The sequence below is a fragment of the Sinohyriopsis cumingii genome, chromosome 10 (assembly GCF_028554795.1).
Source record: "Sinohyriopsis cumingii isolate HCF-2022 chromosome 10, ASM2855479v2, whole genome shotgun sequence".
Lineage (NCBI taxonomy): Eukaryota > Metazoa > Mollusca > Bivalvia > Unionida > Unionidae > Sinohyriopsis > Sinohyriopsis cumingii.
The window spans coordinates 101,361,086-101,433,174 of NC_142970.1; the positions used below are offsets into that span (position 1 = coordinate 101,361,086).

The 72,089-nt window shown below is 36.1% G+C and overlaps 1 protein-coding gene across 1 annotated transcript; it reads right to left on the reverse strand.

Moving 5' to 3' along the window:
• Positions 1-25,387: 25,387 nt before the first annotated feature.
• On the reverse strand, positions 25,388-25,798 carry LOC149790728 (uncharacterized). The gene has a single exon (XM_089973256.1). The coding sequence runs from the start codon at positions 25,796-25,798 to the stop codon at positions 25,388-25,390; it is 411 nt and encodes a 136-aa protein (XP_089829382.1).
• Between the last annotated feature and the right edge of the window lie 46,291 nt (positions 25,799-72,089).

The following is a 72,089-nucleotide window of genomic DNA, read 5'->3' on the forward strand; positions in this document are numbered from 1 at the left end:
TATTTATTAAGAACACGGTCTCTGCTTCACTATAAAGTATATATATATATATATATATATATATATATATATATATATATATATATATATATATATATATATATATATATATATATATATATATATATATATATATGCATGCCCTGGTAGGGTCTAGCCACTACATGGCCGTGGTACTTTTCCAATAATTGTATTGTATGTCAACATCAAGTCCTCTGATCTTATTTGATCCGCATTTAACAAACAACTAGATTTTGTTCTACGAGGACATCATCGACTTCAGTTTCGCATCTGCAGCGATGACTGATCGCTGATTTATCTCCGAAGTCAATCATTCTCTATCAAAAGTTACACGAGAGGAAATGTTCGGAATAGGTTTGTTTTGAAATGAAAAGCAGATGTTTTGGGGTTTTTGACAAACATATATGATGCACAATATAAATAGGACATTTTTATAATCAGGGATTAACTCGCAATTCATTAGCTGATTTGCTGATTTATGAAAATTCTTGTTGTTCTCCTGTAATGTTTATTGCTGTCTCTGGGCGTGCTGGACCAAAAGTTCGTCTGTCATTTTTACGATGCCATTTGGAACTTTTTGTGATGTTACAACATGCATTTTACTAGCCATTTATATTGTTTAACAGCATTGATATTATCGATTGCTAAACCCAACGGAACGATTCCTCGGTAGGTCTCTATTACATTCGGATGTCTAAAAATAGCTTTTTATATATCAGATCCTGAAACAGTTATGATGCTATAACCAGTATGAAACGCACTTTGCGGCAGCAATTTTTGTTCAGTCTCTTATTCCTGATGTTGCCATCCTCGTGACACACGTAATTGCAGAACACAGAGTGAGTTCTCAGATGTCCATGTTACGTATTATGATATGTTATGATTTGATATTTTAGATTTAACATAATTCACTGTATCGTTGACCTGCGTAACTGCCGGCGTGATGGCATCGGTAAGCACATCATGGTATGAGCGTGACTATGGTGAACTTAATTATGAGTTATGGCAAGCTATGTGTTCGAAACATCAAGTAGTCTTTTATGGAAGGCCGTTCTGAGCGCAGAAAACATATGTTATAGAAGGTCGTTCTGATCACAGAAAACGTCTTTTTTCGAAGGCCCTTACAGAGCACACAAAAACAAACTTTTATCGAAGGCCGTTCTGAGCACACAAAACGTCTTTTATCGAAGGCCGTTCTGAGCTCACAAAGCGTCTTTTATCGAAGGCGTTTCTGAGCTCACAAAACGTGATCATTTTCATTAATAACGTCCTGATCGAAACGGTTTGTGATCTTGTTCAATCTGATTATGGGTAATGTTTCGTTTTGTTCTCAGAACGACAATGCCGTGTACTATTTGTAACGTTAGCGTTTAAACTCAGTTATGAGAATGTAGTTTTTTTATCATGAATGTTATTCTTCTTTCACACCTTAGCAAACAAATATAGTCTTTAGTATTTATGACATTTAAATAAAATTCTTTGTGTCTTTTCAGAATATCATTCTTGCTGTTCTGCTCATTTCGCATCACTGGATCTTTCTTTCCGCCAGATTATGCCGTGCTCCTGAATTTGCCAGACCTAGAAGCGGTGTAACAGGCATACACAGTGCCAGTCACGTAGAGTCATGGCAATGTCAGCAGGAAATGATTTGGAGAAATCTCGGAGAAAGTTTCTTTCCACGTTTTATCACTGAGGTCCGTTGTTCGAATCTAACTTGCCTAGGTGGACAAGGATCTTGCAGACCAGTCAACATAAACATGAAAGTGCTGAAAGAAAAAAGCGACTCCGATTGCTCTGACAACCAGATACCCAAAATCTTGAGGAGCAAGTGGGCTTTTCAGGATATTTCCGTGCCAGCGTACTGCGAATGTAGTTCCGTGTAGCTTGTACATATTAGATCGGTCATAGGCAACCATCTAAAGTGAAAACATATATTTTTAAACGTTTTGATCTAATATAAAGGAAAACAAGACATATGTGAAAATTACTTTAGAATCACACTGTTAAAGGAAGTGGTGGTAGAGATTCAGTTGGTATCAATATTTTAGGGTCCTGCGAGACCTAACGCAGAAAAAACAGAATTTTCTAACATGTTTCAGTTTAAATAATAAAATAGTCAACTGTTTATGTTTTTAATATGTGAAGATACCAATAAGAACACGGTTGCCTCTAGACAAAATATTAGGATTGTTCAGAGCATATTGTCCACGTTTCATTATCAAAGCATGGAAAATGTATGAATTATTTGAAATAAATCTCTGCAAGTTTAATATGAATAATGGTATTATCTTTTTGATGACAATTACCACTCCCACCTCCACCCCCCACAGCAATGCTATTTCTTGATTACATTTTTCACTGAAGTTTAACAAACTGTATGAATAACTACCTATCAGATCTCCTTTTGAAATAAACCATTATCATGCAATAACGATTGCTTAAAATTATGGAAGAACAGATTTCATTATAGTTGACTTCATTAAGGTCATGACCATGATATGTATATCTGTAAATACATTACTGTAAGTAAGTTCGGTCATATCTTGAAGTTTTGGCTAATATAGAAGTAACAGCCTATCTTGGAATTTGTTCGAAAGGTCGTGGACAAGCTATGTATCATCAATTAATTAATAAACTCCAGTGAAAGGCACCGAAATACCTTCATCTCATGTAAGTCGAATCACATTACAAATCGGTCGTTATATGTTCTCGTCGACCGACCCGGTGGCCTAGTGGTTAGAGCGTCCGCCTCGGATGCGGGAGGTCGTGGGATCAATCACCGGCCGAGTCATACCAAATACTTACAAAAAATGGTACTAACAGCTGCCTCGCTTGGCGCTCAGCATTAAGAGGTTAGTGTTAGGACCGGTCGGCCTGGTGTCAGGATAATGTGACTGGGTGGGACATCATGCTACATGTCTGCAGCATGATGCCCCAGTGCTATACATCACTATAAACTGCCACACTGCAGACATCTTAGCGATATGACTGAAACATTGTTAAAGCTTCTTTAAAAATTCAAATCACACACACACACCCGCACATATTTTCGTGTACATGTCAACTGAGATAAATCTATATAGCTTTGATGTAAGTATTGCTGTAAATAATGTATGTCATGAACAAAATATTACGTAGGAATAGTTGTTTGTTTAATTCCAAGTAAAAATACAGAAAATAACATTTTCAATAATTATCTAAAATTCCATAAATCGGACTGTTTATTACCAACATGTTACGTCTTTATACATAATTATGAATCCATTCGTTGTGTTTGTTAATTATGATTTTTCTTCCTTGAACTATAGCTGCGCCTGTCGTTATATATAATTGTAGTAAAAAAGCTTCATTTATTTTAAACACAAACACATGACTTCGGTGATCATGTGTTAAATGTGAGAACCTTTCTCTCTACAACGAACCATAGTGAACAGCTGAGCTTACTAGATTCGTGTAGACTTGTCAATTGTACGTGTTAGGAAAGCAACTGCTGCTATGTTGAGTTTGAATCTATATTCAGTATTTCCGGTTCATCACGTTATCGCACATAAACTGTAAATCGTGTTCAGATGTAATGTATGAGTTTTCCTTTACATACTTGTCGACATTTTGTAAATTTTCCTTCAAGAGCAACATATTGTTACACGCACACGGGTATTTACTTGACCGAGCGGTTTTCAAACCCTGGCGCGATTCTCGCTAGAAGTCATAAGTTTCCCCGACTTTCCAAAGACTTCCATACAACCTCAGTTGTAAATCAGAAAGCCCGACGTGTCCATTCTATACCTAAATTTTACTCTAATTAATGCAAGACCACAGATAAACCAAACTGTCAACTATCTATCAACCGTACATCTGCGTGTTTTGGCTTCATTATGTTTCCGTACCACCAACCGTTCACGCCTTATAACATATATGAGTACTCCCTAACAATGGGAACTATTTTAACTCCGCCACCTTAGGCCAGTCAATGTATGCTTTCCAGGCACATTTCGCCGATATAACTGCACCATATTCGCCCACATGGCGACATAAACGGTGTCTGTCAAGTCCCTTTTTATTTATTCCCTTGTGTAATTTACCGGTTTAATACCGTAATTACTGTCCTTGCAGTCACGCTACCAATGAATACCACTAGATTTTAATATGTACTATTTTACGACAGGGACATTCATTCGGTTTTGGTCGGAATTCACTACTAGTGAACCAGGACATCATGGAAACACACTAACACTTCACCCCGTGACGTTTGCTCCTATTAATTAGCTCATTAGTTCGGGCCAGGAATATTTCCATGGCGCCGAATTCCAATAATCAAACAAGTAATCACACAAATCTAAGAATTGCTTAAAACGGGGCACTACAACCAAGTGCACATACTCTAAACTTACTACATTATTATATTAATGACAACAAGTAATGTGATAGACAAACTTTTAAAGTTTGGTTACTGTTCTTGGTTTTGGACCAAAGCGTCTACCCAACATGAATATCCTCAGATCACAAGTGAGTGCAAATCACAAAATCTTGACTTAATAATAAAAATACTGATACTTGTGTCTTGACTTAATGACACTGCAGGTTCGAATCACATTCGCGGAAAATAATAATTTAAAAACAATAATTAATGACACGTTGAGTTCGGTTGGTTATACATTAAAATTATAGTCAATCTTACAGATTACTGTTGCTGTCATTACGATCTAGCCATTATTCTTTGAGAGGCGATTAGGGCTGAAACAAGTTCCAAACATTTCACGCTGTTCGTTGGTTCATTTTCGGTTGCCAATTCAAATAGTCGTAATTGGACTGAAAGAAATTCGTGTATAACAGCTTAATATAATAACCTCAGCGGCGTGCTTTTAATCTGAAGGAAATGTTGACTCAGGCACAGTTTGAACCAACACTGCTTTATGATATGTATGTGTGTGTGTGTGTGTGTGTGTGAAGACACCAAATCATATGGCGAATAACAGTCTTTTCATCTGCGCTATATCAAGCAAGGGAACGTGCGTGTGAGGTTTCAAAATTTTACATGACAATTTCTTCATGAACAAAAGCTTGAAATGTGTGATGTTTCGAACCTAGCTGGTTTCAACTTGACGCTGACGCTGAATAATATATTTCTGCTCACCTGCTCACAACCCAACTTTAGTTCCAAAACCAGGAACGAAAACGAATCTTACTGAATAAGCCGCCTTAGAACATTGAAACAAAGCGGTTTAAATCAAGAAGACTAGAAAAAGACAGCCACGTACAAATAAAATCATCATCTTTTACAAACCCGGTGAAATGAAATGAATCGATCCTCATAGAATATTAACACCGCCCCAACCCCGGCGAATTTTATATGGAAAAAATGAACCTCCCCCTTGTCATTATTCGTGATATAGAAAACTGACTTTTTCATAAAAGCATATAATACTATGCCCCCATGCTGCAATGTCTAAAAATTGTTCATGATATGGCAGAGTTTGTGCGGACGTGGCAGTGGCAACGTTATTGTCTTTTGAGATGCTGAACTGGTTTATATTCGTAAAGTCTGGAAAGACATGGCTTCCTGGAAGTGAGAGTCTTTCCGAGAAATCAACTCAAAACGTATTCTCACAGTTTATATCAAATTTCACTGCATCTGCTGTGCTACAGCATCTATATTTATATAACCAATGAAAATAATTAAAATAAAATTAAAAAACAAGCTTTGCGGAGTTCAAGGTAGAGAGCTTCGGACTTCAGTTTGAAAGGTCGTGGAAATGTTATGTATCATCAATTAATTAATCAATTAATTAATTAATTAATTAATTAATTAATTAATTAATTAATTTATTAATTAATTAATTAACTAACTAACTAATTAATTAATTAATTAGTCATCATTATCAAATAATGACAGCGACTGAAACAAAAGCGAACGGGACATGGCAACTTGTCTTTGCAATCGTTTTGTCTTAACATAGCTAGACAAGATGTAGCACAAAGTCCGGGTAAACTCTCTGTTTCGACCCCGGTTTTGGGATGATACGCTGAAGCCATTGTATGTTCGATCTCCATGACTGACAAGGTGGGGGGGGGACCAGGGATATATCCCAGGTCCCGGCCCAGTTAAGTGGACCTGGCCGAACAACACTTTTAAGCTGGATAAAAGACCTAACCAATTGCAAGAGGCTCGACTGGAAACAAATCAGCGTGCAATGGAACACAGATTTCAGTTCCAGAGCTTCACCAAGACCTTATTACTCACTGTACACTTTCGCCAAAACAAACACAGGAAACCACACTATGAGTTCATATTGTAAATAATAAACAATTGCCTTTAAATCCATATCAAGAATGTCTTAATCTAACTCTTGTATCACCACCAAAAGGAGACAGGAAACGTTTTCTAAAAATATACTGGGACTACATTCGTGGCACAGGCACTTGATTCTGGTGAAACTAATATGTACACTCACCATGGTGAGTGTACACAATAGTTTCCGCCTGTGATTCGTGGGTACTGAACACTATTGTGTTCTGTTTCCAGATGGTGTTAAACCCAAAACAACATAATCTGGTGATGTGAAATGTAAATGAGTGTGGGTGATGATCTATACTGTCAAAAATACTGATACTTCACTTGGAAAGCTTGGTAGCTGTGGATTATTATTTAGAGGCAACATAAATGAAATTTGTTTGAAATGCTTTTCCATAAAGATTTTATTTTAAAAAATATTCGTAATGTATCCGAGCCATGGCAAATCTTCCGCATCGCCCTGTAGGCTGATCCTTAGCGTCTTTGCGACAACTTAGGAGCAAAACCGAAGCTACTCGGTTATCGTTCCCCGAAATCTTTGTTGTGAAATGGGGTTACGCTAATATCAAAATTATTACGAAATTTTGTGATTATTTATCGTGTCCTGGGCAGCTTTTCAAAGTTAGTAATGTGGGACTTCGTGTGTAATTCGATAAATGTTCTGACCATGTAAAATATATGCCAGTATGAACTATTTTGTATGTAAGAAGTGTGTGTGTCAAGCACAGGCACTTGAGTCTGGGGAAACTAATGTGTACACTCACCATATTACATATGGTGAGTGTACACATTAGTTTCCCCAGAATCAAGTGCCTGTGGTGGGAAGGGTTTGTACAAAATAAAGCTCGAATGCAATATAGGTATAGTGTACATGTCGGACGTGGAAGCAATTTGAATAAATGTAGTCTTAAAATGTTCCTAATGGTTCTCGGGGCCTCGAGTGGCCGAGTGGTCTAAAGCGCTCTCCGTTACGGATCACTGCCATCTCACCTCTATCTGCGTGGGTTCGAGTCTAGGATTAGGCCAATGTGGGTATGTGAGAAAGCTTGCCAGTAGCTTCTCGTGGGTCGGTGGTTCTTCCCGGGGTTTTCCCGGGTTCTTCCTCTACCATTAATACTGGTCGCCATGCATAGCCTATCGTGTGCTGAAAAATGGCGTTAAACCCCACAACAACAACAATCCTAATGGTTCTCAATTTCTGCTTGTGCTTAGAAAAAGTGGCGATAAAATGTTTCCAGTACTCGGAAGTATAGTATTTGCTTACCCTCTCCTTTTCTGTTAAAAAAATCATGTTAAGCGGGGCACAGGTTCAAGAATTTGGTTACATATGACACAAAAGTGTTGGGATCCCTCACTCAGTGTGCAACACTGGACATTTCAGCTAAAGATCAATAAAGCATTTATTAGACCTGTGCTTATAAATTAATGTACACCAGTGCAGGTTTTGTTCAGCTGTGCTTACAGTAGCTTTTGGTTGGACACATTTTCCCATTTGTTTCTAACATATCTTTATATAAAGACCTCTTAAATACATGGTATACAGAAAATAATAAAAATCACATTGGTTGTCTTAAATCAGACTTATGGGAAAACTTGTGTGTATCCACTGTTCTGCCTATTCTGTTGTCCACTGCCAAGCATTCCCCTCCATAATTAAAAAAAAATAAAATGTTAATAAAAAAATTCCTGCAATTGATTTGTGCATCTAACTGAGCTGGTTTTGCCCAGTATTGAAGTATTTCATGCATTATATATACTAATCATTATAAATAATATAACTCAGTTATCTTGATTACAAAAATCATTGACATAACCTGATTCCGAGATATCTGCGTTTAGTGGAAAATCTACTGCAGAACAAAGAACATGCATCTGAAGTACAACAATGAGGACATCCACTACGGCCACCATAGTGTCCAACTTAACAATCGTCATTACTACTCCACCTGAATTGATAATCATATCAGTATGGAGTTTTCACAAAATGGACTCTTACTGTGTCTAATTGGATATAAATATAAATAGTGCAGAGCAGATTCCAATATGGTAACATTGCGACAATATGGAAAATGCTGTTGTTGCTGCTTCTCCTGCATATAAAGTCATAATCAGTATAGCTTTTTCACCAGAAGATTCCTCGTGTTGTCCAGTTTGTAATGAATAGAAATAGATATGATCTGATGTCAGTATGGCTTTTTCACTCCTCATGGTGTCTAGTTTGTAATGAAAAGAAACAGTGATTTGATGTCAGTATGGCTTTTTCACCCCTTGTGGCGTTTAGTTTGTAATGAATAGAAATAGTGATGCGCTGATGTCAGTATGGCTTTTTCACTCCTCGTGGCGTCTAGTTTGTAATGAATAGAAATAGTGATGATATGCTGTCACTATGGCTTTTTTACTCCTTGTGGTGTCTAGTTTGTAATGAATATAAATAGTGATGATCTGATGTCAGTATGGCTTTTTCACTCTTTGTAGTGTCTAGTTTGTAGTGAATAGAAATGGTGATGATCTGATGTCAGTATGGCTTTTTCTTTTCTCGTGGTGTCTAGTTTGTAATAAATAAAAATACTGATGATTTGATATCAGTTTGTCTTTTCCACTCTTTGTAGTGTCTAGGTTGAAATGAATAGAAATGGTGATGATCTGATGTCCGTGTGGCTTTTTCATTCCTCGTGGTGTCTAGTTTGTAATGAATAGAAATGGTGATGATCTGATGTCATTATGGCTTTATCATTCCTCGTGGTGTCTAGTTTGCAATGAATAGAAATAGTGATCATCTGATGTCAGGATGGCTTTTTCACTCCTTGTGGTGTCTAGTTTGTAATGAATAGAAATAGTGATGATCTGATGTCACTATTTTTTTTCACTCCTCATGGTGTCTAATTTGTAATGAAGATAAATAGTGATGATCTGATGTCATTATGGCTTTTTCATTCCTCGTGGTGCCTAGTTTGTAATGAATAGAAATGGTGATCTGATGTCAGTATGGCTTTTTCACTCATTGTAGTGTCTAGTTTGTAATGAATATAAATGGTGATCTGATGTCAGTATGGCTTTTTCGCTGATTGTGGTGTATAGTTTGTAATGAATGGAAATGGTGATCTGATGTCATATGGTGATCTGATGTCAGTATGGCTTTTTCACTCCTTGTAGTGTCTAGTTTGTAAAGAATAGAAATAGCGATGATCTGATTTCATTATGGCATTTTGATTCCTCGTGGTGTCTAGTTTGTAATGAATAGAAATGGTGATGATCTGATGTCAGTATGGCTTTCTCACTCCTTGTGGTGTCTAGTTTGCAATGAATAGAAATAGTGATGATCTGATTTCATTATGGCATTTTCATTCCTCGTGGTGTCTAGTTTGTAATGATTAGAAATAGTGATGATCTGATGTCATTATGGCTTTTTCACTCCTCGTGGTGTCAAGTTTGTAATGAATATAAATAGTGATGATCTGATGTTTGTAATGAATTTAAACAGTGATGATCTGATGTCAGTATGGCTTTTTCACTCCTTCTGGTGTCTAGTTTGCAATGAATAGAAATGGTGATGATCTGATGTCATTATGGCTTTTTCATTCCTCGTGGTGTCTAGTTTGTAATGAATATAAATGGTGATCTGATATCATTATGGCTTTTTCACTCCTCGTGGTGTCTAGTTTGTAATGAATAGAAATAGTGATGATCTGATTTCAGTATGGCTTTTTCACTCCTCATGGTGTCTAATTTGTAATGAAGATAAATAGTGATGATCTGATGTCATTATGGCTTTTTCATTCCTCGTGGTGTCTAGTTTGTAATGAATAGAAATAGTGATTATCTGATGTCAGTATGGCTTTTTCACTCTTTGTAGTGTCTAGTTTGTAGTGAATAGAAATGGTGATGATCTGATGTCAGTATGGCTTTTTCTTTTCTCGTGGTGTCTGATTTGTAATAAATAAAAATATTGATGATTTGATGTCAGTTTGTCTTTTCCACTCTTTGTAGTGTCTAGGTTGAAATGAATAGAAATGGTGATGATCTGATGTCCGTGTGGCTTTTTCATTCCTCGTGGTGTCTAGTTTGTAATGAATAAAAATAGTGAAGATCTGATGTCGGTATGGCTTTTTCACTCCTCGTGGTGTCTAGTTTGTAATGAATATAAATGGTGATCTGATACCATTAATGCTTTTTCACTCCTCGTGGTGTCTAGCATGTAATGAATATAAATAGTGATGATCTGATGTCAGTATGGCTTTTTCACTCCTTCTGGTGTCTAGTTTGTAATGAATAGAAATAGTGATCATCTGATGTCAGTATGGCTTTTTCACTCCTTGGGGTGCCTTGTTTGCAATGAATAGAAATGGTGATCTGATGTCAGGATGGCTTTTTCACTCCTTGTGGTGTCTAGTTTGTAATGAATAGAAATAGTGATGATCTGATGTCTTTTTTTTCACTCCTCATGGTGTCTAATTTGTAATGAAGATAAATAGTGATGATCTGATGTCATTATGGCTTTTTCATTCCTCGTGGTGCCTAGTTTGTAATGAATAGAAATGGTGATCTGATGTCAGTATGGCTTTTTCACTCATTGTAGTGTCTAGTTTGTAATGAATATAAATGGTGATCTGATGTCAGTATGGCTTTTTCGCTGATTGTGGTGTATAGTTTGTAATGAATGGAAATGGTGATCTGATGTCATATGTCTTTTTCACTCCTTGTGGTGTCTAGTTTGTAATGAATAGAAATAGCAATGATCTGATTTCATTATGGCATTTTGATTCCTCGTGGTGTCTAGTTTGTAATGAATAGAAATGGTGATGATCTGATGTCAATATGGCTTTTTCATTCCTCGTGGTGTCTAGTTTGTAATGACTAGAAATAGTGATGATCTGATTTCATTATGGCATTTTCATTCCTCGTGGTGTCTAGTTTGTAATGATTAGAAATAGTGATGATCTGACGTCATTATGGCTTTTTCACTCCTTCTGTTGTCTAGTTTGTAATGAATATAAATAGTGATGATCTGATGTTTGTAATGAAGATAAATAGTGATGATCTGATGTTTGTAATGAAGATAAATAGTGATGATCTGATGTCGTTATGGCTTTTTCATTCCTCGTGGTGTCTAGTTTGTAATGAATAGAAATAGTGATTATCTGATGTCAGTATGGCTTTTTCACTCATTGTAGTGTCTAGTTTGTAATGAATAGAAATGGTGATCTGATGTCAGTATGGCTTTTTCGCTGATTGTGGTGTATAGTCTGTAATGAATAGAAATGGTGATCTGATGTCAGTTTAGCTTTTTCACTCACTGTATTGTCTAGTTTGTAATGAATAGAAATAGTGATGATCTGATGTCAGCATTTCTTTTTCACTCCTCGTGGTGTCTAGTTTGTAATGAATAGAAATGGTGATCTGATGTCAGTATGGCTTTTTCCACTCCTTGTGGTGTCTAGCTTGTAATGAATAGAAATAGTGATGATCTGATGTCAGTATGGTTTTTTCACTCCTTGTGGTGTCTAGGTTGTAATGAATATAAATAGTGATGATCTGATGACAGTATGGCTTTTTCACCAGAAGATTCCTCATGGTTTCTAGTTTGTAATGAATAGAAATAGTGATGATCTGATTTCAGTATGGCTTTGTCACTCTTGTGGTGTCTAGTTTGTAATGAATATAAATAGTGATGATCTGATGTCAGTATGGCTTTGTCACTCCTTGTGGTGCCAACACAGAGATCTTCATGTTACTAAACTTGAATGGAAAGTCATATCAACGTTGGGGTTTTATCAGATGACATCTTATGATATCTAGCTGGTAGGGAATGGAAGTGGGGCTGATCTGACATTAAACATGACTGCCATGCCTGGCATCTTGAAGCTGTTATTTCTACTCATCCTAAATGCAAAATAATATCAACATGTTTTTCTTTCGCTGATATTATTTTAACCAGAAGACTAATTTTGATATCTAGTCAGTCTTGAATCTGAAGTGGTGCACAACATGTTTCTGCCACAATGAACATTTTGAAACTCTTTTTACTAATTTTCTAGAATGGTTATAATAATGAGTTTATCTTTTGATAAAAAAGTCACACGTGTCATGCTTATGCATTTATTCATTTTAAATTAAATATAAATGGTTCTTTTAAAATTTAGCACTAATTTTCTTTAAAGAAATTCTTGTCAATCCTGGTTATTTAATGATATGCACCTTAACTTATTTAAGAAACTTCCAGACAAAAGTTATCGATCTCTTAGGTCTTTTACAAAGGTGGCCATATATTAGACTTCGGTCAAGTAAAGATCACGTAGAGTGTGATCATCACAGTATAGGGTAATACAAATTTGTTTCTCAATATGTGTAGCTTTCATTGTGACATCACGGCGTGTGACATTTAATCCGTATTATACTAGATCACACCAAATATGTCTATGTACTTTTACATTGCATTTGCTATGTATTCCCTTCTCGGTACATCTAAATAATGACCTTCCAAAGGAATGTGGTTGTATAAGAATCCAAATGAAGTTAATGCTTGCAATTTAACGGTATGTAAAATCAAAGTCTAAAAATTGTCATCCACAACTGAAATACTCGGTGTTTACTGCATACATGACGTGTACGACTTCTACTTTAATGAAATCTGTTCTTTTCAAAATGAAAATGATGCTTTTCTTTCAACCAATATGACTGCCAAAGTGAATAATTTGAAAATCTTTCTGCATTCGAATATCAGAAATGGTTTCAACAATCAGCAGTTAAAAAGGTCTCAGTTTCATTTTATCGAAATTCTATTTGGTCAATACAGCACAAGACCCTTTGAGAGACTCCTGTTTTTGGATTGGACTGGGCCATAATTTCAGTTCTAATGAAAAGTCCGGTTATTCTTGTTGAGCATAGTGTATTCTAAAACTGACATTGCAGGGAGGGATATAACCCAGCCACCCATTTTAGTGTTTGTGTGCTTATGTGATTTGGATTTTTAACGTAGCTTTAACAAATTTTCAGCCATACAGTTTATCCCCCAGGGGTGTAAATTTGAGGTTAAAAAAACCCGTTGGTGTCACAACTGTGGTCAAATAAAAATGTACCGACAAATTTTCATCTGACCCATATTTTTCCAGCTTGAAATAGGATATTGAAACTTGCACAATATACTCTCTCTCTCTCTCTCTCTCTCTAAACATACAAATAAGCCAACATGTACAATTAGCAAACAAATGCATTGTCCATTGAAAGATTAATTTTATTAGTTCGTTTTTCTTTTAAAGTCAAACTTTTAACAGTCTCCTTATAATCTTGTTGAAGCAATATTATAGACCAACACATACATATAAGCCAATACAAAAAGCCCAAAAAATCTTTTTAACGAAATGGCAGTTAATTTACTGCCTGCCATAAAATGTGTACTATCATCGGATTCATTGTACTTCGTCCTAGAATACATTTATCCAAAAATCAAAGAGGCTAATGATTCATCTTCTTTCTAATAAGTTACACTTGAACTTTAAGATCTTTCTTTTATTGCAGCAATGTTAAAAACCAATAAAATCTGCAATGACCCCTTGACTTGTTATCCAAATAACGCATTTGACTCTGCAAGTTTACTTATTTCTTTGTTGTGAAAGAATGTCATGGGTTATAATGTGTTCTCCAGATATACTGTGGCAAACGAGGGCAGATTTTGTTATAAAATTCTTAAACCCTGTCACGAAAGGATTATTCACTTTTGCAGACTTCGCAATCACGCAATCAGAAGTCACACCAGTAATCCTAATAGATGTGCTGTATTCCAGTCAAGGGAATTATTTTCTCCATTTTTCATTAAAGTTAGATCCACGGTTACTCATTTTGTGTTCTGCTTCTTTCACTTTCTTTGCAAATGATTCTTAGTGCACGACGTTTTAATCACTTTCTAGTGCAACAGGCATTGAGACCTGACATCTTGCAGAGATCGATAGAAATAGCGTGAGAGCTCGCGAGAAATGGGAAAACTCCTCAGTCATAGCATTGCCTAAAGCTAGTCTGGTTCCCTTTTTCGTATACTCCCTGTGTTGCCCTCCGCTATACGAATAGAGGAGTGTAATGCAGAGGGCAATAATAGCAGGGAACCAGTCAGTGCCTATGCGCAAAGGATAAACAATGCCATCCCTCATCCAAAGCATTGGATATTAAATAAATCCTGATTGCATTATGCGAATCCTTTGCATCAAGAAAACGCACGGCAAAAAAATGTGTGCATCAATTTTCTCCAGCACACAAATATGCATAAAGGGAAATACTGGTCATATCACTACGATGTCCGCAGTTTGGCAGTTTATAGTGGTGTCTAGCACTAGAGCATCATGCCGCAGACATGTAGCATGATGTTCCACTCTGTCCCATTATTCTGACATCAGTCCTAACAATAACCTCTGAATGCTAAGTGCCTAGCGAGGCAGTTGTTAATATCATTTTCATGAGTCGATGGTATGCCCACACCTTAGAGAAAAAATGTACAGTTGTAGGATTCAAGAAATTGATGCCCCATGATACATTACAGCAAGCTAAAGGTTTTGGACAAGAAATGAGAGGTTGCAGGACTTGATGTACCAGAATGTTGTGAAGAACATGAAATACTGTCTTTTGTACTGGAATGTAGCATAATAATAAAGAAATTGATAAATCAGTAAATAAAAAAAAATTAATAATTTATTTTCATTAGTACTTCAGAAAAGCAGTGCTAATGTGCAGATCGATTCAGTTGTAAATTATTTAACAACTCCACATATTAAAAATTCGAAGTTTTTAATTCCTCATTGTGGAATTGGATTTGTTTTTATTTTTTTAAAATAATCTTAAACAATATGATTGACTCCATAAATTTATAAATAAAGAATCCATGTGCCAACTATTTTTATTTCCATGTTATTTTCCAGATCAGTTCATTTAAAATTAGTATAGGAGCGGCAAGGTAGGCAGTCATGGCCAAATCAGCAAGCATAAAACATTTACCCTTGCTGTGTATCATACAAATTACCAACATCCTTCATGTTTCTTTATTTTCATTGAAAAAGCAGTAGAATACAATTGAGTAATTTTATTTCTGTACGTGAACTGCACATAAGAGTTCGATTCTTGTGCAAGTCAAGTGATGTTATGCTTGATTCATATACACTTTTGTATGAATGTGTCATTTTTTCAATCACTATCATGAATATACCGGTACTTATATCCATCCATCTGTCCATCAGGCCTTGGTCCAAGGCTGTCATAGTGGTACACAGTATTACGCATCTATTACCATCATCCATTTGTCCGACCTTAGTCCATGACCCATGTAAAAGTGGCCAGTTGTACCACATACCAATGATCAGAGCCATTTCATTTCTGATATAACTCCCTGATGGGTAAACCCATAATAGCCATCAAGGTAATGTAACAACCCTGGTCACCCCATGTGTAATACTGCAGGTGTATTTACACATGTGGTGTCATTTTAATTCCTCTTTAAATGTTTAAGATGGGTCCAATACATCCATTCATGTCCAAATTTGAGTAAGATTCAAGCTTTGCTGTGGTGTGTGGTTGTATATATTCTTTTGCAAAAATATGTGTGTCTAAGATGGTCTGTCTGACACTGTATTGATCAGCCAGTCGATGGTTTTCTTTGTAACATAAGCTGTGTATACACCGATTTAATGATGTGATCATATTTGGTGTTACGATTCTAAAGATGAATAGATGACAACCACGGTTGTGATTCAAGGTTGGCTCGCGTGAATGATTGAAATCAGATTAGCATGGGTGTTAAGAACGTTGGCTGGTGTGAACGGTTGAAATCAGATTTACATTGGTGATAAAAAGGTTGGTTGGTGTGAATGATTGAAATCAGATTAGTATGGGTGTTAAAAAGGTGAGAGGTTGAAGTTAGAATTTCATGAGTGGTTAAAAGGTTGGCTGGTGTGAATGGTTGATGTTGGATTTGCATAGCTGATAAAAAGGTTGGCTGGTGTGAGTGGTTGAAGTTCGATTTGCATGGCTGATAAAAAGGTTGGCTGGTGTGAGTGGTTGAAGTTGGTTGTTGTTGTAGTTGTTGTAGGGTTTAGTGCCATTTTTCAGCACACGATAGGCCATACATGGCGGCCAGTATTAATGGTGGAGGAAGAACCCGGGAAATCCCCGGAAAGAACCACCGACCCTCGAGAAGCTACTGGCAAGCTTTCTCACATATCCACATTGGCCGAATCCGAGACTCGAACCCATGCAGACAGAGGTGAGATGGCAGTGATCCGTAACGTAGAGCGCTTTAGACCACTCGGCCACTCGGGGCCCCGGTTGAAGTTGGATTTGCATAGCTGATAAAAAGGTAAGCTGTTGTGAGCGATTTAAATCAGATTGCATGGGTGATAAAAAGGTGGTGTGAATGGTTGAAGTCAGATTTGCATGGGTGATAAGGTGAGAGTGGTTGAAATGAGATTGGCTTGGGTGATGAAAGGTTGTCCGGAGTGAGTGGTTGAAATTGAATATACATGGGTGTTATAAAGGTCTGGTGTCAGTGGTTGAAGTTGAATTTGCATGGGTGATATAAAGATTAAAGGTAGAAATCAGATTTGCTTATGTGATAAAATGGTTGGCTGGTGTGAATGGTTGAAGTCAGATTGCATGTTTGATTAAATGGTTGGCTGGTGTGAATGGTTGAAGTCAGATTTGCATGAGAGATTAAATGGTTGGCTGGTGTAAATGGTTGAAGATGGATCTGCATGGGTGATTAAATGGTAGGCTGGTGTGGATGGTTGAAGTCAGATTTGCATGTGTGAAGAAATGGTTGGCTGGTGTGAATGGTTGAAGTTGGATTTTCATGGGTGATATGGGTTATTGATTGTAAACTTATTTTTGATTGAGAGTTGGTGATGATATTTGGTAAGACATGTTTTTAGAAAAATCAGCATCTGAGATTAAATAGTTGGCTTGTGTGAATGGTTGAAGTCAGATTTGCATGGGTAATTAAATGGTTGGCTGGTGTGAATTGTTGAAGTCAGATTTGCATGGGTGATTAAATGGTTGGCTGGTGTGGATCATTGAAGTCCGATTTGCATGGGTGACTAAATGGTTGGCTGATGTGAATGGTTGAAGTCAAGTTTGCATGGGTGATAAAATGGTTGGCAGGTGTGAATAGTTGAAGTCAGATTTGCATGGGTGAATACATGGTTGGCTGGTGTGATTGGTTGAAGTCAGATTTGCAAGGATGATATGGGGTATTGATTATAAAATTATTTTTGATTGAGAGTTGGTGATTATATTTGGTAAGACATGTTTGTTTTAGGACAATCAGCACATAACAAATGTAATGCAGATGTATAAGAGAAAATTAAGTGCAGATATTTGTAATGAATACTGTCTCTTGGTTTTGGTTATCAGTGCCTCATATAATCTCCATTTGTTTAGTTTACATAATTAACAAACTGGGTACAATGACTTCTGTTGCTGTGAAAGAGGAGAGTTTAGCTCCCCATGAAGATGCACCCAAAGACACCAGCATTGTAGACAGCAGTGATACGAAACAGGATGTGGACTGGACATAACGATTCTGATCAGAATACATACGACTGCATACGCTACGCAGAATGAAGCATACAGATGTTACGGCATGTTTGGATTTTATGGTAGAACTTTTCTTGCAATAGCAGCTAGGGAGAAATCAATGCAGGTTCTAGTGGAATTCACATCTTTTAAAAAATAATTTATTTTAAATTCAGATGAACATGGTGGAATTCCCTATCTGTTGTTACATGTCCTAAATTTAATTTCGTCTAATCTCCACATAGTTATAAAATGTCCCCCTACTCTATCATTTATTTCCAAGTTTAAGCTTTATAGTTGATATTACAGACGGTTGAAAATCTTCCATAGTCATTTATGTGAGGATATTTGTTTATGCATGAGCGTAATAATATTTAGTGGTATGCTTGAAGTTATTACTAGATTTTGTCATAAAAAGCAGGTTAACAGTATATTTGCTCATATACTTAAGGTTATCAGTAGATTTAGTCATTTACTTGAAGAAAATCTATATTGAGTCATTTGCTTGAAGGTATTACTATATTTAGTCATATACATTAGAGTATCTGTATTTAGTCATATGCATGAGGGCATCTTTATTTAGTCATATACATGAAGGTATCTGTATTTAATGATATATATGTCCCCCTGCGGGTCCGGGGTTGTAGAATTAGCCCAACGTGCTTTGCTACGTGTCGTAGGAGGCGACTAAGTAGAGGTAACCTGTTTGTCATGGGTTGCGTCCCGTGTCGGGGGAGGAAAGGATCCTGGTAGTTGAGCAGAGGCTTTCCAATGCACTACACTACTTTGGCCTCTACTTATCTAGATGGGTGGTCGGGATGGTCCCGGTCTCAACAAATCGGCTGGTCACGCCGAGCCCTATGATGTCTTTATTTACTCCTCACCTTATTTATCTTTCTCCTTGTATCTCTCTTGATACCACCGTTGCCCCTATAGTCTATTCCTTTATCTTTCCCTTTCTCAAGTCTTAGAAGACTTCCTAGAAGTCGGTGGCTTAATGGGTCATCAGGAGGTAATTTTACCGACCCTAGAAGGTGGTGACTTCACGAGTCAATCATAGGTAATTTTATCAAATGAGTATGGCATCTGTGTATCCCTGGCACTTGAAAAGTGTCCCCTTGTTGGGATCCATGGTGGGCGGGGAGAAAATTAGTCCTCTACCTTTTGCCAATTAAATTCCAGTTGACAGCCACTATTTGTTTTTAAAAAATACAGTAAACATAAACAAGAGCAAATTTAGAATATATGAATCATGTAATGTCCCACTTATGAGGCAGAATATACATGTTCAGTTTGAAGGCCATTTAATTTATGTGGCTAGATTGTTCTTTCTGATAGGGATATTTTTGGTATTTCATTCATCACAAGATAAATTTATTTGAAAGCAGAAAGGAATGGCATGGTGTCCTTTTTATAAGACAAATCTCACATTTAAATCACCCGTCATACTCCTGTTATTGGATGTCAGAAGTAAAAGTACAGTATATTAATGAGAACTCGTCAGCGCTAGATCAGGTCCTTCATGCTCCCACTAAAAAATATCATATACACACACAAACATTCTGTAACTTGTCACTTGAATTTTGACCATCATTTTATTCTTGTGCACATTTATTGGGTATTATGGGTACTTTGAGACACGTACTTTTGCTTTGGTGCCCTTTTGAGGAAGGTTAGGGCCCATTTGAAATTATTTGTCTCCATCGCCACCACTGTAAACTTTATTTGATCTGGTACAACTCGTGAAAGGCCTAATTATCAAAATGTTTGCAATATTGTTTCACATCAGTCAAGTATTAAATATGATTTTGTTGTAGAGGATTTGACATCTGTTGTTTGTTATCATTTTTTTTCACATCAGAGAGTGTAGTATTACTTAATTTTGTATGATACTTAACACAGTATATTGCATGAACTGCAATAGAAATAAGGAAATTAATACATCTGAACATTCCGATAATATAGCATTGAGAATTTGTTTAAAATCTTGACACAAAATGTATCCAGAATAGACCCAGCAGCATTTTGTTAAACTTTGTTTCTTTTAAGTACAGGATTCCATAATATGCGTTAGAAGGCACTAAACCAATTTGAGATAAATGTAAAAACCGAACTTGATAGCATAGTGATTACATCATGTTAATGAAATGTAAAGTTAAAAGCCATCATTTTATCGAGAAAGTGTGTGTCTGATTTAACAGATTTTGAGTCATATTGCTACTGTGTCTGCAGTGTGACAGTTTATAGTGATATTTGACACTGGAACATCATGCTGCAGACATGTTACATCATGACCCACCCAGTCACATAATTTTGACACCAGGCTGACCAGTCCTAGCACTAACCACTTAATACTGAGCACCAAGTGAGGCAAGCTCCTACTACCATTTTATAAGTCTTTGGTATGACCTCCTGCATCCGATGCGTACGCTCAAACCAATAGGCTACTGGATCAATCTTCAGAGAGAGAGAGAGAGAGAGAGAGAGAGAGAGAGAGAGAGAGAGAGAGAGAGATGAGGGATCAAACCCATGTCTTCCTCTTAATCCATTTGACGAATACAGAAATCCCCTCTATACTATGGAAATAAATTGGGTTGCATGTTTTATTTTCTTGTCTTTATAGCCAAACGCTCCAGCAGTAATAAACGGGTAACTGCATTGAAATAATTAAATATCTTAGATCTGTATTACTTATAGGATATTAATGCATCATTTCAAGCCAATTCTTTAGTAGGGAGAAATTATTTAAGATTCGAAAGGCTTAACCATTATATTTTTTGATATTATTTTATCTTGTAATGAATGAAAGAATAAAACAAATACACCAGTCAGAAAGAAAAATAAATTATGACCAGTCCCATAATGCAGTCTCAAGTTTGCCACTGTGCATGTATATTCAGCCTTGTGATTGGGTTATTACTTTCAAGGACAAAACATGTGGTTGGCATTGAAGTGTGAATTCAGTGTTTTCTTTTCTTTTTTAAAACTGCTGTCATTGGGAGTTTAAATGTACATACCTCAGAGGATTACTTTTTATATTTAAACAGTTTGATCAGTTTGCACTGTTCAAAAGAAGTTCAACAAGGTCTCGTCAAGTCAGTGTATAAGTTTGTACTGAAAACGGAACAGTAGTATTAGTACAGTTTTTAAGGCAATTCGACTATGCTAAAATTATCAAAAATTTGATTTGGCATTATATCTATTACATAGTCTTCATTAGAACTAGGACATATGTATAATCATCTGATAACGATGTAGATAAATTGGCACCTCTCTCTCTTTCCATAAACCACTAATGAGCATGTTTGCAAGGGTCTTACAGAACACCGCACCCTCGGTGGTCTTTTTCAATTACTGTGCAAGAAAGTGTGGTGTGTGAGCATTTCTTTGTGAACCACGAAGGCAACTGGCTTAGGATGCATAGAGATGGTGGAGTTTTTTCTTAATCTTCTCCACCATCTCTCCAACCCCACTGTGATGTATGTAATTCTGAAAATACATGTGAGCTGTGCTGTAACTGAAGAAGACTGGTGTATTGATGCAACAAACTAAATGTTCCATCAAACTAATTTGTTACATTATTGTTAATGTATCTTTATCTGGCCTTAGCAGACATCAAGAACGGCACAAATTAAAATATAAAGTTGCAATTTTGCATTGTCTTGGGAATGTTATATAATTATTCTACAACATTTATTCAATGATACAAGACATGTTGATTTGCAAACATATACTAACTGGTATATTTTTCACCTGATTTTATGTGCAGCACAGCTGTTGTACATTATGTATCAGTGACAAGTTATCTGTGTGCAAGACTGTTCTTTATCTGTGTTTGCTATACTAAAGTTGTACACAGCGTATCAATGACAGTTTATCTGTTTGTGCAATACAACTATTGTACACAGTGTATCAATGAAGTTTATATGTGTGTGCAATTCTTAAGTTGTGCACAGTATATCAATGACAGTGTAGATGCCCACTTTGTGGTGGGGGTTAATTGGCAGATTGTGCCTTCTTACAAGGTGTCCGCTTTATTTGGGTTTCATTATCTAGGAGATGATTGCCCTCGTTGTTATTGCCCTGACTGAATAAATGTTAATATAAAGTATGGAACTTATAGGTGGAATAAACAGAGATACGAGCAGATATATAGAACATAATGACACGAGCCCCCATACATGGAAAAATAAAAGAATTCAATCAATAAAAAAACAACTATGATAGTATATTACATTAGGAAGATACATTTCTTTTTAAAATAAATCTTTCACCAAATTCAAACACGAATATATTGATATCAACAGCCGATCTGTTTAAATTATATAATTGGTTTATCATAGAATCGAGTGAACAATCGAAGTCATTGCCTTGTACAACTCCATAACTGTATTCTGGTTCACTCCGACTTCTCTGTAGTGGTTGTGCCTCTGTCCTTCCGCTCTTTTGTTTTTCTCCTTCAACATCCCTACTGTCTCGCCTCTTTCTGGCCCTCAAACTTTGTGTGGATAGGTGGATATGTAAGCATGTAGATGCGTAGATACTTGTATCAGCAGGTACGTGGATACATCACTGTTACGTCAGAGGAGCTATTACCCGTTTTAAAATAAACAGAGAAGCAACCTAAATTTTCTGTCGGTTATTCTACTGGGAATCGATCATTACTCCCCTCTTGTTATGGGCAGATATCATTCTATCGGAATTCAGACAGATACCAAGGCTATCTGGTAAGCTAAACATGGAAGACCATAAACAAACCTAGTTTCATAAGATTAATGTACTTCATAATGGCTATTAGATCCTGACTCACATTAACAGCACACAAGACATAACAGTTCCATTCTCATCTCAGTTACTGAAATGAATGCAATTCACTACATGATTTAGCTAAGCTAATTTCAGCGAATATACCCATTCAGTTCTTTATCATACGTGAAATCATATAAGATTGGTGACTACAAATGGATTCTCGTAACTCATATCAACTTAAGTAATGCATTAAATCTTAGAATACCCAATTCTTATGCAAACAAGACGACAACTTCAACCAATTTTTCAAACTTATATTAAGAAAATTAATGGTCGAATTCTGACGAACCCAAACACAAATACACTGTATGTCATATCAAGAAAGTTGGTCAATGACTTTAAACAGATAAATTCATGCAAATATAAGCAAAATAAATTCATACAAAAGTCATAGTATTGGCATCAACAAATGATATGAAATTGATGCATATATCTCGTGTTTCAATCTATGTTTGCTTATACCACCAGAATTGTGTCCGTTGACTTTCCAGATATCAGGTCCCTTTGATAAACGTTTTACGTGAGAATTTCTTTCAAATTTACTCTTATAGATTCACCCTTGCAGGAAAAAAATAGATTTTTCGATGGGGGACTATTTAAAGCCCAAGTAATTTAGTTTTGGAAACACACCCCTTATTTAGTGTAACCAATCAGGATGGAATATATTTACCGCCTTTTATAACTAGGCGCCAAAATTTGGGGTCAGCCTGACCTCTACTTTCCCGAATGACTGTTGAGGAGAATTTCAAATTCTGACAGTTCCAATATGAAATCGAAGTTAAACATCCACATTTTAGTCATCTAACAGCTAAGTAAACAAAGGCTTAACTAAGAATCACATCCTCTCCCGACACAGACATTAGAAATCATTGCAGTATGGCAATTTAACAAGCACCTGTCCCCATCTAATTAATTGTTCTCGGGTCCAAAGCAATGTGCTTTTCATAGATTGAAAGAAATTTGCATCCTTGCATAGGTTCTCCCATGGAGAGAAAAATTAGGTATTTTTACTCTCCAAATTTCGGAGATCTGGCCTGAATTATTTACACATCCTCAGGTGAACCCTTCACAACAGACATCCCTAGTCTACTTAAGCAGTCAGCCCCTACATTCTCATTGCCATTAATATACCGTACCTGGACATTGCAAAAATCATTAATCATCCATTTGTTAACTTAGCGTGAGCTAAGAAAGGCGAGTGGTTGGTGGTTAGTTTCTAAGATAAATTTTTGTCCGTACAGGTAACATTAGAATTTAGATATTCCAAAGATAATTGCCAAGCATTCTTTCTCAGAGACTGAATAATTGCGTTCTGCAGTTGACAAGTTCCTACTACTGTATTCAACTAGGAATAAGTTTATGTCATGCTCTTGTAATAACACTGCCCCATAACATCTATTACAAGCGTCAGTATGTAAGACAAAATATCGTGTCACATCAGTCAATTTCAGTACTGCGCCTGGCGTCAGTCTGTCCTTCAACGTCTGAAATGTTCGTTCGTATGCGATTGTCCACATAACTTTCGTCGGAGCCTTTTTCCGAGTCAAGTCAGTCAATGGGCTAGCAATAATGCTGAAGTTAGCAACATATCAATGATAATACCCAGCCAGTCCTAAGAAAGATCGAAATTCCGTCTTGGTGGTCATTCGTACGGTGTCCATAAGTTGGTCGACCTTTGAACTATCTGGGATTAACGTTGAGGGTATGACCTAGGTAGGTTAGTTTTCTGACACTTAGAAGGTCGAGCGGTCACTCCCATTTGTCGAAGTTGCTCTTAAACTTTTCTCAGGAAAATGATATGATTGCCCCATGTAGCTGTCGCTAAAAGTAAATTGTTCATGAAGTTTTTGAGATTCCAGTCGCCTCTTAACGGTTCAAATACTTTTCGCATCAAATGCGTGCAGACACTCGGTTCATTCTGGACCCCGAAAGACATGACTACCACTGGCAGGTCCCATCTGGAGTTGTGAAGGTAAGTTTTGCTCTGTCTTCATTTCAGACTGGGATTTGCCAGTATCCCTGAGACAGATCAAATTTCGACAAATACATTGCGCTGGCCACCCCGGGAAATATGAACTCAGGATCAGGTAACAGTTCTACCTGAAATTACGTGATCCTGTTTAACTTCATGTAATCTATGCAAAATATGTGTGTACCGTTCTTCTTCTGTACCAACCCAACATGGTTGCTATACACCCACTCAGTTGGTTTTATGACTCCCAAGTATATCATAACTTGAATCTCATTTCAGACAGTTTCGAATTTCGCATAGGTTAGCGGATATGGTTTCAACATCACTGGCTTCTCATCCAGTAAATTTAAGGTGAACTCCAACTCCGTCTTGCCAGGTCTTTCTGTCAAGATGCTTGAGTAGTCTTGGAGTAACGACTCCACTTTCTTATGTTGCTCTGATGAAAGTTTCTTCCCTCGTCAAAGGACAACTAGGAAGTACTTCCTTCTCTCCACCATTGTCATCGGTTTTTTCAGTCAAACTGTAGCAACCACAAACTCTGTGGGTGTCTCTCTTTCACCTTAAGGTCTCAGGAGATTTACGTGGTACATCTTCTCCTTGTCTCCTATCCGGATACGGTAGTTCTGCCCACCCGTTTTCTCTGTTACCACAAATGTTCCCCTCCATGTGACTTGAAGTTTGTTGTGCTCTAATGGCAGTAACAACAACACCTTGTCACCCACCTCGAAGTGACGTTCCTTCGTCCTCTATTTGTAATATTTGACTATCCTCCTTGTGCCATTTAGATTCTCCTGAGCCAATTTGGAAATCTCTACCAGCTTGTTGTGGAGGTCAACAACATATTGGTATGTTGTCCTCACTTCCTCGGATGCTTGTTCGTCCGTCCATAATTGCTTTAATACAGCCATGAGTCCCCTGACTGTCCTCCCATAGACTAATTCAAAAGACAAAATACCAAAACTAGCCTGTGGTACTTCTCGATATGCAAGAAGTATCACGGAAAGATATCGATCCCAATCCCTTGGGCAACCTTCACTGAGCTTCTTCAGAGCCTGTTTCAGTGTTACATTAATACGCTCCGCAAAACCATTGCACTGCATGTAATACGGGGTAGTTGTCAGGTGTCTGATGGACATTAATCTGTTTACCTCTTCCATCACCTAGCTCACAAACTGCGTCCCTTGGTCATTTAGCATCTCCTCAGGGACAAACTCCTAACAAGGCTTCAGCCGCCGTGACTGAGTTGATGTTTTTCAAGGCCACGGCCTCCGGGTACCGGGTGGTGTAATCAACTGTAGTTAGTGTGTATTGATTACCGCTATCTGCTGCAGGCTTTATTTTGACCTAATTGGTCCCTCGCCACCCTCGAGAAAGGTTCGTCAATCAGTGGGGTGGTTCCTAGTGGTAATGGACAATGGGAGGTCTTAGGTACCACCTGCTGACACTTGTCACACGACAAACAAAACCTCTGAACATCCCCCTACACACCCGGCCAGTAGAACTCCTCACTAACCTATATTTGGTCTTCGCCATGCCCGTGTGGCTTCCAAGTAGACCCCCATGTGCCAGCCATAGCACATCTTCTTGCTTCACTATGGGCACAACATCGGTCGCTTTCTTGGAGTACCGGTACAAAATACCGCATTTCCTTGCGCACTTAACCTTGCCATCTGGCAATTTCCATATGGACCCTTCTTTTGCATACCTTGTTGAGAGACAAATCTTCCTCTTGAAGTTTCCTCAACTCGACAAGTAGCAAATTGCCTATGTGCGAAGTCATGGGTCTTAGCGGCTTTGTTCCTGACTTTCGCTTCATAGCCCTCGTCTCAATGGACCCCACGTGTACAGGTGCACATGTCATATGGTTAGGCTGTGGCAACACATACCTAAATCCTAATATTACATCATGAGACAGTCCCGTCAAACACGCTGCTTCAAATTGTTCTTTACATATGGCGAATTAAAATCAACGTTAACAACTGAAAGCGAATCTTTCGTCCGGTTAGCACTTTGGACTTCAACCGTATCGCCTGTGTAATCTCCTTGCTTGACATATCTACTATCTACCAAGGCCGGATAACTGCAACCGGTATCATATAGCACAGTCGCCATCTCACCATTAACCTTAGCTACCGCTGTGTTATTCAAATCCACTGTTTGCTGTTTCCTAACAGTATTAGGAGTTACCGAATTAATCACTGACAGACAATACTTCATACAATCCTTGACGACATGGAGTGGTCTGTTGCAGCCGTAACACACCAGCTCACATTTCTTCCCTGTTGTACCCTTCTCTGCTCCCTGAGTCTTCTACAACACACAAAAATTTCCTTGTCTGGGATTTCCTGCCCGTGGCCTCCCTGCCATTCTGAACATTCCGTCTTTGGGGTACCACCTCAGTAATCATTATATGCTCGCCGATGCCAGGTCAGTCCCAGCCACCCGAGGTAGTTGGACGTAAGTGGGCACTTTCATAGCTATTGGCCATCATGCTTATATCATTAGGATTGAGAATTCATGCTCCGGCTAATGACACTACTAAGTCTTTTTTCTAATGTACTTAAGACGTGCTGTTTCAAAATTTCTTCGCGTACACCTATCCTATTGTAACGTAGTCGAGATAACACCCTTTGAGACTGAATTGGTATTTAAGAAATAACAAATACATATGCGAGTGACAATAAAAAGATGTATTATTCTCTCACACTAATGATGAAGAAACATGACATCAAAATAAATACAAAGGTACATAATATGGATCCAATGGAAAACCATGATGAAGAACAGATATAATTATTTGAAATGTTCAATAATTATAAAGTTGCCTCAGATAAGTAAACACTACCGTGCTTTTTGTCTCTATGGTCAACCAATATGCTGACCTTTCCCTTTATAGTCAAACACTAATGGCATTCTTATAGTCACACACTATAATGAAGTTCTCTTAGTCAAACACTATGACCTTCTTATAGTCAAACACTATCATGAAATTCTTATATGTATGTCCAATGTTTACTTGACATTTCATATGCCCTTGACCCGCTTCCCGGCTTGGTCACTTCAACCATCCAGACTTTTCATGCACATATACGTTGGCACTTTCCTAGCGGTCTTTCATCACTATTGCTGCGGCCTCTGGCTACACCCAGTCAGTCTGCACAGTTTTCCACACCTAGACACTCATACCTAGTTATCTACAACTAGTAATCCACGCCTAGTTATCCACACCTAGTTAGCTGAATATGAAAAGAAATAATTTTCCAAATAGTCTGCTTTCTGTGTATCTGGAGTAAATATCTGAGTATTTCAAATGGATTAATACTAGCACACCTAAAATATTCCTTATGTACAACTGTGACGTACGAATGGCATACCAAAGTAATAGAAATATGATATACTAAAACTCTAATACATACATAATACGTCCTCAATATTAGTTATAATAGCGACAAGATAACCTAGCAACAGGAGTACTGCATATGTTTTCATATCCCTGTTAATAATCCGAATCGTACCATCTCTCGCTACCAAATTACATAAACCATACACTCTTGATGAATTAAACTACAAGTATGATAAAACAACGCAAACGTATAATACAACATTGAATGTGTTTTGCGAAACTGAAAATTAATTAAAAAGAGTTGATTAAAAAGAATATAACGCACCCAACTCATTGGCTCAAACTAAGTAAGACATAATGGCGATCCCGCCCCGACAGCTAAACACATAAGGAACTTCCCTCTAGTGGCTGTGTCAGTCAAGATCCCTAAGTAACATATATAGTCGCGCGCGTTAACATGTATTACTTTCGTGCCTCGCAAGCAATGAAGGCGTCACGCGATGCAAAGAAAAAGTATATTTACAAGATACTATGGCGCTCAAAACACGTAAAATACTGGAATTTATGGTGGTCTAAGCAAGCCATATCAGGTATTTTGTAACACCTATCATAATTTCCGATGACACATATGCATAACGATTATCAACGGTGTTATGGCAAAAATTAATGAATACATTAAAGTTAAACTATACCCCTACCACTTATTACACTAATCAAGTTTACATAACGTGCAGGTGAAAACGAATGAAGAAACATTTTTCTACAAGGTCAGTCCTGTCAACAATAAGTCCGTCTCAGTAAGGCAGTCTATTTTTTTCATACGTTTTCAGAAAGGCGTAACAAAATATCATGTACCGCTATTGTCAAGCTGGAAAACAGGCATTTAAAAGTCCAGAAATGTGTTTCAGGTGAATTACGGCAATGGTGAACATCACATTAAACTAAGAAGTTTGTTAAGTTTATTTGAAAATTAATTACCTCCTGCATAGTTTCACCATCATAAGATGTCTAAACTTCTGGACTATTCAATTGACGATGATTGTTAGCACCAATCTATGGACTCATAAGCACGGATTAGCTCTTTCTTACTCCTGATGAGTGTTTTAAAGTATTGGCTGGATATTTTATTTACTACTTTGTTTAAGGTTACTAGAACGAGTCCAGTTGAAACAATGAATAGTAACAGAAATTTATTTTCTTTAATTCACCTGGTTTATATTTTAATTCTATTGTACAGTCGAGTACGTTTAGCGCCAAATTATCCTAGATAGTAAAACATGGGGATGTGTGTTTTGCTGGTCTTTTTAATTAACTTGAAGAAATTTAGGGCTATCACACATTATTGACATGTTTGCAGATTCCCAAAGTCCAGAAATTGTGTCTACATGCTATTTTAGCTTTCAATTTTAATCAGGTTTTGGCATAATATCTTAAACATAATATGTAAAAATGAGGGTAAATACAAAAGAATTAACAGTTCTTCCAAAAAAGTTAACAGTTCTTGAAAATGCATTATTCAAAATACCCTTATAAGAGTTCATATAAATTTAATAAATATACCTGAAATGAAAATTAGGAACTAAATATATTTTTTTGATCAAAATAACACATTCTGAACAAGCAGACCATGACATTAATGGACTCGAAATCCTAATGCAGCATTACTGAACAGATAGGACATCTGACATAGTTGTCTAAATCACAGATACTCCTTGAGAAGTAAAGTCTGTTAGATCATCATCAATGGCACATACGAAGCAAACAGCAAGGAAGTCCACCGGCTTCTGAAATAGGAAACTGGGATTACACTTGACAATTGATGCCAGAACAAGAAATGAAGTAAAAGAATCACGAAGGAAAACTTAAACTAAATAACAAAGAAATACAGATAAATACAGTTTTGACCTAAAAGGTTAACTAGAAGCATGTGTAACACGGGAAAACATGGAGGCAGCTAGAAACAAACCGAAGAACCTAGAAAATGTTTTCAAGCTGTGAAGAATAGACACAACAGATGGGAATTTTCTGGATTGTGCATACAAAGAAGGGGCACAAGAGATAGACATGTCGCACATACCAATAGACAAAGTACCAAATACATCAGTGGTGATGATTGCTCTGAAGATACTAACTCCAGGCTGTACTTAACCCGATTGGATACAAAGAATATATCATCAGACCAATACTACCTTATGGAGATCAACATAGAGAAAGAAAAATGCATGATGAAAGAACCAACACCCATTTTAAGGAAAGTCCAGAAACAAACGGGAGAGCTACACCTGTCCGATATCCTTCTGGAAATCCCAAAAGAGGCAGTAGTGTAAACATTGGAAAAGAAGTATAATACTAAAGTAATCTCATCTATGTTGGCGGTGATCCCCTTAACAACAATTTACAATGGGATACTAATTCTGGAGAAAAAGAAAAGCAAATTGAAAGAAATAAAGAGAGCTTTTTTATATATGGTTTCCTAGCATAATCATGGTACAAAAAATGTGTATATCACCGTAAATGTAACAGGTGAGAGTAGACAGGACACACATCCTTTCAATATCCAACAAATCCAGAAACACATGCAGAGAATGGAGAAACCCGAGAGAGGCAACAACAACAAAAACCAAATCTACATCAAGAAGAAAAAGAGATTCATATTGAACATATAGAAATTGACCCCAAATGGAGGAGAGCTGAAACGATAAGAACCAATACAGTAGAAATGTTCAATGAAAAAAGGCAAAATTGGGGAGTAAAACAAAATACTAACCTGCAACAGAAGGACGAGACACAAATCCCCTAACAACAGGAAATATAACAAACACAAAACCAACAGCAGCAACATAATCCATGACTTCAACAACGAGAAAGAGTACAACAGCAACAAGGACAAAAGCAATTACAACAGCAACAAGATAAGAAAAGAGATAGAGACAGGAAACCAGAATCAGAAACAAGAACAGCAAGAACAAGCACCAATGAATGTTAAGCTCAAGACAACAAAATGAACCAGATAAAGATATACCAATATCATCAACTCAAACAACAACAACACAATCAATCAATCCTGGCAGAGAAACAAATAATAAAAAGAGAAAAGGAAAGAGCCAAAAAGGTTCCTAAAGGATGGAAGAATACTTTCTGAGGACGGATGAACACCTAGCAGAAGAAATGATACAAAAAGAAAAAAAATCCCAAACTCACAAATCCTAAGTTTATTTTAAAAAAATAATGAAAACAAAAATTCTAATTAAAATAATATACAAAATAAATATGTACCCTGAGAAAAACTATTACAATATACTAATACATACAATGCAGCAAACACTTACAAGTAGGGCAAGAGGGCCTCATAAGTCGACTGCAAAGATCAGACAGGAGAGACAGCACCCTCCACAAAATAAGTAAATCACTGATTCAAGAACTGAGACTTGAGCAGAACTTGTGTTAATGGAAAATCTTATTTTGGAGCCAAAGTATCCAAAGACATTACCGAAGAGCAGTATAAAAATGTACATGGTAAACATAAGGAACAGTTTTCTAACCTGTACCAACTTGCTAATCTAACAATGTGTATGCCCCATTAGCAGGAGTGTCTCACCACAATATTCATTAACTGGTGAGGAACAGATTAAACTGAGAAAAATCAACAGATTAATGTGTATAGAACTAGAGGTAACATCTTTTAAAGTGTTCAATATATAGTGGACCATTTCCTCCTCCCTCCTCTGTGTTTTCCCCAATTTTGGTAACAAGTTTCCCCATCCCCAATTAGATAAATTCCGTCTGCATCTCTGAAGTGAAAACACTGAAGATGCAGCTCGAGAAGAAAGTATAGAAGCTAAAGGTCATTGGTTAACATCTGGGTTTCAATGATTTTCTTTTTAAAATGTCATTTCCCTTTCATATTAAATTTATTTATTTCTGTATTGGGTTTGTGTTTGTTTCTTGTATTTAAATTAGTAATTGAAGCAAAGTACTTTATACTGTGAATATTCACTGAAAACTGGACATTGAATTTCAAAATTTGAAAAGTTACTGAATTTAAGCTCACCTGATCTGTAACATTATTGTAAACCTCTCTTACTCTAGATATATGGCTCTACATCCTGAGAAATCTGAACTGGTTATCTGTCATTTTCTTCTGACACATAATCTTTGTATTTGTTTAGTGCGAGGTGGTGAGTGATATGAAGGACTTTTCAACCCAGACTGTGTCAGAAAGGATCATGAATCTGCAAAAGTCTCACCCAATAATGTACACCTGGGCCCCGACACAGCAGAACTTTTTGATAATATTTTGCATAAATTTGTTACCTAATTCATAGTCCTTGTATATTTCTATACCCTTTCAGAACAAGATAGTGCTTGTCCTATTTATTATGCTATTTGTTGGAACCATAAAAGCAGTGTATCCCCCAGGGGTGTAAATGTGAGGGTAAAAAGACCTTGGTGTCAGAACAGGGGGTCAAATAAAAAATGTTGGGGTCAAAAATGTACTGACAAATTTTCATATGACTCATACTTTTTCAGCTTGAAATAGGATATTGCAAATTGCACAACATACTCTCTGTCTGTCTGTCTGTCTGTCTGTCTCTCAAAACATATAAATAAATCAACATGCCCAATTAACAAACAAATGCATTGTCCATTCAAAAAATAATTTTATTAGTTCATTTTTCTTTTAAAGTAGTACTTTTAACAGTCTCTTTATAATCAATAAGAAGCAATATCATTGACCAACACATTACATATAAGTCAATACAAAAAGCCAAACAAATCTTTTTAACCAAATGGCAGTTAATTTACTGCCTTTCATAAAATGTGTACTATCATCGGTTTCATTGTACTTCATCCTAGAACACATTTATCCAAATCCCAAGGAGGATAGCGATTCATCTTCTTTTTAATAAATTACACTTGAACTTTAAGATCTCTATTTTATTTCAGCAAAGTTAAAAACCAACAAAATCTGCAATGATCCGCTGAGTTTGTAATCCAAATAACTCATTTGTCTCTGCAAGTTTACTGATTTCTTTGTTGTGAAAGAATGTCTTAGGTTATAATGTGTTCTCCATGCATCTTGTGGCAAACGAGGGCAGATTTTTTAAAATTCTAAAACCCTGTCACAAAAGGATTATTCACGTTTGCAGTCTTCGCAATCACTCGATCAGAAGTCAAACTGGTAATCCTAATGGATGTGCCGTATTCCAGTCAAGGGAATTATTTTCTCCATTTTTCATTAAAGTTAGATCCACAGTTACTCTTTTGTGTTCTGCTTCTTTCACATTTTTAGCTAATGATTTTTAGTGCACGATGTTTTAATCTGGAGATCACATTCTAGTGCAACAAGCATTGAGGTTAAACATCTAGATGACAGCTTGCTGAGCTCAATGGAAGTCGCGTGAGGGCTGGCGAGATATGGGGAGGCTACTCCGTCATAACATTGCCTATGCTAGTCTGGTTCATTGTTTCGTATGGAATCGGGTCACAATTAGTACTTCCAGTTCAGTACCCACTAATGTAGTTCTAGTCTATTTTTAGAACATTTTTTCCTCTCTCATTTTGGTGCTGATAGAAGAGTCTTATTTATGCATTTTTGGTAGGGATATAAAGATAATTGTTTATTCTTGAGAATATGAGCTCAGGGTATTGTTGTCTGTGTGTATTTCGGCTACAGTGCACAGTGAGTAATAAGGCCTTATGATAATCCGGAAGTGAAATCTGCGTTCTGTTTACATGTTGCTCTGTTGACAGTCCAGCATCTCAAAAACGAGCAGGTCAACCTTTGACGAGAACTTCACCGTGAAATCATCTTTGAAGGTATTTTAGATTAACATATGATTTGTATTGATTGTCACACAGTGGAAAGGTCTGTACTGAGAAACAAATGTAGAGAACATACAGTAAAATTAATTGTGTTCTTTGTCCTGTCAGGGCAGTTTTGATTCAACTTTAAATTGCTATAAATTTTTTATTATTAACGATAGACACATGCGATTTTCACACCATGTGTATATTGACTGTAGCAATTACTAAATATAATAAAAATTTAAAAATTTTAACTTAATTTGTTTTACCTTAATTTAAAAATTTAAAAAATAAATTGTTCCTCCATAAATTCACAGAAATGGTATCTGTTGGAGATGACACTCATTATTATTAGCAGCAATGTATTCCTACACCACATATAAGTTGCAATAGAGGATTTATTTCAAAGCGTGTTAGCGAAAATCTTTACATTCTGTGATAGCACATGATAGTGTTTGTAAAACATGGTCAGGAAATGTAACAGCCAATGGATTATATGGCCTATTGTCATATAAAAATCCTGTGACAAACACATGGAAGAAAAAACATGTTCACAGACTTTCACTGATGGTGAAGTTGAGAAGTCTGACTATACCAAAGGAGCTAGATGCATCCCATTTATGCCATAATAGTTTGTGTATGAATGTGGATCATCTGATTCTAGTGCATCATTCCGTTAACAATAATAGTCAATTCTGCAAAGGTTATGGTCATTGCATTGGCCATGGTGACTATCCATACCGCATGATAAAGTTGAAATTGTAATATGGAATAAATTCAGGTATCATAATATATCCTTTACACCCACCCACATCCATATCAATTTATGTCTGGCATGGAAGGAAGGATAGATGGATGGATGTGTTGAGTAACAAGGAGAAAAGAAAGAGTGTGGTCTTTATTTTAGTAGACCATGCTCAAGTATGACAGTGCTTTCTTAAATGCATTCATTCATTCATTCATTCGTTCATATATTCATGTTGTAAGTCATGTCTTGTCATGTCATGTCATGTTATTTTAATTTTGAATTTTTTAATCTTTATTTATTTTGCTTTCTAATTTCTTTATTTGTGTCTTCATTTTCAGAGAAAGCTGTTTCAACCTCTCCATAGGTCTCATCAGGTGGTAGTAAGTAACACAACTGCACATAAGATGCGTTGTGTTACCTATGAATTACCCCACTACAGTTTTCCCTTCTGTACAATATGTTCTTCATGGTGTCTTTGAGCACTGTCATTTTGCACATGGAATTAAGATAACCTTTTCTGCCTGCAGTGTCCATTGGCCCCTGCTAAACATTTGCATAGGAATGATTGCCCTTGGTGTCTTGCAGTCCTTTGCAGTAGTCAGAACTTCCTATTGCCTTTCTGTGTTCTGTACCTCAGATGGGCCTGTATCATATTTCCTCGTCTTGCTAGAATACGTTTCCTGGTTTGTGGATGCTTTTGATACAACTGATGGTAAGTGCAGTCTATTTCCATTGTCTCCAGTGATCTCAGAGCCCTTGTTGAAAGTTTACCTCCCAAGTGTGTCACTTTTATTTTCAGTAATGATTCCAGGCTGTTATTGAGTCTGTGTATTGTTGAATGCACTCTTGCCTCAAAGTGTCTGGAATAGTTCACATTTTTAGGTAATGAAACACTGATTGATCTGTTCACCGCCTCACATTCCTGTGTGTTTGTGTTCAGTTGCAGTCTTTCTACAACATCACAGGAGAGTTTCATTTTCAGGACTTCTAGCAGGATCTATATGGCATTACATTATCATTGTGATCTCTATCATTTTCTGTCATGTTAAAATGAGTCACTTGATGAGGGCCCATGTATGCTGATCGCATCCACCAACTGTTAGTACTTCCTCCCCCACAGAACTTTGAATAATGACGGCAATTTGATCAGTCCCCTGAATAACAGTGCAGAGTGGCATCCATTACTTGGGAAAGTTGACATTTAAATTTTGTAACATCGCCACTATTGTCCTCCATTATTGGCTTGAAGATCAAACTACAACGTGCTTTAATGTCTTGGCTGACAGTTTTCTGTTTGAGCCTTTTTTCTTCTCTTATTCTTTTTCCTGGAAACATGTTTTCACTTAATATTGCAGAATTACACATTTTGAACAGTAAACGACCCAAATGGACGGGATCCGACAGTCTTTCTACTTTCCACGTTGGATGCAGAATGGTGTAAGCATTTTGGAAGCCAGCAGCAGCCTGTACATCTCCATCTGTTGTTGCATGTCTAATGAGAATCTCTTGCAGCACAAACTTGTTTCACATTTCTCTTGCCACTTCATACTCCGAATGTGGTGCAACTGGAGCCAGATTTGCTGTGCAGTCAACATGGCCTGCTGGACATTGCACATCAAAACCTTTCCCATTCAGCCATGCTCCAGTCCAACACAGTTTGTTTTCTACTGTAGTTCCCACAATGTATTGCTTCTCTGTAACAGTTTCGCAGGCAATTACAACAGCTTGTGATGAACTTTGACCAGGTTTCTTTTCATGTCCAAAGCTAATGGCATTGTATCTTGAATCAAAATCAACATTTATTTGCTTAGGATGCTGAACACCGTGCATGACATTAACTTGTCTGACTAGTTTCAGTTTGTCTGTCATATCCATTTCATTAAGCTCCACAGTTGCTTTGCCTACATGGTTGGAGGCCCTTCGCAATGATGTTCTGCTAGGTGGCAGAATGCCAGTGGCTGCAAGCAAGTATCCAGCACTGGTGTTGCCCATTGGTGTATCTTGTAGTCCAGCTTGAAACATCATATTTACAGCAGCAGGATTTGGCCCAGGTTTATTTGTTTTTATCTCGCATACAACTTATACTCTGGTGACTTAAAGCTGCAGATTTTACACATCATAGTATGCTTCCAAGCAAGTCCCCATTTTATTTCATAAGCAATTTGGAACTCTGGTGTGCCACATATGTTGACTTGATGACCATGGCGATGAATGATAACATTCCACATTTGAACTTATTTTTCATACAGATCATACGTGTCCCATCGTGCTCATTCAGGTTTGTCTCTTTTAGGTCCAGTTTTGCTTTGAATGATTATTGTAGAATTTTTGCAGACCCAGGTGTGCCATTACAGTCTGGTGCCTGAACTAACTTGAGATTCCCATTTGTCGGCTTTGTCACTGCTATGAGAGAGATCTTGTCTGCATCCATTTTTCTGGTCACTCGAACAGATGCAGCGCTTGAACTTGGTAGAGTATCATCAGTCAGATATGTGACTCCTTTGTTATGTGGAATATATCCAGGTTTAATAAAAGTTGTCTTCCTCTTCTTGTACCATTTCATGATTTCAGTTACAATAACTGCATGTAAAATACTAGAATTATCCTCTCTCTCTCATTATATAACTAGGAGAAGGCATGTTAGCTTGGTTTCAGAGAACTTCACTAGCTCTTTAATACTACTGGAAGCCTAACATCTGAAGACTCCTCCCCATCATGGGTGGAAATTATGTGATGTACTTGGTTAGACCTAGCTAGCGTATTTAGATGCTACCAGATTTCAGGTGTTGCCCTTGATTGACAGGCTCTGGTTTAATTGCTTCACATCTGATAAGAAAAACCATTGATGTTTATGACAAAGGAATGAAGATACTTTGCCATAGAACAAAATTTGTCAACTTCAGGTTTTAAATTTTCATTAAAATTTAAGTTAAATTTAAATTTTCCTCTAAAAACATGTATCATTTTTAAAATTAAATTTTCTAAGAAAGTTGTACAGTTAAGTTTAATTTCTAGTAATTTCCAGATTGGTGTTAGAACCAAAAACTAATTACAATTTATTTGAAGTGTTTCTCTTGATTAGCAAAATCACAATTAAACTTTAAGTTTTGTGCATTTTTGACATTTGGCCATTTGGAAATGGCTTGTGCTTGTGTCACAGTGGTGTCAGCTAAAAGCCTGTAACTGTCCTATTCATGAATGAAATTCCTTAAAACATTGCAGCAATATTTAAGAGACATTGATTTGATCACGGATGGACGTTTTGTCCATGGAGGTGAAATTGTCTAACCCTGTCAGGAATCTGGTCATAATTACTACTTCCAGTTCAGTACCCACTAATGTAGTTCTAGTCTATTTTTAGAACATTTTTCCTCTCTCATTTTGGTGGTGATAGAAGAGTTTTATTTATGCATTTTTGGTAGGGATTTAAAAGTACTTTTTTATTCTTGAGAATATGAGCTCAGGGTGTTTTTGTCTGTGTGTATTTCAGCGACAGTGCACAGTGAGTAATAAGGCCTTGGTGATGATCCAGAAGTGAAATATGTGTTCTGTTTACATGTTGCTCTATTGACAGTCCAGCATCTCAAAAACGAGCAGGTCAACCTTTGACGAGAATTTCACCGTGAAGTCATCTTTGAAGGTATTTTAGATTAACATATGATTTGTATTGATTGTCACACAGTGGAAAGGTCAGTACTGAGAAACAAATGTAGAGAACGTATAGTAAAATTAATTATTTTCTATGTCCGTATATTCCCTGCATTGCACTCTGCTATAAGAATAGAAGAGCGCAAGGCAGGGAGCAAAGAAAGTGGAGAACCAGTCAGTGTCTATACTTGAAGTATATACTATGCCATCCATCGTCCAATGCATTGGGTAATAAATAAATCCTGATCACATTATGCGAATACTTTGTGTGAAAAAAAATGCATGGCAACAAAATGTGTGCTTTAATTTTCTCCAGCGTGCGTCCCTGATGCACAAATGTGCGTAAAGGGAAACAGTGATAAAAGTAACTCACGTTACAAGCCAGTGACGTTCAAATAAGGCTGCAGGGCTATAGGTAAGAATTTCATAAGTTGGATATTTCACTTTGTGGTTTGGAACAAATTTGTATCTATTACAATTTTAATGTGGAAATATGTGACATTTTCAAAAGGTTGTGCAATTTCTTCCTGTTTTCTGTACTGTGAAATACGTCATTTTTCCCTAAGATGCTTCCCCTTTTCATTTTCTGGTCAGCTGTGGCCAATCTGCAGAATACCTAAAGACTAGACGTAAGTAAACAGGCATGAAGCCAGTGGGACTAATTAATAGATAATCATTATCATTGTTATTATTTTGTGAAAGGGGCTGCTCCTTTGAAGACTACTCTGAAATACTTTAAATAAAACTTTATTTGATTGATTGGCAAATAAGCCGTGCTCGATTTTGTTGTAATGGTGTTGTAATTAAATTGGTGACGATGAATATAAATGAAGATTGTAATCAAAACTTTCTTGGAGTTTGATTTGCACAGTATTGTCAAATCTTCAATAATCAATAATAATAATAACAATAATAACAGCTATTTAAGTACATGTGATTTCTATATGGCATTACATTATCATTGTGATTTCTATATGGCATTACATTATCATTGTGATTTCAATATGGCATTACATTATCATTGTGATTTCAATTGGGCATTACATTATCATTGTGATTTTTATATGGCATTACATTATCGTTGTAATTTCTATATAGCATTACATTATCATTGTGATTTCTATATGGCATTACATTATCATTGTGATTTCTATATGGCATTACATTATGATTGTGATTTCTATATGGCATTACATTATCGTTGTGATTTCCATATGGCATTACATTATCATTGTGATTTCTATATGGTATTACATTATCATTGTGATTTCTATATGGCATTACATTATCATTGTGATTTATATAGAGCACTACATTATCAATGTGATTTCAATTGGGCATTACATTATCATTGTGATTTCTATATAGCATTACATTATCATTGTGATTTCTATATAGCATTACATTATCATTGTGATTTCAATTGGGCATTACATTATCATTGTGATCTTTATATGACATTATATTATCGTTGTGATTTCTATATGGAATTACATTATCATTGTGATTTCTATATGGCATTACATTATCATTGTGATTTCTATATGGTATTACATTATCATTGTGATTTCTATATGGCATTACATTATCATTGTGGTTTCTATATGGCATTACATTATCATTGTTATTTCGATATAGCATTATATTATCATTGTGATTTCTATATAGTATTACATTATCTTTGTGATTTCTATATGGCATTACATTCTCATTGTGATTTATATAGAGCACTACAATATCAATGTGATTTATATTGGGCATTACATTATCATTGTGATTTCTATATGGCATTACATTATCATTGTGATTTCTATATGGCATTATATTATCGTTGTGATTTCTATATGTCATTACATTATCATTGTGATTTCTATATGGCAGTATATTATCATTGTGATTTCTATATGGCATTACATTATCATTGTGATTTATATAGAGCACTACAATATCAATGTGATTTAAATTGGGCATTACATTATCATTGTGATTTCTATATGGCATTACATTATCATTGTGATTTCTATATGGCATTACATTATCATTGTGATTTCTATATAGCATTACATTATCATTGTGATTTCTATAGAGCAGTACATAAACACTGTGATTTCAATTGGGCATTACATTATCATTGTGATTTCTATATGGCATTACATTATCATTGTGATTTCTATAGAGTACTACATTATCAATGTGATTTCAATTGGGCATTACATTATCATTGTGATTTCTATATGGGATTATATTATCATTGTGATTTCTATATGGCATTACATTATCGCTGTGATTTCTATATGGCATTACATTATCATTGTGATATCTATATGGTAGTACATTATCATTGTGATTTCAATTGGGCATTACATAATCAGTGATTTCTATATGGCAGTACATTATCATTGTGATTTCAATATGGCATTACATTATCATTGTGATTTCTATATGGCATTACATTATCATTGTGATTTCTATATGGCATTACATTATTGTTGTGATTCTATATGGCATTACATTATCATTGTGATTTCTGTACGGCATTACATTATCGTTGTGATTTCTATATGACATTACATTATCATTGTGATTTCTATATGGCATTACATTATAATTTTGATTTCTATAGAGCAGTACATTATCATTGTGATTTCAATTGGGTGCTACATTATCAGGAGACTTTTTGAAAGAGTGACCAAAAGGAATGTTCACTTCTAAAAACAATTTGGCAGAATCATTCTGCTTGTGATGAAAATAACAGAAATGCCAAAAAATTGATCAAGAAAAGAAACTATAATAAAAAAAATCCATTGGCCTGGATATATTTGAATATCATTACCAAACGCTTGTGTGAATTCGTCTTTGATGACAGTTTAGTTCTGTAGTCTCAAGCTATATGTATTTTAGGTTATATATATGTGCCAAATTTCAGTCATCTTTTCTTCGGATCCCACATTATATCACACCTTTATTCCTAAGGCTAATCTCTTACAATATTTTCTATGGATTACTAATTAACATATTTATTTTGATTTTGCACATATGCTGCGTGGTCTAGGTTTTCATTTAATGATGGAAATTAACGTTATATTTGCGGCACATTGATGACATGATTTTTCTTTGGTGGGAATGGAGATGTTGTTTTCCTTGCTGAGAAAACAACACAGCATTCTAAGTGATTATTCTTGGGATTAAAACTAATTGTTGACAGTTTTATTGTGGTGGTTTGTGTTGTCTTTTAGTGTATATGTAGAGATAAAATAAAATTATAAATTTAATTGTGCAATGTTTAAATACAACATTTTTTATACTGAAAAATATATTCTTTTTAATGTGACATATTGCAAAGAATTCATTACAGATATTATTGAAATAATGACCTTGTGGTCTTCATTTTCCTTTCAATCTTTTTCAAAGTTAGGGAATCCAAAGTGTATGCCAGGGACTCTCAGAAATTGGTTAATGACTACTGAGTTACATTGTTAAAGTGTCCAGGACTCCTCATCCAAATATTCACTTGATAGCCTTGGTAAATCACATAATAATGGCCTTTATAATTTGTTGTTGTTGTTGTTTTGTGAAATATTAGGTCCGTATGTATGAGAGAACTAGAGTTCATATCTTTGCGTTTGGCTTATATCAAGTCTCTATGTGTGGGAGACGTACAGTAGGAGTTCATATCTTTGGGTTTTGGTTTATATCAGGAATGTATGTGTGGTAGATACGCATAGTAGGAGTTCGGATCTTTGGGTTTGGATTTGTATCAGGTCTCGCAGTACACATACATTTTAGTAGGCAATTCTCTTGAATATTAAACGGCATTCAAGAGTAGTCAGCGCAATCTACTGCAACCCAGCTGACGTGTAATTTCCCATTGATGATGTCTGCATCCACCCTTATGTGATTATATTGAAGACAATTTCTAATTGGGGCAGTAAAACGTAATTCGTTCGCAATGATCATGTTCAATGACCACTATATAGTGTTCGTCATGGAAACAGTGGATGGATTCGTTTCCAATGCGGGAATGTGGATTTTCTGTAATCCTCATTGCATACACTGTATCATTATTTTTTTACTTGGGGTGGTGATGGTATCACCAATTGTGAGACGGTCTGTTAAAAATTTTAAAGGTCATATTATCTGCATTAACTTAACTTTGGTAGGTTATTGTTATATGGCTAAAGATTGTACCTACGCTTTCATATATTCCTGTCTTACCTCTATTTTATTTTTTTCATTTTTTACCCCATGATATAAAGACCTTCTAAATTCCAATGAGGAGCTGCTGAAGAATTATGATGGAAAGGTGCACGGAGACCGGGATTGATCCCTAATGAATGATGACGTCTTTTTCCAGCTTGTTGAGGCTTTAATTAATACTTACCCAGATGAGGATAAAAGAGGTATATACAGTCTTCACAAAGTGTATTAACGTCTGTCCACTCAGGCTAATTATTCTGGCTCAGGGCAAGTTGCTTTAAAAACATTCATATGCTTTTTTTGTAGGCTGAAATAGCAAATGTGCGTTTCCTATTGCACTGGATTTAAAATTAGGGTAGGTAGGTTGGTGTGTATAATGTACTAAGCACTTCAAGTAATGAGCTAAACAGGCTAATTTAGATGCACAAATCAGTTTCATGAATTTGCTTGATTTTTGTATGTACCCAAGAGAGAAAAAGGTGTTTGGGATGGCAATGAAAAAATAAGGATGATCAGCTGTTTGGAAATTCACTATTTTGGAAAAAATGCACATGTTCCAAAATCAGTGTTTCTTTTTTTACCATTATTTTGAGATGACGTTAAAATTACTCTACTTTAAATAAGAAACACAATGTAAAACTACTTTAATAAACTGACTTCTTTTACATCACATTTGTATGGTTCAGAAACAATTCTAATCTTGTCTACTACAATTTTGATTCAATTTGATTTGATTTCAGTAATGAGATTTCCCCAATTCTGGATGTAAACTAGTACTCTGTACCAAGATAGTTTATTCTTTTCAAACAACATTTGTATATAACTTTATTTTTCTAAAAAATTGATTCCAATTTACTAAAAATCAATCTTTTTTGAGGTGGTGATACATCTGGTGTTCAGTTATCAATGTCTATAATAACTTTACTGATTGGATCAGAAGTGTTATGTCCACCTTACAGATTCGATCAGTAGAGGTATCTCCACCTTATCGGATCAGCTGGGTTGTACCCATCTTACTAATTGGACTGGCAGAGTTGATGTTCATAAGCATTTTTGATGTGTGTCAGTTTATCCTTATAGTAGGTTAATCGCCTGTCTTAGGACTGGAATAAAAAAAAAGGGTTGGGTTCAGCAAGGTTAAGAGAGTTTTACCATAAAATAAAAGAAAAGAAAAAGACAAACCATTGGGATGCCTCTGCAAATTTTTAACAAAAAGTGGAATTCTTTCTTGATAATTTTGGTGTTTATAGATAACATTTTATAAACATTGTTCATGAGAAAGCAACCCCTCATTGAATTGACATTCTGTTGTAGAGGTGCACATAACTAATATAGTTTTCATCAGTGGAATTCTACACATTCACACATGGAATTCTTTCTGCGAATTAACATGTGAAATTCTTTGTGCATTCTTGCCTGTGGAATTTTATCATATTCACATGTGGAATTCATTCTGCATACTCATGTGGAATTCTTTCTGCAAACTCGCATGTATTTTTCTTTCTGCATATCAGATTCTTAATAAGTGTAGTATAAACCTCTCTTTTTATTATCTCTGACATCGTGTCTTTAGCTTTGTTTTAAGGTAATGTATTGTCAGGGTATGTCATCATCATCTGTAGTAAAGAATAATTCGGGACTGGAAGTGGTTTCGCTTTCTGAAGACATTTCAGCTAGTAACTGTCATACACAGTTAAAGTAAAAGTTTGGACACTGTAACAAATACACATTTAATTGACTCCTTTAAAAAAATGCTAAAAGATACATGATCAAATTTGACATAAAGCATCTCTGCACGATGGAAGCTAAGAGGGGAGGGGAAGATTAACTGCACTAACTCCCGGTATTACTGAACATACCACACCAGGCACACCATCTGAGTTGTTAGGTGCCTGGACTTGATAGCTACATTGTCTGCTGGTTGTAGTAGGATCAGAGAGGAAGATGATGAAAGAATGATGGATGAAGGAAGATATGCCTTGTCTTCGCCTACCTGGTATCTTCCATGATAATTAGTCACTAGTGGACAAGCTGCTCTGACATGAAGTTCCATTCTGGCCTTGAGAAGGCTCACATTAGGGGTTCCAATGTGGTCTTAAAAATGCTGCATTAGGAGTTCCATTTTGTCCATGAAAAGTTTGTATTAAGAGTTCCAGTCTTAAAAATGATTAATTAGGATTTCCAGTCCGTCCATAAATAGGCTGCATTAGGAGTTCCAGTCTTGAAAAGGATATATATGGGATTTCAACCTGGCCTTGAAAATGATGCAAAAGGAGTTCCAGACTGTCCATGAAAATGCTGTATTAGGAGTTCCAGTTTGTCCATGAAAAGTTTGTATTAAGAGTTCCAGTCTTGAAAAGGATTAATTAGGAGTTCCAGTCTGTCCATAAAAAGGCTGTATTAGGAGTTCCAGACCGTCCATGAAAATGCTGCATTAGGAGTTACAGTCTGTCCATGAAAAGGCTGTATTAGGAGTTCTAGTCTGTCCATAAAAAGGCTGTAATAGGAGTTCCAGACTGTCCATGAAAATGCTGTATTAGGAATTCCATTTTGTCCATGAAAAGTTTGTATTAAGAGTTCCAGTCTTAAAAATGATTAATTAGGAGTTCCAGTCTGTCCATAAAAAGGCTGTATTAGGAGTTCCAGTCTGTCCATGAAAATGTTGTATTAAGACTTCCAATGTATCCAAGAAAAGCTTGTATTAAGAGTTCCAATCTTGACTGTGCTGTATTAGGAGTTCCAGTCTGTCCATGAAATGGCTGCAGTAGGAGTTCCAATTTTGAAAATGCTGTATTAGGAGTTCCAATCAGTCAATTAAAATGCTGTATTATGAGTTATATTCTTGAAAATGCTCTATTAGAAGTTCCAATATATCCATGAAAAGGTTGCATTAGGAGTTCCAATCTTGAGACGGCTATATTATGAGTACCAATCTGGCCTTCCTTGAAAAGGCTATACATTATAATAGAAGCTAAAATCTGGCCTTCAAAATGCTTTCGGAAAGTTCTAATCTGCCCCATTACACATTTTTTGTTATAAAGCAAAACATATTTGTAGCGGTTGCTACTGGTGGTGTGGTATTATGAGGTTATAACATTTACAAGTTATCCACTTTATTTGGTATCATTATCTAGAGGGTGCTCGCCCTCGGTATTGTTGTCCGGATCGAATAAATATTAAATAAAGGGTGAAATTATAGATGGAATAAATAGAGATCTGAGCAGATATATTACAGAATGACACGAGCCCCAGTTCATGGAAAAACACAAAATTTAATCAGTTACATAAACAACTGGAATAATACAGTACATTAGGAAGATATACATCTTTTTGGAATAAATCTTTCACCGAATTTCAAACACAAATATATTTATCTACATAGCCGATCTTTTTAAATGATATAATTAGTTCATCATATAATCGAGTGAACGATCGAAGTCATTGCCTTATACAACTTCAAAACCCGATTATTCTGGTCAACTCTAACTTCACCATGGTGGTTCCTCAAGGTACTTTTGCTCTTTCCGTTTTCCGACCTCCCTACTGTCACGCCTCTTTTAGGCCCTCAAACTTTGTGTGGGTAGATGGATACATAAGTACGTGAATACATAGATACTTAGATAATTAGGTCCGTGGATACATCAGTGGGTACTTCAGTGGATATGTCCGTGGAGCTATTTCCCCATTTAACGTAAACAGAGAAGCTACTAAATCTTCTTTTAGTTGTCTTACTGGAAACAGATCATTACTCCCCTCTCGTTATATCAGATCTCGTTCATTAGGAATTCTAACAGACCAAGGCTGTCTGGTCAAGCTAAACATGGCAGACCATAAACAAATCTAGTTTCACTAGATGAATGTACTTCCTAATGGCTATTTCATTACTGATTCCCATTAACATTACACGAGACATAACGGTTTCGTTCTCATCGCAATTACACAAATAAATGAATGAAATTCATAGAATGCCTGAACTGCATTATTTTCAGAAAAATAAGCACATTCAAGTCTTTATCATATGAGAAATCATCTAAGATCGGTGAATTCATGCGGATTCTCGTAAATCATTTCAACTAAAGTAATGCATGAAATTCTTAGATTACTATAACTATGAAGATGAAAATTCAAACACTTTGTCAACCTTATATAAAGAAGATCATTTTACGGATTCAGATAGGTGAGCTCACAGTTATACTCATATCGAGAATATTGGTCTGATTTAAACAAATAAATTCATGCAGATATAAACAATTAAATTCCAGGAAATCATTTAATTGGTATTAATGAACTACATGATATTGACGCAAATACCTTGTGCATTCAAACTTTGCTCGCTTCTACCACCAAATTGTGTCTGTTGACTTTCCAGACATTCAGTCCCTTTGACCAATGTTTTATGAGAGAATTTCTTCCAAATTCAGTCTTAACGTCCCTTACATTTTCAGTCTTACAGGAAAATTGCCTAGATTTCTTTCGATGAGGCAATTTAACCCAAATCATTTTTCGTGTGGAAACCCATCCCCTTTTTTAGCGTAAATAATCAAGATTAAATATATTTTCATGCCTTTTATAACTAGGTGCCAAAATTGTGTTCAGCATGACTTATAGAGTTCCAAACAACAGATCTGGAAAATTTCAAATTTGACAGTTCCGATATATGATCAAAGTTAACCATCCCTTTTTAGTTGTCTAAAGGTTATGTAAACGAAGGCGTCATTAATAATCACTTCCTCTCTCAACTCAGACATTAGAAATCATTGCAGTATAGCGAATTAACAAGCACCTGTCCCCAGAAATCTAATTTTTCTCGTGCTCCAATTTAATTTGTTTGTCATAGATCGAAGAAATTTGCATCCTGACAATATTTTTGTCAATTTCAACCGGCTCTCTGGAAACAATACTATAGTTTTATCATTATATCAGAACAAGAATTTGAATCACTTATTTAAAGAACATTATTTTGAAACATTTTTACACAATTTCCAAATCTTATAATTGCTTAAAGGTTGAAGTGGCCAAGAGAGGATTGGACTCTGTTACTACTATGTGTCTTGACTGGTAAGGCTAGTTATATTTACAATCCACTGTCACTAGAGCAGAGTGCTGACTATGATTTAGTCAAGTATTATGATTGGTTTCGAGTTAGTCGATGAAGCTTGGTTGTAGACAAGTTGTAGGAATTCTAGAAAATCAACTGACAAGACCTATGTTGAATTTGCATGGGAAAAAGCACAACAATTTGAAAGGGTGATAAAGACTACGAAAGTCTCAGACAACTCGTATTACTTGACCTAGTTCAAGAACTGCGTCCAGACTGGCATTGGAATTTATCTTGATGAGCATTAGGTTGAAACCTTGGAAAATGCTGTTCGTGCTGCTGATGAGTATTCTTTAGCTCATAGCTCAAATAAGACTTCTACTCAGCAGTCTTCTGGAAGAAAAGTATTTCAGCCTAATACAAACCCTTCTAGATCTCAATCTGGCACAACTTTAAAAATCAAGCTTTAGATAAGTTTGATCAAATATCCTTGTCTCTTCGTACGTGTACTTATTGCAAGAAGAAAGGACACATTATTTCTGATTGCTACAAATTGAACAATAAGCATCAGAATCAAGACAGGCATGTTCCAAATGCTCTTATTTCTAAGAGGTCAAGGTCAGACTCATGTATTGAGAGCAACACATTTGTTGGGATTAATAAACCCCAGTCTGATTTTAATATGGAGAATTATGTTCCATTCGTATCAAAGAGTTCATTATCACTTTTGGGTGATTTGGCCAATCATATCACTATTAAAATTTTAAGCAACACAGGAGCTTCTCAGAATCTTTTATTGTCAAATACTTGGCTTTTTCTGAGAAGTCCTCTTCTAATGAGAATGTTATTATTCAGGGAGTAGAGGGTGGCTTTGTTAATGTTCGTTTTCATTGTGCAAATTTGTCATCAGACTTAGTGTCAGGACCCGTGACAATATGAACAGTGTATGCTTTACCCGTTGTGAGCATACATTTATTACTAGGCAAGGATCTAACTGCATACAAGGTTCTGGTTAATCCACTTATATCTGTCAAGCCTTGTTTGGATCAGAAAGTCGATCAAGTTACAAAAGAATTACCTGATTAATACCCTTTGTGTGCAGTTACCAGACCTATGGCAAAGAAAGCTCATGAGAATGATGTTTATAAGGAAGTATTCCTTTAGCTGACACATATATTGGTCAGGCTTTTGATGAAGTCACTTTCACTCCTTCTTTGGATCAGTCAGAAGGTATTGATCACAGTGATCCTTTTATAATTGCTCATTATCTTTATTCTAATCAGGGGAACAAACGACGATCACTTGTTGTCGAACAGGAACAGGACAAAGATGCTGAGATATCCCATTTGTTTCAAAAGGTCATTAGTGAAACTGAAGCAACCGAAGTTCCTGTCTGTTTTTTCATTAAAAATGGAAATCTAATGAGAAAATGGAGGTCTCCCGTGGTGCCTGCTGGTGACGAGAGGTCAGTGAACTATCAAATTGTAGTTCCACAATCTAACGTACAGGAAATACTTAGTATGGCCCATGAAACCCCTTTGACTGGTCATTTTGGGATTAATAATACATATCACAAGATCTTGACTCTCTTTCATTGGCACAAGATCAAAAGTGATATTTGTAAATACTGGAGATCTTGTCATACTTGTCAAATGGTAGGAAAACCCAATCAGAAGTTACATAAGGCTCATCATATCCCTGCCTTTGACGAATCATTTATTAGAATTATGGTAGATTGTGTTGGTCCCTTACCTAATACCAAGTCAGCTAACCAATACATGTTGACACTTATGTGTGTGTCAACAAGGTTTCCAAAGGCAATTCCTGTGAGTAATGTGAAATCTATAACAATAGTAAAAGCTTTAATACAGTTATTTTTTTTGCTCAATTTGGTCTTAAAAATCAGTCCAATCTGATCAGGCTCAAATTTCAAGTCTTGAATTTTCCAGCAAGTTATGTACGAATTAGGCATCCAATAATTCAAATCTTCTGCCAATCACCCTGAAAGCCGAGGGACATTAGAAAGAGTTCATCTGACCTAAAAAGTATGATTCGATCATATTGTTTTGATACGGGCAAAGAATGGGATGAAGACATTCATTTTACTATTGTTTGCTGTTAGGGAATCAGTTCAAGAATCTTTAGGATTCAGTCCCTTTGAACTGGCTTTTGGGCACATTGTGCATGGACCATTGCAGTCATTGAAAGAGAAACTTCTTTCCAATGAAGAATATGAAATTAATCTTCTTGATTATGTTCACAATTTTAGGTATAAGTTGTCAAAAACTTGTGAGGTTGCAAAAGGGAATTTGCACTCTACTCAATCAAAAATGAAATTAAGACATTATACAAATTCAAAGGAAAGGAGTTTTCAGCCTGGTGATAGAGTTCTGGTTCTTTTGCTCATACCACAAAACCCTCTTCCGGCCAAGTAGTATGGTCCCTACACAGTTGACAGGAAAGTAAATGATTTAAATTACATCATAAATACTCATGGGAGGCGAAAACAAAAATAACTCTACCACATAAACATGTTAAATGAGTATGTTGAGAGATATTGCCAGGTGAAACATGCAATTAATTTAGTTGTACCTCTCCCACTCAATGAAGAATCAGGTGAAGGAATATCATCGAATTCAGCTGATATTAGAGTGACAAATCTTCGGAATTCGGAAATTATGAATGATCTGGAACAGCAACTTTCATATTTGCAACAGCAAGAAGATATTAAACTAAACAAGAGCACTTATTTCCAGCTGTTCCAACAAGACCAAATAAAATTTTACATGACGTTGAAATCCTAAATTCCACACCTGTGAAACAACACCACTACAGGATGAACCCTCTCAGACAGGGATACTTGAAAAATGAAATTCAGTATTTGCTGGGGAATGATTTAATATAGCCCAGTAAAAGTGATTGGAGTTCACCATATATACTTGTTCCAAAACCAGGTAAAACTTTCTATATGTGCAGTGAATATAGGAAGGTGAACAGTGTGACAAAAACAGATTAATATCCATTACCAAGGATCGATGACTGCATTGATAAGATCAGAAATGCCAAATGTCACCAATTTTGACCTTCTGAAAGGATTTTGGCAAATTCCACTAACGGAAAGAGCAAAGGAACTTTCATCTTTCGTGACTCCAGATTGACTTTATCATTATCAAGTGATGCTGTTTGCGATGAAAGTGTCACCAATTACTTTTCAACATCTAATGAATATGATCACCTCTGGTCTTGATATTTGTAATGCTTACATCGATGATGTCATCATCCACAACGACACCTGGAAAGAACATTTAGTGACAATTTTGAAATTCATTGACAGACATAATTATGAAAGTTCAACAATTAATTGATCCAAAAATGAGTTCAGATGTGCTAGTGTAACTTTTCTAGGACATATCGTGGGATATGGATAAGTTAAACCTATAGATGCTAGGGTCAAGGCTATGTCTGAATTCCCCGTGCCTCGTTGTAAAAAGCAACTGATGTGATTTTGAGGTATGGTTGGATATTATCCTTGTTCCAAATCTTCCATAATTGCCAAACTCCTGACAAATTCATTGAGCAAGAAAAACAAGTAGCCAGATTTAAGCATATATATATATGTATACAGAATTATTGGACAAAGACATTTATTTAAATTTTATTCGGAATTCAAACACCGGAATATTTTATTTGTGTTTCAACAAGGAACTGTTGACACTTCAGTACTATACTGGCGACAGCTTACGACATCTCCTTCCACTTGGATTTTCGTCGAGACTCAAACTCAAATTCATTAGAACATTTTGTTACTAGGACTTCTAATTATTAAACCTTGGATTATTCTTGGATTATTTATGGATTCGAATCTTAAAACCGTAATTTTTTTCTCATTTTTCCTTGCTTTTTTAGGGAAATAAATTATTTGTTAAATTTTACAAAGCTTGTCTTCACTTTTATCTTGTTAATGTTTATGAAAGCCTATCATGGGTAAAATAACTGGCATTTGTAGAAATGCTTGGCTTGGACAACGGGACATGTGGCTAACATAACTGACATTGTAGGAAAAATTCCATTAGTCACAAATTATATTAAATGTATTTTATGTATATGTAGCCTTTAACTGGAAAACAAAAACGTTAAATATACTTTTCTCCTGACCAACTTCTGGATTTAATTAGTTATTTTCCAAATATATGGGCACTCGAACTTTCTAGATTAAATTATTCATTATCCAATTTTATGGCCTCTCTAATTTTCTGATCCTGACCCTTAAAATTAAACAGCGATAAAATATCTCTAAGAAATTGAAGATGCTCGGGATGTTATGACCAGACTGTATTTAACATCGGTAACATTATTGTTCATCACCTTCATCAGGAAACGTACTCTTTCTCCCAATATTTGTTAGCATCTGCTTGATACAGACCAGAAAGTATAATTAAGTGATGGCTGCCTTGCATGCAGTTTGCTTATCATGGTTAGTTGTACACGTAATTATGTAGATTGCATATGAGACAATTGTCAAACGTTGCATTGGTATAAAATTCAGCCTTGCTGTGATGGCTTACACTTGGTAAATGAAAGGTTGAATTAAAAAAAATTCCAATCAGCCATCCCAGTTTTAAATGAGCACCATGTAGCAATATCATACTGGCTTGCCATTAAATGCCCCTCCCCCCCCCCCGTTAAATACTTGTATGAATTTCCTTTCATACCAGTTTAACTACATGAAATAATTTCCTTACATGATAGTTTAACTACTAGGATAAATTTCCTTACATGCCAGCTTAATTATATATATTTCCTTACATGTCAATTTAACTACATGTATGAATTTCTTTACCACCAGTTTAACTACATGTATCAATTTCCTTACACGTCAGTGTCCTAAGTGAGCAAAAATAGGTCCACCTGTAACGCTTATTCTAACTTAACTTTTACAGGTAAACCACCGATATTTCGGCAACGGATGGTTCAGTACATCTTTTAATCAGGACAAAATTATGAGAGGGCATTTGAAATTCCTGACACCACAAAATTAGTTTACTGGGCGCACACTCACATGGATTGTTTACACTGCAGCTGATGGTGGTGATACTTGTATTTTGCGCAATTCCTAGCTTAATTTACTTACATTTAACGGTAGTTATTTCTTCTAAAAAAAGATGCAAGTGTTGCTGGTGGTGTCAAGCGTAAACAGCAGTCAATATCGATGCAAGATAAAGTAGAACTGTTGTAAAAAATGGACCGTGGCGCCTCAATCCAAACGCTGTGAGACACATTGTATTGGTTCATCAACTGTTTATGATATAAGGAAGCAGAGGGAAAAATATTGAAATTGTATTCAGACAATGATTCCAAGAAGCGAATGAGCATTAGAAAAATGATGAAAGTTGGTAAGAGTACTGAGCATGACCGAGTGATGATGGAATGATTTCGACAATGTCGGAATGACAGAGCAGGATGGTAATGGACCAGGATCAGTTGTTTCATAAAGAACATAAAGTAGAACATGAGTGTGACTAGTGAAGGATGGCTTCAAAGGTCCAAGAAGCGTGTTAGAATTTCTATGCATAAAGTGTGTGGAGAAAAACGGTCTGCAGACCACGAACGAGATGCTGAGTATGTGGACAAATTTCAGAAGCTTGTAGTTGATGAGCACCTCAGTCCTGAGCAGGTGTATAATGACGATGAAGCTGCATTATATTGGCGACGCGTGACCTCGGCTGGGCCAGCAAAACATTTAATCCCGCAAGGCTTGGGAACCACTGGTGCCGGACAATTGGTGGTTTACCTGTAATTAGAACCATATTTATTATTATGTTGACATGTCATTAATCCCTAATACATATCTGAGGTGTATATAACTACGTTTGTGTTTGTCTCAAATCTTAAAGTTGATTTTATTTTTCTTACATATCAGTGTCATTAAATAAGCCATATTCAGTACATAATTCAAATTATCTATATTGGCATGGCCTCAAAGCATCTCAAACCCCTCTGTTCCTGGAATGCAGATATCTTTGTAAACAGTATTTAAAGTTTAAAATGAATTTTTCTTTGTAAACCAAAATTTTTAAACTCTGTCTTAAAGTGAGAAAATTTGCAATGTGTGTTTTGGCGTTTGAACATCTGTATTAACAATATGCCATTTTGACTTTGACCCTGAATTTTTGTTCCGGAAAGAGGGAAAACATATATGTAATATTGTTTCATGTCACCTCAGAACCAAAGGAAACGTTCTAAAATTGTAAAACTGAATCACACAAAAGCAATTGCTCATTATGCATAAGTGGTAGATGGAGAAACTCCTTGCTCTGGATTATAATTTTGCATCAGATGCTTGTTGAAGCCTTGTATTAGATGCTCAATTCCAACTCCCGGGTGAAATTTTCTTATCTTGCACTGATACATATCGAGGATTTTGTCCTTGAGGGGTAGGTGATGTTTATGAATATATTGCACTTGAAAATAAATTAAAATGGTGAACTTAATATAGAGGTGTTTGCCGAGATATGGGTCACTCTATTTATACCAAAGCAAAAGCGTGGAAGGAGCATATAGTGCCATCCTCGGATCTGTCTCTTCTGTCACATCCCTTGGATTTCATGAGTAACAAGTTTTGTTTCAGCTGATTAACTTTGCAGGGATTTTATGGATTCTTATTAAATTTGTTATAAAGATGTGTCATGTTATTTTTTTCCTGACAAAAAACGAATTACATTATGACCTGTGTTTAACTAAATAACTGTGCTCTTGAATAAGGAACAGTGTTTTTTAAAAGAGCAGTATATCATATTTACTCGCTTTTAAGTCAGTCTGCAAAGATCCAGATCTGTCATCGCATAATAAGAGATCTGACTCTGAGCAATCAGTAGAACACATAACAACAACCCTGATCTGATGAAATATCATGTGATGGCTAGTCCTGGTCTTGTTTGTTTTCAGTTGGACTCAACTTATAAAGTAGTAATTACGGTATTTTTAAGGTGCAATACATTAGTATGGCTTATCTGTGTCGTATAGATGCATATTGTTTTCAAAAAATTCTCTTTTAAGACGAAGCAAGTGAATCATCATCACATCAGTGTAATGTGCCAGGTAGGATGATTTTTGAAGCCATATCTGAAGTCTTCCCTCAAAAGGGTTCAGCACTGGACTTGAGAGAAAAGTAGGTACACCCTTAAAGCAAGAATATTTTATTGTACATACTGTATCCCAGCTTGCAGGTACACACCTAAATCATGGATATTTCCTAGAGCATGCCATACATTCTAACTTGTATACAAATGTTAATGCTTGATTGTATACTTGTGCAGGATAAAACCTGTGTTGGTGTAAAATTAGCAGAAATGAAAGAGTTAAAATCTGCGTCTTTTTCTTTGTGCGATTGTTTAAATTTGAGGTGATGTGATACATTCAGCATAGAATTCTCTCTCTATTTAAGATGTTTTGTTATAGCACAGTTCTTCTTCAACATATCATCTTTTCTGGAAAACCCTCAGTGTAACATATTTTATTATAACACAGTTCTGCATATAACACAGTTCTGCATATAACACTGTACTGCAGTGGCCTGCTTAAACAAAACTAAAATGTTGTATTTTTGATTGGTCAATTAAATGTAAGACAATATGGGATGAAACATGAGGCATTATGTTAAATGTATATTTCCTGTTCAAACATTATTATAACAGTGATACTGTAAATTTGAACATACGTCATTGCCACTACACTGTGGTTAGTTGAGTACAACGCAGTACTGTTACACTGAACTGGTGTATGTTGATTGGTCAGTTAAATGCAAGACAATATGGGTTGAAAGTAAACAACATGAAGCATGGTGTTAACTGTTTATTTCATTTTGAAACATTATTATAACTGCAATCGTGTAATTTTAGAACATACGTCAATCTCACTACACAGTGGTTTCAGCATTTCTCACTATAACACAGTTCCGTACAGAATGTTTGGGACCACAGCTACTGCAGTATAAGAAGGGGGAGCTATACCACTATAAATGACATGGTGCTTATAAGTATGATCCGTCTTGTCTAAGCACAAAAGACTGAAATAACTGTAACCAGACTGGCAGTTGATTAAGACTAGATATGATTAAAACTAGAATTGGTTAAGACCAGATGTGAATAAAACAAGAAGTGATTAAGAATAGAGGTTTTTTAAGACTAGAAGGGATTAAGACTGGAAGTCATATTAAGATTGGACGTGATCTAAACTGGAAGTGATCAAGACTGAAAGAGATCAAGACTAGAAATTAATAAGATTAGAAGTGGTGAAACACTCCATTAGCCCAACGATCATTGATTTCAAGAAATATAAAATGATGTAACAAAAATCTTTCTTCAACTACCTGAGAGAAGATTGTGACTTCCAAGGAGGTGTTAAACATGTTGCAATTTTGTCATATTGTTTTTTTTGAAAAGTCAATATTCCAAAGAAGGTTTTGCTTATTTTTCCGTTAATCTTGTGTATTTTAGAGTGACGTTTGCAGCACTGCAAGGGCCTTTGGAAAAGAACTTTAAATATGTACATTCATTTTGTGGGTTAACTCCCTTTGATCCTTAAAGCTAAGCTAGAATAATTTTGCATTTTCAATAATTTATTATGGAATACCATTTGTCATGGATTTTATAGTTGCTAACATGTCACTAATTTATTGTGGAATACCATTTGTCATGGATTTTATAGTTGCTAACATGTCACTACTTTATTGTGGAATACCATTTATCATGGGTTTTATATTTGCTAACGTGTCACTAATTTATTGTGGAATACCATTTGTCATGGATTTTAAAGTTGCTAACATGTCACAAATTGAATGATCAAAAAAGTAAAAAGTTTCTTTGGAACAATTGGAATCCTTTCAGAGATACATAGATTTGACTACCTATTTGTGCCTTGGTGTTACATAGTTGGCGTCTTCGCTAGCCAAGGTTCCAGTGTGTTAACCCTATCTTCACCATGGCAGATTCTTCACATATTTTGGTATTTGGGGTTTGTGAATTTCCTCTGATGCAGCAGCAAGCCACTGCATCCAATCAAAATCAATTTGTTCGAGATAAGTGGAGCACACATCTTGAATGGACTCATAAATAAGCAATTTTCCACTGCCAGTACATGTTGGTAAAAATAGATCATTTCCCTCAAATACACATGTAATGGCTTCTGTATGGTATATAGTCATGCAATTAATTTGCTTCTTTGATAGAGTGTTAATCATTTATGAACTTTTCTGGATTCATTTCTGATAAAATATCGTCATTAGTTTGATTCCACTTTAAAATATAATTTGTTTGGTAAGATGGGAAATTAAGTTTTTCAGTCGGCTAATGTTTTAATTCCTCAAGCATTTTAATTACTGAATCATTGAGAAAAAACTGAATGGACATAATACTCAGTGCATACATCTGAACTTAAAAATCACCACCATTACCACAGACCGACTTACTGGTAACCACTGTCACCTAATATGTACAACATTACCACAGACCAACCAACCAATAAAAACTGCCATCCAATATGGTCACCATTACTAAAACCACTGCCATCCAGTATAGCCATAATTACCACAAACAAACCATATAATAACCACTACCGACCAGTATGGCAATCCATTATCAGAGACCAACCAACTAATAAACACTGTCGTCCAGTATGGCCAACATTACCACAGACCAGCCAACTGATATCCTCTGCCATCCAGTATGACCACCAATGCTACACACCAACCAACCATTACCCACAGCCATCTAATATGACCATTATTACCATAGGCCAACCAACTGAAAACCACTGCCTTCAGTATGGCCACCATTACCACAGACCAATCAACTAAAAAATACTGCGTCCAATATGGCCACCATTACCATAGATCAACCAAAAGAAAACCTCTACCGTAAGTATAGCCACAATTACCCTAGACCAACCAACAGACCAAACAGCCATCCAGAGTGGCAACCATTACCGCTGATCAACCAACAGAAAACCACTACCGTCAGTATAGCCACCATTACCACAAACCAACCAACAGACAAAACTGCCATCCAGAGTGGCTACCATTATCACAGACCAACCAGCTGATAACTACTGTCATCCATTATGACCTTTCATCGCATGAATCTCATAGATTTATATAAATGATTCGAGTCCACAGTCGAATTTGACTAATACTACTAACATCTATAAAAATGGATGAACATTAAAACATCTTTTGGCAAAGGACCTACCAAAATATGCCAGATTTTACAGAAAGAACCAAATGGCTGCATTCCGAAGAAAACACAAACCTTTACATGAGATTTATAAACCATCAAACATAATTCTTCCAAATTTAAATGTAAACTTATGGATTGATAAACCTTTAAACATCTTATTAAAAACTGCTCCAATGGCCTAGTGGTTGGAATGTCAGCCATGGATGTGGAGAGTTTTCGGTTTGAACCCCGACTGAGTCATACGAAAGACTTTAAAAAATGTTACTAACAGCTGCCTTGCTATGTGCTCTGCATTAAGAGGCCAGCATTAGGTCCAGTTGGCCTGGTATCACGATAATGTTACTGGGTGGGTCATCATGCTACATGTCTGCAGTATGATGCCTCAGTGCTATACTTCAGTTTAAACTGCAGACATAAATTACAGACGTTGTAACAATATGGCTGAAAAATTGTTAAAGCTACATTAAAAATCTAAGTCACATACACACTTAATACAAGCCAATTAACAGGATTCTTTAAAATTTTACAGGTAACATTCTTGCATGAAAGGCAGTTTCTACAGATACTGCTGCTAGAAACAGAAAGTTTCAAATGATAGCTGCATAATATGACCAAATTGGACAGGATACTTCGTGGCTTAAAGGGCTTTCAAAGTGGTTTTGTTATTGGATTTTTTTGGATCTTATATGGCACAACAACACAAATAGGTTATTTAGTGCCAAAGCAATTGGAGTAAAGTGCCTTACCCAAGGCACTTTACCATGGTATTTTACCCAGGTTGTTCTGATTGCAGGATTTGAACCTGGACCTTTTTGTTTGTGATTAAGGCATGCTAATGACTGCGCCAGCGCAGCTCCCTTTCAGACTGGTACACATTATGTGACTCACCCATCAGATAGTCTTCCTGTATTAAAAGTAAAAAGGTTAATTTCTGTGTTTTTAATGGCGCATCAGCACTGTTAGGCTATTTATCGGGTTAAATTTCTGAAAAACTGCTTAGGATTGTTCCAGTAAAATATGTATTGGTCTCAGGATAGGAACTTTTAATATAGAATATTCACCCATAAATGTAATTTCATGTGTCTCTTGTAATCTATGCACCCTTGTATATTTTTTGAAAAGTGTCTTCCCTGCACACCATGAATGCTTAAATGGAATATCCCCACAAAACAAAAAAATTGGATCATACACTTCTTACATTGTGTTGATGGTTGTAAATGAATGACTTCAAAAATAGCACAATGGAGTTTGCTTCATCTTGGTCAATAAATGCTAATCTTGTCATCTTGGTCAACAAAATGCTTCCCTTGTCATCTTGATTACCCTCTAGATCTAGGCATTGCGTTTCTCATCTATTTTCAATAAAACTCGCTAAATGAGAACGCTTTTCTTATCATCATGGATCTAGAGATTGTATTTTCAATAAAACTTGCTACAATAGGATGCTGTCATCTCGGATGAGCTCAATTAAAAGCAAGAGACAGTTATACCACACTGTTTTGTGATCTCGTCAAGTGTTTTGTAGTATTACACCTACTTGGGCCTCTTCTTGAAAACGTTTGTTTATTTCCTCTGTCTTTCTCTCTCTCTCTCTCTCTCTCTCTCTCTCTCTCTCTCTCTCTCTCTCTCTCTCTTTATTTCTCTCTCTTTCTTAAAGCAAAAGAAACATTTCCAAGTCTTGCATTATATTTCACCCAATATATTCAACATAACTTCAAGAGTAACATCTGTTCTTTAATCATATACATCTGCTCAAAACCAACCAACAAACACCAGCATCTACTCCCAACCAGCTGTCATCTAAAACATTGCATTAGAAACATCCCATAAGAAAGTAAATTCTGTATACCAATCTATCATATTGTCTCTACTGCTGTTGACATTAAAAACTGTTACATATGTATTTAGTTTTATTTATTAAAGTTTATCAATATGATTTATGAATGCCGATTTTTCCCATAAACTTGGTATTTATAATTCTGCAACATCTGGACCAGCTGGCATCTGTTCCTTTGGGGTGGGCAGGTAATAATGTTCCATATGCAGCACTTTTTGCTAAATCAAAGTGTGGTGTTAAATTCTTAAGTAGAATAAAGTACTATTTTATGGGAAAGTACCATGCCCTTTTCTTGCTTAAATTAGTAAGCAGAAAAGTAAAATAATCTGTGACCTTTTAGTCTGTGATAATGTATACTGTAAAACTGGATTTTATATCAAATTACCATCTGACCTGTTAGTCTGATGATTTTAAAATACCATGTAATCTGTTAGTCATGTGACCTATTGCTCTGATGATGTTTACTGTAGAACTAAATCCTACATCAAAATACCATGTGACTGTTAATCTTTGATAATATAAACTGTAGAACTAATCAAAATACCATGTGACCTGTTAATCTGTGATAATATAAACTGTAGAACTAATTCCTACATCAAAATACCATGTGACTTGTTAATATGTGATAATATAAACTGTAGAACTAATCAAAATACCATGTGACCTGTTAATCTGTGATAATATAAACTGTAGAACTAATTCCTACATCAAAATACCATGTGAATTGTTAATATGTGATAATATAAACTGTAGAACTAATCAAAATACCATGTGACCTGTTAATCTGTGATAATATAAACTGTATAACTAATTCCTACATCAAAATACTACGTGACTTGCTAGCATGTGATAATATAAACTGTAGAACTAAATACTACATCAAAATACCATGTGACCTGTTAATCTGTGATAATATAAACTGTAGAACTAAATCCTAGATCAAAATACCATGTGACCTGTTAATCTGTGATAATATAAACTGTAGAACTAAATCCTAGATCAAAATACCATGTGACCTGTTAATCTGTGATAATATAAACTATAGAACTAAATCCTTCATCAGAATACCATGTGACCTATTAATCTGTGATAATATAAACTGTAGAACTAAATCCTAGATCAAAATACCATGTGACCTGTTAATCTGTGATAATATAAACTGTATAACTAAATCATATTTCATAATACCATGTGACCTGTTAATATGTGATAATATAAGCTATAGAACTTAATCCGATATCAAAATACCATGTGACCTGTTAACCTGTGATAACAAAACTTTCGTACTAATTCCTATGTCAATTTTTTTCTTTAGATATGGACCTGCAGAGCAGCTGAAGGTTGTTGGGATAGAGGGGGATGTGGAAGTGGGATAGAGAAGGATGTGGAAGTGGGATAGAGTGGGATGTGGAAGTGGGATAGAGAGGGATGTGGAAGTGGGATAGAGATGGATTTGGAAGTGGGATAGAGAGGGATGTGAAAGTGGGATAGAGATGGATGCGGAAGTGGGATAGAGAGGGATGTAGAAGTGGGATAGAGAGGGATGTGGAGGTGGGATAGAGATGGATTTGGAAGTGGGATAGAGAAGGATGTGAAAGTGGGATAGAGATGGATGTGGAAGTGGGATAGAGAGGGATGTAAAAGTGGGATAGAGAGGGATGTGGAAGTGGGATAGAGAGGGATTTGGAAGTGGGATAGAGAGATATTTGGAAGTTTCGTAAATATTAGTGCAGTCATTTCTCACTACGTAGTAGATCAAAAGTTTTAGAAACAGAATATTATGTTTGGGATTTTTAAGTTTTAACCCTTAATTTGCCTACATTTGTAGAATTTATCTTTGATTCTTTTGCTTTAATGTACATTTTATTGTCATCATGGTAATAGTTTGAAGTTAAATTTCATTTGTCTATTAAGTTCGTCTTGAATTTGATGATAGGATGCAAATACATTTGTTTAGTTTGAACAGATCAAAGGTACAAATTGCATTTATTGCATCAATTGTATCATTAGGATTCGAGGCATGCGATATTAATGGTATACTGGTTTGCTGTGGTATGCACCACTGTACTTTTCCACCAGGGGCCCGGAGTGGCAGAGTGGTCTAAAGCGCTCTCCGCTACGGATCACTACCATCTCACCTCTTTCTGCGTTTTTTCGAATCTAGGATTCGGGCAGTGTGGGCATGTGAGAAAGCTTGCCAGTAGCGTCTCGTAAGTCGGTGGTTCGTCCCGGGTTTTTCCGGATTTTTTCTCCACCATTAATACTGGGCGCCATGCATAGCCTATCATGTGCTGAAAAATGGCATTAAACCCCACAACAACAACGACAACAACTTTTCTACCATTCTGGTTTTACAGCAGTTTCCATCAGTGTCTGATGTATGTTTGTTAGTCCGTAGTTTTAATGTGTCATGTATGCAAACACATCTGTCAAGTGTAAGGTTATGAAAGATACTTGGATCAAATCCAACATTTGGGAACATTTTGGATTAAAGAATTGGAAAAATGACATTTTTGTTCAGATTTCTGCCAGCATTTATAAATGTGTTAGGCAATTTATCAATGTGTTAAGCACATGTATTCACTTATAAAATTGAGAATCAGACTCAAATTTTCATGAGAGCAGTTCTTGATCTAAATTTTGTGGAAGTTCTCTTGTCATGTAAATATTAGTTCATTTGTTGAGTAAATGTATTTTTGTAATGTTTACTGGCTGTCCGTAATAAATAGCTTCCACAGTTGTTGGTATTGGTGCAGGCATTCCACTCATTTTCCATGCCTGTTATGTCAGCAATGTAACTAGTTGAGTGTTGTCTTCAGTGTAAATACTTCCCATGTTTATCGACAGACCCTCTTAACAGCACAGTGTCTTTTACATGGTGGCTTAATCAGCTCTGTTTAGCTAGGGTGTTTAGATGGCAACCTATGAAACAATTAACATACACAAAGCAAATTCTTCAATATAAATCTGGTACATATTACAGCATGGACAGAAATACTATACAATACTATGTTACAAAAATACTGTACAATACTGTGGTGTTAAAGTACAATATTATGGTACAAAAATACTGTACAATACTATGGTACATAAATACTGCACAATACTATGGTATAAAAGTACTTTACAACACTATGGTACAAAAATACTGTACAATACTATGGTACAAAAATACCGTACAATAATATGGTAAAAAAATACTGTACAATACTATGGTACAAAAATGCTGTACTATACGATGGTACACAAATACTATATACTATGGTACACAAATAATGTACTATACTATGGTACAAAAATAATGCAGTATGCTATGGTATAAAAATGATCTTGGTGCCATACTCTTATTAAGAAACACGCGAACATCACTGCATAATAGGCACATAATGATCTTGCATGTGAATGACCAAATAGTGATTGGTTGGTTGGTTGGTTGGTTACATTATAGAGGCTTGTGCACAAAAGTGCATGTGCCTCTGGTTTATTCCCTCACCGCAGGGAAGGAAACAGTGCCTCATTCCCCAGGCGTTTATGCCCTCAAGAGTGCTGATAATTTAGCCGTCAGCCAGCGAAACAGATTGTTTCATGCTAGCTAAGTGGTAGGCTTACATATGCCCAGCATGCAATCATGTCTAATATTTAATTCTAATTTACTTGTTTGGTTGAGTGGGAATAGAACCTACACTCACTCTATTTAGATGTGTTTACGTGGAACATTCATGCGCGCATAGCATGCTTTATTTGTGGTGTCCGGCTGAGACAAGAGAGGGAAGGCATGAGAAGGCCGTCGTCTGTTGTCCCCGGTGGTGTCTGCTGGATCCAGGTTGTTGTTTGATGGCGAGTTTTGAATTTCGATTAAGTGTTATAGGTTGCCAAAGAGAAATTGATGATATCCTGTGCTGTTTTTGTAGGTTGGTTAGAGTAGGGTTAGAGAGAGAGAGAGAGAGAGAGAGAGAGAGAGAAAAAAACAATTCTTTCTCTTTCTCTCCCCTTTTCCTTTTATTTCTTCCCCCCTAAATTTGGATAATATTATTAGAATTGGGTTTGACTGTGGAGGGCATTGTAAAAAAAATTGTTAGGTGGGTGACTTTGCTGATTACTCAGGTCTCTCTCGACGTGTGAAAGCCGCCCGTCCTAATTGTTTTTACCTATATTTGGTATGGATTTCGATTGGGGAGAGTACAGTTATTATTATTATAAGACAGGCTTCTTTGCCGAATACTCTGGTCACTCTTGACATATCTAAGTCGCCTGTCTTAAATGAATACTTAATTTAATTATTTATTGTTGATTAAATCTTTTTTATGTCCAGTTTTTTATGAAATGTTATTATGTTTTGATTAGTTAGGTGTTTATTTGGGTTTGATGTATTTAGGAAGTCTGGGAATAAATAAGGTGATCTAATTACTTTTTGAGCTCTTTGGAAGTTATTTCTTTCTCTACTGAATTTAGTGCAATCATTGAATATATGGCTAAGGTCTTCTACAGTGTGGTAATTGTGACAGTTTATGTTTACTGGTTTTGGACTTATGTATTTACCAAAACTTCCTGCTAGTCTAGTTTTTTCCTGTCATCATTCGGTTAATTATTTTTTTTCTCAACACTGTAGCCCTTTGGTGGTTTAATGGATCGGTCTACTGTTTTAGGATTGAATGCAATTTCCGACCTTTGTGGGTGGAATTCTAGTGTTCCTGCCACTTTTGGTTTATATAGGTTTTTATGAAGCTTTATGCCTCTGTGGTACTATATCTAAGTGTGGCTGGATTGGGATCTCCTAGTTTAATTTTTGCGAATATATCAGCTTGTTCATTTCCAGGGACCCCTAAATGCGATGGTATACACATAAACCTGTCTATTTGGCTTCTTGAGGATAGTTCTTTGAGCATACATTAATAGGAAAAGCTCTTTTGACCTAGTGTGCTGATTTTTGTTTGAGTTGATTACACTTAGGGAGTCGCTTATAAGGACAGTTTTTTTGATGTTGTTGTTGGCGATCCTTTTGAGTGATTCATTGATTGCCCAGAATTCTGTAGTGAAGATTGAGCACTGAACTGGTAATCTGGTTCCGATTTTAATGTTATATTCTGGGATAACTATTGTTCTTAGTGGTTCAGATGTTTTTGATCTGTCGGTATAGACTTTAGTGAATCCAGGGTACGTAGATATTTTGTCATTTATTATTAGTGATTTTAGTTTATTTTCTTGTTCTAATTTGTTACCGTATTCGGTGGTTTTGGTATTTGTCCTTGGGTTAGTTTGCATCAAAGTGGTTTGTTTAGGTGGCTCGGTGTATTCTTCCTGTTGTTCAAGGATTGACAGTTTTTCCCTTAGTTCAAGGATTAGTTTGCCGCCTGGTATATTCGGTACTAGTTTGTGTCTAAAAGTGATATTACATTGATTTATGGCTATCTTAGTGGGGTGTGTATTTGGATGGTTGGCTAATCGAATTGAGTATCTGAGGAGCATTTCTTGTCTTCTCAGGTATAATGGAATTTCCCCAGTGAGAACTTGAAGCTCGTCTAATGAGGTGAATGGTAGTGCTCCAGTGCTTTTCGTTGAATTAGTGCTTTTCGTTGAATATTGTTAAGTTTATGTAAGAGTGGTTGCTTTGCCAAGTTGTAGAATTGGCAACCATAATCGAATTAGGATCTAATTACGGGGATTTATAGATCGTGAATAAAGTTTCCTGATTAGATCCCATTGGTGTTCCTTTAAGATTTCTTAGTAAGTTTATGTCTTTGGTGCAGCTAGTTATAATTTGTTCTATGTGATAGTTCCATGTTAGGCGATTGTCGTAATACATTCCTAGGAACTTTGCCACCTTAACATATTTAATTAAGTGATCCTGTATAAGAAGATTGGGGTATTTTGCTTCACATGTGTGTGACCAAATAATGATGAATGGGCAGATACTGATGTTATTTTTTCTCAACCATGCGACAGATAAATCTTGCTGTTTTGCTAACCTTACTTTTTGTATCTCAGTCCAGTCATCTCAGACCAATCGTCTCCGTCATGATGAACACGTGCTATGGACTACTATATCAAGGTACGCAATCATTGTTGTCTTATGCTTGGCCTGATGAAATTATTTCCAATCAAGCTAACGCTAACACTTTTCGACATTTAACAAATAATTTTTTGGATAAGAGAAAAAATAAAAAACAAGATGAAGATCAGAAAGAAAACTTTACAGATAAGACAAAAAGAAAATGAACTACAAGCTTGGAAACATCTTGACTCTTAAAGGTAGGAGAGCCAAAATCGTAAATGTTTACCACCCACTGGGTACCTATTCCATGTATACAGTACACTTTTTGGACGATGGAAGATTCACAAATTATGCTAAACGTGAACTAGTAATTTCAGAAAATTCACTAAAGCATGAGACAGGGGATCTTTCCTTTCTTTTTGATGATTGGGAAACAAATGAAATAAATGTGTCTCTGAAACCGAACCAGCTCAGAAAATAAAATCAGGAGTGGAAATAAAAACACTGAAATGGTCAAAGAGAGCAGATTTACAGAAGTGGACAAACAGTATTTCACAAATTTCGTTTATGAACATGAAAATGTAAATACCAAATGCAAGATATTGGGAGACATAAAACTACTAGAAGAATATCTTGAGAAAAACAATCAGACGCGCCCTATACATAAAGTGCCAGCACCTGCCCTAGAGAGAATTATCTGAAGATTGTTCCTTTCAATTCGTCAGAATCGTGGAAGTGAATACGAGCCGAAAACATTGAGAGGTAAGAAAGGGCCTGACTGATAACACACAATTGAATTTAAAGGATAATGTATAAGCAAATAAAATGATGAATAGCATAAATTATATACTTTCAGTTTGTTAAAACATAAATGAATTATTGAATAAGTGCAAGAATGAATAGCTATTTACCCAAAAGTATTATGTAATGAACAAGAATTTTATTCATAGTTTTAAAAGGTAAATTATATTATAAATTAAATGACTTGACTGATAAAGCAATTTAGGCCCTCCCCAACATGGATGACAAATGATAAGAACACAGAGAGAGAGTGAGAGAGAAAGATATTTTACCCTAGGTACATGGCTTTTTATAATTAATTATTATTTATTATATGTATGATGGGAAGTTTTGAACGACATCTGAGACAAAACATATAGAATTGCAGCTTGGTTTATGGCCCTGAATTTTACCAAGCAAGAGAAGCCCTAGAAAGTAAACAGAAAGATTTGAAGAAGAAAGGAGAGGGAAACAAACCCAAAACTATTGATGCCATAACTGATGATGACATAAAAAATCTGTATGAATACTCGCTTTTGGACCCCAGCACACAGTCAAGTTTACACTTTAGGGTTTAATAATACTTTGCACTTTGGGGTACTGGGAGGGGAGAAGAACACAGAAACATAAAGTGGGGAGACATATCATTAAAGCACAATTGCGAACTTAGAGTTTAACAAAAGACAGACGAAGACGAGGACAGGGGAGGACATAGAAAACATGAAAAATGAAAATCCAAGGATGTACACTAACCCTCTATTTCCAGATAGATGTCTGGTAAAATTATAGAAATGTTTTATGAACAAATGTCCAAGTAATTTTTGCAACCCTTACTTTCCATTTTACCTTGCCCCTGCAACTTACATGTATGCAATTGGGCCAAACGAGCAATAGTTTGTACGTGCACCAGTTGGGGCCCGAAAGCTTAACTCGCCAATGAAAAAAAAAATGGATGTGAAAGTAAACTTGCCTGATTTGGCTGCTAAACGTATAACAAACTCAAGCGTGAGAACATGTCACTGTCAGAAACTAATAGAAAACAATGTTCCAGACACTCAGGCTATACACATCACTGGCCACAAAAATACAAACTCTCTCAACAACTACAGAAAACTAAGTAACAGCCAGAAATGTGTTATATTGATCATCCATTCTTCTAATTTTGTTAAACATCCCCATTGTGCCCCAGTTCCATCAACCATGTGCATGCCACGATGCGCAATTACACAAGCAGACACATTTTGTATCAATTATCTTACTAGGATAGCAGTGATGTGCGAGAATTCCTGCAAATTAGTTTGCACATATGAAAATGTACCCAGCGTAATATACAATTGTAGTAAATCGTTTTCCCTCATAGTGTTTGTCGTAACATAAATAATGTCAGTAGTGGTATTGTAGCGTCTTTTTTTAGGCATCCGTCTTTTTTATGAAAGGCAACAGTTTACACATCTGGGTTCTTCAGGTTGGCATAAATGGTTGTCAAACTAAATTGGATTGGCACGTTTGACCCTGGAATAAGCATTCTATCATAGTTTAAGCCTTGTATAAAGGAATGTTTTGCAAACGTGTGTTTAAAATGTTGGCTTCCTTAAGAAAACCCCAAATAGCTGATTCCCAGAGAAGTTTATCTTCAGGTACTGTCTGATGACAATGATTTTTAAAGTTAAAAAGTTATCAGAATATTGAAGCCGGGAAAGTGCTAACGAAGATACAAGTAAGTGACTTTGAGCCTGAAAATGGCATTAAATATGAGTCCCCAGCTGTACATATTCCGATGTTTCCTGGGAAGGACAAATGTTCCTAAGAAAAACCTTGGAGTAATGGTTGCTGACTTTCTGAGGTAATAGTCCAAAGACGAAATGTTTTTAAAGCGATGTCCAAGGCTTTTATTGTCCACGTCTGAGGTTGACCTCCGACTTCCAAGGTTTTTTTGTAAACAATACTCTGAGGTTTCCTAGGAATCCTTGGACATGTCCATGATTTTAAAACATTCTGTGAATTCTTCGGACATATCGTACGAGAATTCCTATGTCATAACGCCCTCGTTGTCCTCGGACACCTCCCTGGCATAAAATACTAGAGCAACAATAATGGAGCAAATATTACAAAATATAAGAATACATTCATTTTTAATTTGTTCAACACGCACAAATAAAAGTTTTAAAAGGTCTAAATATTAAAAATGCCCATAAGATTCCTTTAGTGCCAAATCGTCCATTTAATTTTAAAAATCCATTCAGGATGTAGGTATGGTTGTATATAGCATTTGTAATATATTAACCTATGTTTAGTTGATAGATGTGGCCTTATCTTCCTAAATGTCCACAGCCTATGAATCCTTACGCAATGTGGGGACCCTCCACCTCAAAGGTAATTTGTCATTTTTTCCTCCATTGAATAATTGACCCTGGATCAATCATAGGGCTGATGCTGCAGTTCATTTGTACGGTTACATCAACCAGGAAGGCTGGAGGAATGTCCTTAAATTTTAACATGCATGTAAACTTTTAAGTTACATAAGCCAGTCCATGTTACACATACGATCCTCTTGTTTTCATTTAGGTCAACGTTGTTATTTTTGCTGTGGTGGGCCAACAGTGCCTTAACTATTCATCTATTTTGAAACAAGATATAATATTTAATTAATTAATTATTTTTTTCTTTTTAGATAAAAAGGTGTAGAAGTCTAGTATCCCATCCAAAGAAACTAATATCTCGCAAGCGAAAAGGAGTTTGAGCACAGAAGGAAAGAAGAATAGTGGATCACTAGATGTAACAATTTTAGCACTATTAAAGATAAAATATATTTCACGGGGCAGGTTTTATTTAAATATTGGCAATTGGAGAATTAAGCACAGTGGAAATGTCAATGAAGATAATATATGGATCGGAATAATCACCAAGGATAACCAGCTGGAGTCAATAGATAGCTATATTTTGCTATATATATGGCACATAATCGTGACCAATAATTTTGTACAGATATAGAAAAAAATGAAAAAACCCTGTCAGTATTGAACGTACATCTTTCCGATTTTAGACCCTTAGAATGGGACTATTTTAAGGTTAGGGTTGTTGATGGAATTCTGTTTGTTGTAGAACCCGCAAATTCTCTTTTTCATCATCACTCGCAAAACATTCTGTCTCCTAATTCTAACACGCTCACCGATATTAAATATAGTTTTGAACTATAACGCTTTTGTGACCGCTTGTTCCTTACAAATTTCACGCACTTTCTCTGAAGTCACCGCGATATTACGATGTTGTGTGTTTTCTAGTTGTATCCTAAATCCTGTAACAAGTCGATATAATGGCTTATGTTATTGCTCGTAAAAATCTTCACAGCCTAATTTTTGAGTTAGCCTTTTTTACTTAGCTGGTATCATATTTAACGAATCTCTGATGGCAACTCCGGACTTATCATGCAAAGGAAGCCAAGCATGCTTGCGTGAAACGTCGATGACGTTTAACATATACATTATACCATCGTTGTCAGAAGTATAATCGCTCATATCTACCAGATCAGCAAGCCATATGTCGTCTACACTTACATCAACTACTTTTCTGATCGGAAAGACTTCTTGCACTGGTTTATATAGTTTGTATACGATATATTTATCAAAAACGTACCTAACATATGATTAAAACCCGATGATACAGACATCGGACTAGTGCTACATCAAATAGTTCACGTATTTTCATTTGATAAGTCGTATAACATTATTCAGGCAGAGCCCTGTTTATCAAAAACATGCTCTCGATAACATATGTCGTGTTGCATCGCTATAAGGTATACGCCGTTATATGGTTCTTCTTCTAATAAAGGATTATCGTCCGCGTCATGTTGTTTCTGAAGAGGATTATAAGGTACCGTATATTTTATGCCCTGGTAGCGTCCATTCACTACATAAGTTTTCCAATAATTGTATGTATGTTGACATCACCTTCTTTGATTTTACTAGATTCGCATTTGCCACAGCAACCACCGACTAGAGTTCGTTTTACGTCGACGTCATCAGTTTCATTGTCTCATCCGCAGCGATGGCAGGGCGATAAATTATTCGGCACGATTATTATTCGTCAATTAGAATTATGTTATCTGATTCCCTTTCCAAATATTACTTTTAATATTTTGCGTATCAAGTTATATCAGCCGATTTTTGACGATAAATATCAGCCTTATAAAGACAATAAAAATTATGAGCTAAAAGTTTTGGATAATACCAGCTTAGATTGGCGAAAAAAACTTCATGGTCAAACATATCTTTGTTTTATTTGTCAGAAAATGAAATTTTTTGATTTCATCAAAAAATGAATCATATTTCCTTTAGCTGATTAGGGCGGTATATGATACACGTAGTGATCAGTTGCGATCTAAGTTAGATATTTCGCCGTTTGCAAATTGTATAAAGACCCAGAATCAACCACGATTGCAAAACGTATCGATGCTCAAGTTCATGCAATAATTAATGACTTTGGACCCTAGCAGTGTTAAAATCATCACTAGATCCAATTATCTGAAGCGTCAAAACATTGGAGATAAAGCAAGATTACGATTTCAAACATAGAAACGATCACGATTGCATAGACAAAATGCCTGCTTGAAATAATGTTGAGGCAACAGGCGATTACATAATTGTATAGATAACATAAACTTTTTCAGTAATTTGGATTGCAATTAGAGGACGTCGATGAGATCATAAACGTGATGGTGTTAGATGTTAAAGTAAGAAATCCAGACCGTGGTAATCAGGAGAACCTGAGAGGGTGGAAATGTACCACCAGGTCCTGACTTTAATCCCACAGGCAGAGAAGCACTAAAATTAGCAGAAGCATACTGTCTTATTGCGTTACAGAGTCTAACCAAAATGCTCGACGCATAATGTTTTGCGTACGCAGTCGATTACTTAAAATCATTTAGCGCCAATCAGAGAATAATCGTTTTGGCAGATTTACTGGTAGAGGTTACTAAAATTCGTGAGAACAATTTTAATGATCCGTCAGAAGCTGATCCTAATGTCAAAGTGAAAATAGAAAATTATAATTTTGATATTAGCGAATATATTTCCGACTTAAATGATATCTTGACTCGGTACCAGATCATCTTTGAAAATTCTAAACGAGTTAATCAAACAAGTCAGAGGAGACCTAAAGGTGATGCCAAGAGGTGTTTCTCGTCGTAAGCTGGAGTACATAGCTATGGCGGGACGAGATATTTTCACCACGCAGCAGTACATGACGAAACTGCGAGACAAGTTCAAGGCAAACACGGGAAATACCGCTCCATCTTCTAAACTTCAGTACGAGGTCATGGGCCGATCACAACCAGCTGACATCGATAAAAAACTACCCAATATCGACCCACTAGTTCTGCAACAACAACGCCTTTATATCACTCTTCCACATCCCAGACGCACTGAAACAGCATACGGAGGCGTCGACAAGGGATTTATTTACGATCATTCCAAGGTGGTTGAGCGTGGAATCGACCATGACCTCCTACAGCGCATCCTATACCCGACGTCTATGCAAAACTACGCACATACACGGTTATTAAACTTAGAGTAGCTTTCAAAGGAGCATCGACACTTGGATCAAAGCAAAAACGTTGCTCGTGTATCGCAGTGATGTTTTCAGTCACATCGGCCACGTCGCATGGTCCTTTATTCAACGGCGCATCGAAGTTTATCAAGACCCAGGATTGGCATGGTTCTTCGCTGGATTCAGTTCTGTCTCGTTTCAAACTTCAAAGTTTACACCGATGCGTTTATGTAAGCGCATACCATCTCCTAAGCAGATCGCATCCACAAAAGCGTGCATCA

Coding starts and splice junctions, on each gene's coding strand:
- LOC149790728 (XM_089973256.1), bottom strand. CDS start 25,798: ATGGAAGAGGTAAACAGATTAATGTCCATCAGACACCTGACAACTACC.